Source organism: Eretmochelys imbricata, chromosome 1, assembly GCF_965152235.1.
Source record: "Eretmochelys imbricata isolate rEreImb1 chromosome 1, rEreImb1.hap1, whole genome shotgun sequence".
NCBI lineage: Eukaryota > Metazoa > Chordata > Testudines > Cheloniidae > Eretmochelys > Eretmochelys imbricata.
Genome location: NC_135572.1, coordinates 291,363,868 through 291,435,956, shown reverse-complemented (window position 1 = coordinate 291,435,956; position 72,089 = coordinate 291,363,868).

Here is a 72,089-nt window from a genome sequence, read left to right as displayed (position 1 = left end):
AGGCCAATTTAAGCGCTAATCCACTTGTCAGGGGTGGAGTAAGGAAATCAATTTTAAGAGCCCTTTAAGTCGAAATAAAGGGCTTCATCGTGTGGACGGGTACAGGTTTACATCGATATAACACTGTTAAATTCGACCTAAAGTCCTAGTGTAGACCAGGGCTTAGGAGGATATGCTAGATGTATATAAAATAATGAAACATGTTGAGGAAGTGAATAAGGAAGTGTCATTTACCCCTTCACATAACACAAGAACCAGAGGTCACCCAATGAAATTAATAGGCAACAGGTTTAAAATAAACAGAAGAAAGTATGTCTTCACACACTGCACAGTCAACCTCTGGAACTCATTGCCAGGGCATGTTGTGCAGGCCAAAAGTATAACTGAGTTAAAAAATTAGATAAATTCATGGAAGACAGTTCCATCAATGGTTATTAGCCAACATGGCCAGGGAAGCAACCCATGCTCTAGATGTTCCCAGCCTCTGACTGCCAGAAGCTGGGAGTGGACAGAAGGGGGATGGATCACTTGATGATTGCCCCTTTCTGTTCATTCCCTCTGAAGCATCTGCCATTGGTCACTATTAGAAGACAGGGTATTAGGTTAGGTCAGTGGTTCCCAAACTTGTTCTGCCGCTTGTGCAGAGAAAGCCCCTGGTGGGCCGGGCAGGTTTTTTTACCTGTCGCGTCTGCAGGTTTGGCCGATCGCGGCTCCCAGTGGCCACGGTTCGCTGCTCCAGGCCAATGGGAGCTGCTGGAAGTTGCGGCCAGTACGCCCCTCGGCCCGCGCCTCTTCCAGCAGCTCCATTTGGCCTGGAGCAGCGAACCGCTGCCACTGGGAGCCGCAAGCGACTGAACCTGTGGACGCGGCAGGTAAACAAACCGGCCCGGCCCTCCAGGGGCTTTCCCTGCACAACCAGCGGAACAAGTTTGGGAACCACTGGGCTAGGTGGACCATTGGTCTGACCCAGTATGGCCCATTCTTATGTTCTTATGTTCATAACAGCAATTGGTGACTATGAACTTGTACAATGGCTACCACAATGTAAATGTTCTGTACTTACTTTGATGCAAAAGTTAATCACCAAAGGCAGGCAGTAGTTTCATTATGTATTTAACAATTCTAAGATTCTTAGCCCTGGTTTCAAATGCAAAGATGTGGTACCTGTGAAATCCAGATTAAGTTAAAGATAGTGTACTGGAAGTACAAGAGAGGATTTGATCCACAGGTGCAAGATTATGAAGAACATAAAAAATAAGTTCTTCCTTGCTGTTCTGGTTCCTAATACCCCAGGAAGTGGGATTTAGGGATAAGCAATTTTATTGGGGTTTCTCCAGCTAATGGCTACCCCAAGCAAAGAGGCACAGAAAGGTAATACACTCTGTTGCTGTATTAGTTTTCCATAGGTAATTCATTGGTGCTGCTTGGCATAGGGATGAGGGGTGCAATCTACAAAGGGACTTGAATCTTGCAATGTTGAAAGTCATGGTGCCTAACTTTTAGGCACATTAGAAAATCACAGGAACACTGAGATCCACAATGTCTGAGTTTGTCAGTTAGAGTTCCTATATAATGAATCGGGAGAGATAGATTCCAAGGCCAGAAGGGACCATTCTGATCATGTAATCTAACCTTCTGTATAACACAGGCCATAGACTTCCCCAAAATAGCTCCTAGAGCCGATCTTTTAGAAAAATTTCCAGTCTTGATTTACAAATTGTCAGTGATGGAGAATGCACCATGACTCTTGGTAATTTGTTCCAATTTTTTTGTTTCTATCAAACAGACCATGCTATGATACCTTGACCCTCAAAAGTGCCTTAGAATGTGATCCACAAAAGCCAGCATTGCTAGGCAACTCCCTGCCTATGGAGATGCTGATATGCTAAACCCACCCCTTTCTCAGAGATAGGAACCTAAATCCAAACTGCAGAAAGGAGCTTAGCTCTGCTAGTGAGCCGCTAACAGGAACCCATCTCCTGGATTAGGCACCTGTGTAGTTTTTGCAGGAATGAGTTAGGTACCTGCATCCCTCTACACAAAAGAGCCAGAGGAAGAGGTTGGAGCACTCACCTGGGATGTGGGAAACCCAGGTTCAATTTGTCCTGCCAGCACAGGGGGGAAAGGAGTGGAACTGGGGGTCTCCCACATCTCAGGACAGTACTGTAACCACTCAGCTATGGGATATTCTGATGTAAAGGTTCCTTCACTCTTTTCTGTTGAAGCTGTTCCACTGTGGCTAAATAACAAAAGTGACTGGAGCAGGGTACATGACCCAGGGCCCCCCATATGGGTGCCCTAACCACAGGATAAGAGAGTCATTCCTGCTTTCTCTCTTGCCCATCAAATCTTTAAGGTGAATTCTCTAAACACTAAGCTAAAAGTTAGCAGATGAGCACCACCACAGGGCACAACCCAGCAGGTGTGCTCATAGGTCCCTACAGGATTGTGCCTGTTAGCAGCAAAACACCTGTCTTCCCCTGGTTTGTGAACCATTCTGGGCATAGCTACCTCAATGCCTAGAGTGAGGGAGTCATGTACAGGCCCAGCTTAGGTGCCTAGGACATTTTTACTTTGCAAAACTAGGTTGGGAATATTTTCATGAGAGTAGTTGAATTTCCACTTGCAGATCTGAAGGGTACTACCTAGCCCTCTGTTCTTGCCAGGCAGTGGAGTTGCCTGAGTAGGAACAGAATATAGTCAATTTGTGAAATTCACTGTTGCAGGATGCCAGAATCAAATTCTCTAGCTATAGTTTTAAAAAGCATTAAATAATTTTCAGGTTAAGTATAAGAATAATCAATCCTTCTGCTTCAAGTCAGAAACTGATTATTGTAGGGATTGAGAAAGAATGTTCTCTACCCCAAGCACCCTGTACAGCATCACAGTGTTGGCTAAGAGTAATTAGCAATGGGGCTTTTGTAAATGGCTTCAGCAGGATAAGGCCCTTAGCTGGAAACATGCTATCAGTGGTAAGAAAACTTTTATTTTAACAGGCAATTTGCTGAAAATGTTCCTAGGTTTTAGAAATAATCTGATCAAGCTTTAGATGGGAAGAAAGTATCAAAAATCAAAATGTCTATATAACAAGTTCCTTCTGCTTCAATTGTTTCTTGAAGAATTAATACAAGGCAAAAGTATTATTCAGCATAAGTGAGTACAAGGATTTGTTTTAATCCGATCATTAAAAAAAACCCAGTCAGACATAGTTAATTTTCCCTGTCTAAGGTTGATGTAAATGTTGAGTCTATCCATAGCATGCATGAAATTTGCCTGGTTAATGTACTGTTTTTTTCCTAATGTTTTTGTAACCTGCATGAAAAAAGCATGAGCAAAGTAGAATGGATAAAGGGATTGTAATGATCATCACAAGCCTTCAGCACCAGGGGAGATGAAAATCAAATACACCAAATCAATTGGTAACCAAAGTGCTTTTTTTGTTGGGAAGATTCACTGAAGTGTTAGAGTTTCCAGACCTTTACATCTTAGCTGCCAGGATTACTCTTCCTATGGTTTCAGAGTAGCAGCCATGTTAGTGTTTCACCTCTGGAAGACAAAGTTAAGTTACACTGTTGAAAATGATAATGGATTTGTTTGGCCAGTGTTTTGTACACACTGCATGTTTTGCAATGACCTTTATGAACCTCCTTTCCCCCCTGCTGAAGGTAGCAATGGCAGAAGGATTTAGAATAGAATATAATAGGGTGGCTTGCCCTATAAGGCTCACTTGAGAGGAATCAGGTGATTCCCTGAAAAGAACAGCTGGAAGGTGCACTGAGAGAAAGGAAGGAATGTACATAACTCACTGTAAGCAGGTTTCAGAGTAACAGCCGTGTTAGTCTGTATTCACAAAAAGAAAAGGAGTACTTGTGGCTCCTTAGAGACTAACCAATTTATTTGAGCATAAGCTTTCGTGAGCTACAGCTCACTTCATCGGATACATACTGTGGAAAGTGTAGAAGATCTTTTATACACACAAAGCATGAAAAAATACCTCCCCCCACCCCACTCTCCTGCTGGCAATAGCTTATCTAAAGTGATCACTCTCCTTACAATGTGTGTGATAATCAAGTTGGGCCATTTCCAGCACAAATCCAGGTTTTCTCACCCCCCACCCCCCCACACACAAACCCACTCTCCTGCTGGTAGTAGCTTATCTAAAGTGACCACTCTCCTTACAATGTGTATGATAATCAAGGTGGGCCATTTCCAGCACAAATCCAGGGTTTAACAAGAACGTCTGAGGAGGACTGTAAGCAGAAACTGTTAGGAGTAAGCAGACGCCAACAGAGTCCTGGGATCTGTGATGAAGACTTCAGCTAGGAAGGGCTGCAAGTAGCCTCCTAAGGCTGGTGCTACCCTGAACAAGCAGGGGAAAGAGTGCAAATGCTCTCCAGGCAGGGAGGCTTGGGAGAGACCCTGAGTAGCCAAGGGGGTAAACAGAAGGGACTGCAAAGCTCTTCAGACAGAATAGCCTGGGGGTAGGAAGAGGAAATCTTTGGTGTTGTATCTCAGGTTGGGACTCTGAGTTTTATTCTGAGTTTATTTTCTGTGAAGAAACCCAGATCCCAAGGAGAGGGGTATCTTGACCACATAAAATTGTGGAGAGTCTGCATAAGGGGTCCTGAAGAGTAGTAAACAGAGACGGGTGCTACAGAGTGACATCTGTCTATGGGGGCGGGGAGGTGCTCAGCGCCTATTACAAAGAGGCAGATATATGAGCTCAACATTAATTTTGAGGCACTTTCAGGATTAGTTTTTTCAGCAATAACCTAGTTTCAGCATGAACACATGTAAATTAAAAATCCATTATAGTGATTATTTACCATCTTAAACACACTTGAATGTGTTTTAACAATATTCACAGATGATGACTTAAATATCAGTAGTATAAAAAGCATGCTCATTGCTGCTAAATCTAATCCCGTCAAGCTTATCGCCAACCCCCAGTCTAGCAGCAGTGTTTGAAAACATTCCAGTGCTGATCTCTCAGGGTCTAATTAGCGTACATGAAGCCCTTGAGGTCCAGATGTGCAGGTAATGAAAGACATTTTAGCAGCTAGTAGGTAAACTGGTATGTGTACGTGATTCTATGATCATTCACAAATGACCTGTGGTCTTCTCTTCGTTCAGTGTTGCTCCATAGTAACGCCCATGGGCAACACTGACCTTCTGATGTTAGCAGCATAGATCAGTTCCCCTGATAGTGAGTTCACTCAAAATAATCTTTGCCACTACAGAACTCCTTGTGGTCAATGTGGGCAACCAAGACCACTTAGAGCAACCTCTCCTTTTGGCTGAGTTCTTGGAAGCCTCACTACCATCTGGGCTGAGTCCTTGGGAAATGGGATGCTCCCCTTGTCATGCAGTGGGGCCATGCTCACTTTGCTGCCTAAGAAGAGGGACTTTCATGGCCTAAGTTTCACTGCTCAGCATGGACTGCATGGTTATAGCAAAAGCCATCTCACTGCACCTGGGGATTCATATGGACAGTTGTTACCTACCCTGACCAGACCTACATGGTCCTGAGCTGGACCATCTTTGGTGATTTCTATCTGTTCCCAGACCTACTCCATCTCATGAGTATCATAGAATCACAGAAGATTAGGGTTGGAAGAGACCTCAGGAGGTCATCTAGTCCAACCCCTGCTCAAAGCAGAACCAACACCAACTAAATCATCCCAGCCAAGACTTTGTCAAGCTGGGCCTTAAAAACTTCCAATGATGGAGATTCTACCACCTCCTTAGGTAACCCATTCTAGTGCTTCACCACCCTCCTAATGAAATAGTTTTTCCTAATATCTAACATAGACCTCCCCCACTGCAACTTGACACCATTACTCCTTGTTCTGTCATCTGCTACCACTCAGAACAACCTCTTTGGAACCCCCCCTTCAGGTAGTTGAAGGCTGCTATCAAATCCCCCCTCACTCTTCTCTTCTGCAGACTAAATAAGCCCAGTTCCCTCAGCATTTCCTCATAAGTCACGTGTCCCAGCCCCCTAATCATTTGCCTTGCCCGCCACTGACTCTCTCCAATTTGTCCACATCTCTTTCATAATGGGGGGCCCAAAACTGGATGTAGTACTCCAGATGTGGCCTCACCAGTGCCAAATAGAGGGGAATAATCACTTCCCTCAATCTGCTGGCAACACGCCTCCTAATGCAGCCCAATATGTCATTAGTCTTCTTGGCAACAAGGGAACATTCATATCCAGCTTCTTGTCCACTGCAATCGCCAGGTTCTTTTCTGAAACACTACCACTTAGTCAGTCAGTCCCTAGCCTGTAGCAGTGCCTGGGATTCTTCTGTCCTAAGTCCAGAACTCTGCACTTGTCCTTGTTGAACCTCATCAGATTTCTTTTGGTGCAATCCTCCAATTTGTCTAGGGCACTCTACCCTACCCTCCAGCATATCTACCTCTCCCCCCAGTGTAGTGTCATCTGCAAACTTGCTGAGGGTACAATCCATCCCATTATCCAGATCATTAATGAAGATATGATTCTATGATTCTATGTTGAACAAAGCCAGCTCCAGGACCAATCCCCAGGGCACTCCACTTGATACTGGCTGCCAACTAGCCATTGAGCCATTGATCACTACCCATTGGGCCCGACAAACTAGCCAGCTTTCTATCCACCTTATAGACCCTTCATCCAATCCAGACTTCTTTAACTTGCTGTCAAGAATACCATGGGACACCATATCAAAAGCTTTGCTAAAGTAAAGATATATTACATCCACCACTTTCCCCATATCCACAGAGATGGTTATCTCATCATAGAAGGCAATCAGGTTGGTCAGGCATGACTTGGCCTTTGTGAATCCATTTTGACTGTTGCTCATCACCTTCCTCTCTTCCAAGTGCTTCAAAATGGATTCCATGAGGACGTGCTTAATGATTTTCCAGGGACTGAGGTAAAGCTGACCAATCTGTAGTTCCCCAGAGTCTCCTTCTTTCCTTTTTTAAAGTTATATTTGCCTTTTTCCAATCATCCAGGACCTCTTCTGATCACCACGAGTTTTCAAAGATAATGGCCAATGGCTCTGCAATCACATCAGCCAACTCCCTCAGCACTCAATAGGGGTGGTTTGTCACCCCCACTCCTGGACCTGGACCATGAGAAGGCATTTGACAGGGTGGATAATAGGTATCTCATGGGCAATCTTCTGGCATTTGGTTTTGGGCCTCACTTTGTGGGGTTTCTCCATGTGTGTATGTCTCAGTGGACTATGTGGTCAAGCTCAACCAGGGCTTAAATGAACCTGTCATCTTTGGTTAAGGGGTATATGAGGACTGCCTTGTCTCCAGCCAGCTCTATGCCATCTCTACTGAGCCCTTCCTCCATCTTCTTTGCAGGAAGATGATGGGATTGGTGCTGTGAGAGCCAGACTTGTGGGTGGTCCTGTCAGAGTATACTGACGGGATGCTTCTCATGACCCAGGACCTGGGAGACCTGGCATGGGTGGAGGCTTGCCAAGCCATCTATGTGGCAGCTCCTTCACCTGTGTCAGCTGGGTGAAGAGCTCAAGTCTGACAGTTGGGGATGGGTGGCAGACAGTGTTCCTCCCACCCGTACTTTGTGACATCCTCTGGGTCATGGCACCATTGCACATGTACTTTTATGCCATGGTTCCCTCCTCATAGGAGAATTGTAGTGATCTAGAGGCCATGGTGTCCAATATAAGACTGGAAGAACTGTGTTACACCAATGGTCCATCTAGCCCAGTACCCTGTCTTCCAACAGTGGCCGGAGCCAGATGCTTCAAAGAGAACGAAGAGAACAGGGAAATTATCAAGTGATCTATTCCCTGTCATTCAGTTCTGCATCTGGAAGTCAGAGGTTTAGGGACACCTGAAGTATGGGGTTGCAACCCTGACCATCTTGGCTAATAGCCACTGATGGACCTATCCTTCATGAACTTATATAATTCTTTTTTGAGCCCAGTTATATTTTTGGCCTTCAAAACATCTCCTGGAAATGAGTTCCATAGGTTGACTATGCACTGTGTGAAGAAATACTTCCTTTTGTTTATATTAAACCTGATGCCTATTAATTTCATTGGGTGACCCCTTGTTTCTTGTGTTATGTGAAGGTGAAAATAACACTTCCTTATTCACTTTCTTGACACCATTCATGATTTTATAGACATGTAGCATATCCCCCCTTATTTATTTCTTTTCCAAGCTGAACAGTTCTAATCTTTAAAATTCTCCTTATATGGAAGCTCTTCCATACCTTTAACAATTTTTGTTGCCCATCTCTGCATCTTTTCCATTTCTAATGTATATTTCTGAGATATGGTGACCAGAACTGCACAAAGTATTCAAGGTATGGGTGTAAAATGGATTTATATAGAGGAGTTATGATATTTACTGTCTAATTATCAATCCCTTTCCTAATGGTTCCTAACCTGACCAGTTGTGAAGGCGGAAAGGGCTGCTTCAGTGCCTTCCCTTTGGAAACCAGCTGGTTCTGGTCTTGTTATGGCACAGGTTCAACACCTTGAGTTCACCCCTGGGACTGCTAGCCAGCCTCCAGAAGAATATCCTGGATTTTTTTCTGGCTGGGGCTGCACTGGGTCTCTGCAGGAGTCCTGACCTCTGACTGGAGGAGGGCAGACATGGCCTGGTCTGCATCTGCAGACGGGTATACCCTTCCACCTTCAGGAACTGCAAACACTCCTTTCAAACACTCCTGGCAAACATGTCCCTCCATCACCTCTTAGGATTCCAGTATGACTGGCAGCTCTTTCACCTCCACCTGATCGGTTTTCCCCAAGATATCTCTGAGCTGCTGTCTTTTACCAGGGCCTGGAAGCCAGTCTCAATGACCAGGTCCATAGTAGTCACCAAGGACTATCAGAACCCCAGTTACACAATCCATTCCAGAGGTTGGTCCTGTCTAGTATGAGCAGACTTGACCTCCTGAACAGTGATCAAAGGAACTGGGTGGCCCTTGTGATGCTTGGCCAGTGCATATGGCTGTCCATCTGGCACTTCCCTTGTTGTTTACTCCAAGAGGTGAGGGCTGCCTTGTCTCCTGTTTCTCTCACTTTCCTCAAACTGATCCTGTGGGAGGGTGCTCCCTGCCCATCCCTCACCTCTGGCCCTCCAGAATTCACCATCAGGCCCCTGCCCCATCCACTTCCCGACAGCAAGTGGCAGGACCTGTTGCCACCTGAGGAGGGGTAGGAACCCCAGTGGGCCAGCCTGTACTCCACTCTGGTTCCACGGCCCGCTGGGGATATTAGTTGGTGGCTCCTCCACAGAGTGTACCATGTACCTGGCATGGTTCACAAACTCCATTGATACCTGTCCCTTTTGGGTGAGAGGGAGACCCTGGGGAACATCTATGTAGGATGCATCAGGATGCAACCCCTCTTCCAGCCCCTCCAAAACCTCTTACCAAGGTTCAGGTTGCACTTTTCCCTGTGCCTCCTGATCTATGCACACCCCCCTGGCCCCACAAAGTCTCAGGACCTCCTCATCAACCTCCTCATGGCAGTGGATGAGATGGTCATCCGTAACATAAGGAGGAGAAAGCTGGATGGGGGTGGGCAGTATTCTGGAACTATGGGGCCTATTTATGGACCTTTGTCCAGTCAACTCTCTGGGCAAAGTTCCTCTGGGCAGTATCCACTGATTCCTTGGATGTCTTTGAGGAGCAGTTGGCACTGTCCGGGGTTCTCTGCTTGGTGTCCCCCTCTGGATCCCTAATTCTTTTATATTTTTATATAAAATATAATATATAAATTCTTATAATTAATTTTATAAGATATAATTAATTGTTATAATTTATATATATATATATATATATATATATATAATACCTAGAGAAAAAGAATAACCTTGAATTAAACTAAAAAAAATGTTGCTGAATGTAGATGATCTGTAGCACATTGCTTAAAGAGTACCCAAATCAAGAGACCTGTCAGTTTTGGAATGTCAAATGTCAGGTTATTTGGAGGGAGGGGAATTCTACTTGCTGCAGAAAACCCAGGTAAAATATATCACTTTTTCTATATCATCTGAGCTGCTGAGCCCACCTAGTGGTAGTGATAACATTTTGAGGGTCTTCCTGTGTTTCGTCTGGGCAAAAGAGAGACCTGAAATCAGTGCATGATGTGATAAACCTGAAATACTGCAATGCTTGGGCACAAGAGGGCAACCAGAAGTGGATTAAGCCTCAGTGTTTCCAGATCTAGTCCAATCATCAACCCTCCTCTATTCCCCTGCCCACTTCCCCATCCATTCCCATGTACACCAACAAATCAAGTTGCTCATGATACTCCTGGCTCCCTGCCAATACCATCTGCATCCCACTCTTCATGGAGGACTCCAAGATTCTTTGATTGTGCCTGTCCATAATTTTTCCAAACTTTGTGGGCCATGGGTCCCTCTCAGCTCAAGGTCTGGATCTACAAATGCGTGTATCCTTCCTTAGTCCTCCTGTGAGGACAAACAAAGGACAGAAGTTGTCTGTGATCCATCACAAGGTTTGAGTCACAGTCTTAATGCTATTTACAATAAGGAAGTGATTATTCAGTTTTTTCTTGATACTTTGGATACAAAATATTGGTATAAATTTAATCCGATATGAAGTACCAATCTGGCCAAAAAGACCTTAACTGAAAGTTTTAAAATATCTTTTTTTCTCCAAGAGTGCTTTAAAATCAATACACTAAACCAGACAGAATATCTGTTTCATAATTAACAATGTAAAAACATTTCTTAGCAACAGGATATATTTCAGTTATCTGCGTAACATCCTCTCTTCAAACATTAGGGGAAATTCATCCAAGCATCAAAGGCCGGTGCATTTATTATTCAAAATTAGTTATGGACTGAATACTTTTTAAAAACATTGTCCTTTCTGCATTGTCTATGAGCACTCTGCAGTTGTGAGCAGAGTAGATCTCAACACTGCTTGATGAGTCTCAAAAAAATTAAAAAATGTGACACTGCAATGGTAAAATACAGCATTAGAGGCAGATTTTCCATTCTGATGGCATTCTTCTTCCACCAGCCCATTTGTATGGGTCACAGAGATCTCAGACAGATATAAGGTTATTACCCTCTCCCAAGTGTTTTCATGAAAAGAGATAGTCAGTTTGTATTTTCCCTTACCAGCTCTACACACTTCCACTAACCAGATGGGGCTTTCCCTGTCATGGGTTAGATAACAATTTCTTCAGGTGTTCTGCTGCTTCTATAATTTTGGAAATTTTGACTTTCCTCTGAATATTTTCTTCAGGCAGTTTCTTCAAAAGTCTTTGCTTCCCCCTAGATTGCATCAGAAATGAATTGATAAATGTGAGAAAACTGATTATATCTCTTGTGCTGTAATGCTAACAGCTCCCCATGCTGCTAGCACAGTGCAACCAGGATAGTAGTACCTCAGCTACTATCTATCTAGCTTCCACCTGGGGATTGCTGGAGGCAAAGATTGCTTGAAAGCCCTTTGGTGCAAGAGATGACAGTGCGCTGGAGGCTACTGGACAAGAAACACTGGGATCTAGATCCTATTCCCACTTAAATCCTATAAACATACATTTAATTACCCTTACATTATTGTTTATTACTCAGAGGATGGGCTTAAGAGGACAGTTGGGAGGCCAACTGGCAGGAGCTCTGAGTGATGAGAAGCAAGTCAGTGTGGGGGCACCAGAGCTCCTATTTTCAATGAAAATGAACATGAGCTGCGGAAGCTGTGAAGGAGAAGGTGGAGGTTTCCCTCCATAAACAGAGTCCGTGTGGATGGGGTGGGAACTATGAACAGGAGCTGGGAGCTTGGGCACGCGGGGGGGGAGCTTTAGGTGCTCTCGAACAGCCAGGCCTAATTCCCTTTTTCCTGCCTTGCTGCTTAGGGACAGTGGAAGAAGAAGGTTTGAAAGAATTGATCAGCTTCCAGCAGACTTGACAAGCATGCTGCAGCTGGCCTCTTGAATGGGACTAACTTATTAGACCACATCACTCCCCACACTCTGCACTGGTTTCCCATCCATTCCTGGCCCTCTTAAATTTCTTGCCCTTAAGGTCTTCATTAGGCTGTGCTCTAGCCACATCAGAAACAGACTCTCTCTCAAAAAATCTCTGAGAATAATATAGTCAGGGGAGATGCTCCAGCTAAGGGAATGCCATGGGGGAAATATTTGGGTGCTGAGGATAGGCCACTTTCCGGCAAAGTACCAGCAGGAGATGAACATATATTGGCTACATGATTCCCTATGCAGCAGCAGTTACCTCTGAAAGAGAATGGAAACTCAGAGCTTCTTCTTGTGGAGTTTACTAGTCATTGTTACCTTGCAGAGGTGAGGTTTGGCCTTTATGGAAGGAGAAGGGCATGCAGCTTCAAATACTTGCAGATGCCCTGACATCCAATGTTCAATGCCGTCTGCATATAGGAACTATGTCTCTGGACTTTATCTCCACTAACTATCTTCTAGGTCTCTAGAGGTTCCACAGCTCAGAAGTGGGAGGGATTTAAATTTATGCTATTCTCCTCTCAGCCATTGTTTGCCCTCCACTCCCAGTACAGAAGGGTGGAACTCACCCCTTCACTCCTTTCTCCTCTCCACTGCTACCATCCTACCACTATCCCAACCCCCACCCCCCACCCCCCGGCTTGTATCCACAAGTTTTTCATCTCCTCCAGTTATGCAGGCAACAGAAGGGACATTTTAGTCCTGTCTCCTGCACAATGCTTGAGTAAATATTCTCTGTAAAGACTTCACTGACTAAGTCGAGGAGCACAAAATCATCTTCCCCAAGCCAAAGGGCCCTGCAGAAACCATTCCATGGCAGCTACTGCACCCCCAAGAATGCAGTCGCAAATGTGGCAGCTGTCCAATGCATAAGAGAGGATGTTTGGCCTGTGGATATGCACAGGTGCATTGGTCATGTCTTCAGATTTGTCCCCCCATGAGCTTATGCCAGAGGCTATGAAAGAGCTTAGCTGTGAGGCTGTCTGGCCTCTCTACACCCTGTGCACATTGATTCCTCTATGATCCAATCCTTCTGTAGTTTTTTGACCTCAATATGCCAAGTTTAGAGAAACATCAGATAAGAAGAGGAGAAAATGGTAAACTCTGGAAGAATAAAGAAGGATGCATGAGAAAGGGGAGGGAAAGAGTGGAAAGAAGATGACATTATCTCACACTTCCCTCTCATGTTTAATTTTCTTAAGCTTCCTTTTTCCCCCCTGCAGATCAACAGTAACCCATAGCTATTATTAGTTTGTATCGCACTACTACCTTGATGGCCCACCTTGATTATCATGCACATTGTAGGGAGAGTGGTCGCTTTGGATGAGCCATTACCAGCAGGAGAGTGAGTTTGTGTGTGTGGTTTTTGGAGGGGGTTGGGGGGTGAGAAAACCTGGATTTGTGCTGGAAATGGCCCGCCTTGATTATCATACACATTTTAAAGAGAGTGGTGGTCACTTTGGATGGGCTATTACCAGCAGGAGAGTGAGTTTGGGGGCGGGGGGGGGGTCGCGGAGGGTGAGAAAACCTGGATTTGTGCTGGAAATGGCCCAACTTGATGATCACTTTAGATAAGCTATTACCAGCAGGAGAGTGGGGTGGGAGGAGGTATTGTTTCAAGGTCTCTGTGTATATATAATGTCTTCTGCAGTTTCCACAGTATGCATCCGATGAAGTGAGCTGTAGCTCACGAAAGCTCATGCTCAAATAAATTGGTTAGTCTCTAAGGTGCCACAAGTACTCCTTTTCTTTTTGTGAATACAGATTAACACGGCTGTTACTCTGAAACTACTACATCTATGTTCCTACAGAACTTTTTGAAGCCTAGTATGGAAAAGGAGAGACCATTCTAAAAAACAAATCGGTTGGGTCACATTCTGATGGTTCAACCTCATTGAAGTTTGTCCCAGCAATGTCACCCAAAATAGCAGTATCAGTAGCAGAGTCTATAGCCTACTGTCTATATGTCTCTTCATTGTTACCTGTTTATAATGCTTAACTGACTGGGAGGGTATTGTCTCTCTTTTTCCATCTCTACTGTTATGAGTAGTTTGAACATTTATACCTAATTATTATGTGTGTTGGGCATTTTATTTTATTTCTTTGAAGGAGCAAGAGGAAACTTTCAAGTGTAATAAGTACTTCTTGTTTTACCCACTCAGCTCGCCTTCTGTTTTCATAACTGTAGAGGAATGGCTTTCTAAAAAACAAAGAGAAAGACAAAGGGCCAAGGGAAAAGATATAAATTCTCTCTTAAAAAAAAAAGTAGAATAGTATTGTTGCTTGTTTTAACAAAACTGCCTGTAAAAAGTATCTGTGGGTAATAGATTAATAATACAGTGATACACATAAAGGCAGTAATTTCTTCGAAGGCATTACATGAAATACATATTTTAGAATTATAATTGTGACAAGTTGAACTGATGAAATGCTGGCATAATTCAACCCTAACCAACAGCTAGTGAAGAACAGCGAGATACAGAAGAAAAACATAATGTCCTTCTTATTCTATGGGCTAAATCCCAACTTGGTATATACATTCAGAATTGGATTCCCTGGAATCTCTCACACTGTGTATCACTGCAGAAATATCACAACAAAACAATCTCAGGTGATAAACAATGGGCACAATCCTACAGACCTTAATGAAGTTGGTAACCTTTACAGTCCCATGTCCAGAGCGAGCATTAGTTCTAGGGTCTTGATGTTTGGTGAGGCCTCAGTTCCGGTTCCACTCATGCATAAACAACACGCACTGAAACAAGTGGACTTTAGAGTGTGAAAATTAGGCCTTGGATGTCATTTCATTGGAGGATTTTTAACTGCATTGAAAGGAGCTCAATATCATGTGTATATATAAATATAGCTTCTCTAACAGTGCATTAGTGCTTGTGCACAGATCGCCTATTTTTATTAGTTATTTATAATTCATGCAATATACATAATCGTATACACCACATATACACATAGAAACCATTAGTTCCCAGATCTTTACATATATTGTCTCATTTAATATAATTTATTGACCATGAATAATTGTTTATTTAGTTGTAAACTTGAATTTTTAGAGGTGAAGAAGACACACAAGTTCCAAATGTAACTTTTATAACTTTTAAATTCAGTCTTAAATATTCCAAAATATCACAGTACCTACATCAAAAACTACTTTGTCCAATAACTGCAGACTGTCCTAGTATACAGGTCACAGCATGATGTATGCCAGTTGATCAGATCAAAATATATTGCACTGTATATAACATTTCACATAATATACATGATACATTTTTTCAAATAATTGTTGTTAAGAATACACTGAACTGAAAAGCGTACACATACACATGTTAGCAGAATTAATCATAGATAAACCCAATTAAAATAAATGATAGCACCTCATGACTTCACTCTGGGAAAATCCTGACAAGCAAACTGAATGTAAGTGTAAACAAGAATATATGTACTTTGTGTTCATGGACCAAGGAGGAATGTTTAATGGAGTATAAGGTCAAGACTCTGGGAAAGAATACAGAAGTAAGTGGCTATCAGTAAGAAAGGGCACAAAGATTCATGTAGGGCAGCACCCAGTAATGTTGACAAATCAGAAGAAATTTAGTCCAATGTAGAAACTGGGAACAGGCGATAAGGGATAGATCACTTGGTGATTACCTGTTCTGTTCATTCCCTCTGGGGCACTTGGCATTGGCCACTGACAGAAGACAGGATACTGGGCTCGATGGACCTTTGGTCTGACTCAGTATGGCCGTTCTTATGTTCTTATGTATACAGATTGTACAGAATCTTATTGTGCCATTAAGGCACTGGCCTTTGTCAGAGTTGGTGCAGTGCTGGAGTGGGGTCAACATAATAAATCTGAATTTTCTTTAGGGAAGGTAAAAGTCCCTTGTTTTGTATGTCAGAGTCCTCCAATTCAATTCCTTACACATTTCCTTTTCCAGAAATGCTTTGAGATATGTATGAAACACATAAACCTGCTGCCTTCACAGAAGACCTCCAGATTGCCAGCACAAAGCAATATCCTTTCTAGGGTCACATATTTTTCATTCTTGTTTAAATGCTTTCATACATTTTTGACATTGAAAGAGAACAGAACTGTAATCTCAATAAAAGTATTGAACCCTGAAAATTAGACTCTGATTTATGGGCTAATTTAAAAACATTATTCCTCATTCCAAGACAAGCACATTCTGTAAGCCCTAAGTAGGCATTACCTGATTAGCCTTCTCATGGAGATGACACACTGCCACATATTGTTGAAGGAGTTCAAAATTATTCAATCCCCACATTTTTATAATGTGTCACAAAATATTGTCTCTTTTGTTGCTGTGTCTTCTGGATCCATGCAACCTGACATATCTTATTTTGAACATATTTTCCAGGTTATCAATTCAATTATCCAGTGCTGTAGTCCTTAAGATTTACAGCCAGACCAATGTTTTTTTTTTTCCAGTGCAACTTATCTCCATGTTTTCAGTTTTCTATCTACCTTCTGCAATATGATACAAATGTTTTTGAACTTCTTATGCCTATTAACTATTGTAATTTACATTGCATCCCACATTTTAATATTTCATACTGAGCAAGTCCAGTTTTATTTGCTTAATCAAATGAATCCCTCTAGATGCTAGATACCACAGTGAAGGGTGTAGTACAAGAACTAGAATAGAATAGCAACCAGGCCTATCTTTCTTTGTAGTGGAAGCTGAATTCTGGTGTACCTCTTTCCAGCTACTAACCATGACATCATTCCTTTTTACCAGCCCTTAAGAAAAGGGGTTTAGTAGTTAGAACAAGGAAGAGAGAATGTCCCAGTTTTGTTCCCAGCTCCAGTACTATCACATTGTGTCAGTTTGGGCAGAGGGGAACATTTTCTAAAGCTTGAACAGCTGCAAATACCCACTGGACATCCACCTAGGAACTCAAGTGGGATTTGCATACCCAGCGGATTTGCAGACCCACTGTTTGGCAACATCCACATTTTTTGATAACTCAATGGCTTGAGCACTCCAGAGTCTGAGTCAGGGGTATGATCCCTGGAATGGGCACCCAAGCAGCATTTTCAGATGTGCCCAAGGCTGTTCAAGGGCTGTTCCAGCTATTCCGAAACTAACTGTAAGAGCCAGGAGTAAGCAAGTTAAGGTGCTCCTGAAGCAACCCTTCTTTGGTTGGTCTGCAAAATGTGCACCCTTTAAAACAGCAACATGCAGGGTAAGGACTGATATGCATATCTGAGAGACACAGAAAGAGATTCAAACAGATGGAATGCAAAAGCAAGAGACAGAGAACAAGAAATAGACGTTACACTTTATATAATTAGTTTTTGTCAAGGAGGAGAAGAATCAGGAATATTGTAGGGGGAAGGAAATGGGGTTGCAGGGCAGAAGGGCAATTAGGGGGTTACTAATGAGAACAAGACTGCACCTTGATGGCTCATAGACAAGACGACCTTCAGGTCATCGTTGATAGATTCTCTGAAGCATCCCAGCTCTTTGGCCTCACTATCAGTCTCAGGAAGACAAGGTTTAGTTCCAACCAGCACCTCATTCCAGTGCCCCAGTGCCAGCCATCTTCATCCAAGGCACACAGTTGAAAAATGTGGATCAGTTCAAGTATCTGGTCAGTACCATTTCAAGTGATGTTTCCCTTGACAAGGAAATTTCCTCCAGAATTAGTAACACCAGTCAAGCCCTTGGCCAACCTTAGAGCAAAAGTTCTTAACCAACACAACATCTGTCTCTCCATCAAACTGAAGATCTATAGGGCAGTAGTTCTAACAGCTCTCCTGTATGGATCTGAGATGTGGACTCTTTATAGACATCACTTTAAACAGCCTGAGCAATTTCACATGCGCTCCCTTTGTTCAATAATGAGCATTCGCTGGCAGGTCCCAGTGACCAAAATTAAGGTCCTTGAGAGAGCAAACACAACCAGCATTGAGGAAATGTTATTGAGAGCACAACTTAGATGGACCAGGCATGTCTCCCAAAACAGATCTTGTATGGGAAGCTGAGTCAGGGCAAAAGAAAGAAGGGTCGTTCGTATAAGCGCTTCAAAAATAAACTGAAGAACAATCTCCAGTGGGCTGGCATCAATCCTAAAGAACTTGAGCAAATGGCTCAGAACAAGACTCACTTGCTATCTCTGACAAGATCAGCATGTGACAAAATTGAGCAGGATGGACGAAATTATCTCCAGGGTGCATGTGAACAGCACCACAGAGCTGCATCATCAAACATCATAGATACAGACTTCCCATGACCTCAGTGCGGCCAATTCTGTGCATCAGGATTCGGACTGCGGAGTCATATGCATAGCTGTATATGAGAATTGTGACAATATCGCCATCAACGTCAGCTATGGACTACCAACACAATGAGAACAGTACCAGGGAGCTGGTCTAGTATAATACCCTAACCATGGTGGGGCTGGTATGTTATGAGGTAACTCAGAGAAAAGAGACATCAGGCAAGGGATAAGCATGAAGTAAGAGGTGTCCAACAGGGTCTGAGAACCTGAAAGACCCTACTTGACTTCACTAAGATCATAGGGAGGTATACATTCACCCCTAAAGCCATACAGAATCTTTCTGATGTGCTGAAGTGTGGGCTATAGACAATGATAAAGAGGAGCTATTCCAAGTCTGTACCAGTTGAGTTTATCCATTCCACTTGACATTTTTCCTATCATTGGAAACTCCACGGACATCAGCTAGCCAACTGCCTTTGAGGAATTGCTAAATGCTATGACCCACAGGCTATGCTCCATATTAGTTCCCTGTAGATGGGCAGACAACACCAAACTGAACATGAATTATGTTTCCCATCTGTCCTGGGCATTTTAGAGAAGACATGTATACCTATGGTGGGATCAGTGGTAGATAATGCAGCTTATAGAAATAGAAAACATATCCAATCCATGAATATAATGGGTGCATACACAAAGATGGTGTTCGTGGCTGTGTTGTAACAAGGATCATGACACTCCCATAGTCACACCCAGAATCATGTCATAACTCCTATATACTGCCACTACCTACCCCAGTTTTGCCCCACCCACTATTCTTCCCCTCCAACACTCACACATAGAGCATTCATACAGTATACAATCTGAGCCCATAGCCTCCTCCTAAAATGGCAGAGTTCTGAACAATTTACCCCACAGTTTATCTTCAAGGATGAGAGAGGATAGTCATTTCTGTAATAACAGTATCAATTTCTGGGATTGTGTAGTAAAGCTTCAACTTGTAACTTCCACTTGTTCCTCTCATGCTCTTCGCCACCTCCCTCATCATATACACCTACCCCAAAGCCTGTCGTATGGCCAATGCTCACTGCTAAGCATTTGGAACTCATTCGCATATGCTCAGGAGCCTGAAGAAAATCTCCATTGCCTCCGTCTCTCTTTTGACTCAGATCTCACACTCACTCTGCTACCAGAAGCCCAAGTGTTCGGTTAAACTCATGCTCAAAGCATTATCTCTGACACCCTCTTGTCCACTCCTAATTTTGTATTGAATCTTAGAATGAACAGCAAACCAATAAAGTTTCAAAGGATAGGTTTTCCTTTCTGGGTAAGAGTGAGGTAATGAGATACCATGCTTTGAAGAGTTGAGATTCTGACAGATCATTGTTGGATCATATTAAAGAAGTTCTGTATTAAAATCACAAATGAGTTTGATTCCCCAGAGTTTAAATTCCAGGGTATTACTAATTAAGAGGTCTCTTGGTTTTCGGTACTGTTTCTCTCCCTCTATGTGTGAAACTTGCAAGCTGCTAACTGTGTTAGTACATTCTAAGACAGAGTCTGTTCTCAAAGCAATTCACAGAGAGAGAGACTCAAAACAATACTCTAACAACAGAAACAGCACCCAGAGACTCCCCACCCTTTTGTTGTATTAACAATTGTGATTAAAATAGAGATAGAGGATGTATGTGGATGGATGCTTGGTGTGGATAATAACTGAATGATCAGGGAGGTGCCAGCCTAAGAATCCAGTGTCCATCGGCTGAAGAAGGCGTCAAGTGGAAATAACCAGAGGACCCCCCCGGAGGGCAGACTGGAATCCACCCAACAGCCTCAAGAATGGGAGAACCAAAGAACAAGATAACATCTTGGAGCCGTCAGGAATGTGCTATCTGCTGATTGATTCAGCAACAGCATGATGAAGCAATTCCCATAGACTGGCATAGGAAGAAATTCCTATAAAAATAGACTCTAAAAAGTGAGAACTTTGGGGTCTGATTCTGCAAACCAACTTCCAGGAGCATCAGATGAGCATCTGACAAGGCCCTGCTCCCTCCTCATGTCCAGGCCACCTTGCCAGTGGCTTGGCATGAGCAACTCTAAGGCTGGTAACTATGATAACAACCTTGCAGAACCTGTGTGTGTGTGTGTGTGTGTGTGTGTATGAATGAATGTGTGAATAAATATGAGATTGAATGGAATGTTATAACTATAACTAACTGCTTACTAGGATTCTTTCTGTATTCACAATAAATGTGGTATTTTGCCTTTTTCCCTTTAATAAGATCCTGCTGGTTTTTATTTTATTGGTACAACATCATAAAGGTGAGAACTACAGGAGTGAAGATTAAATAGAGATGAAGACATGAATAAGAGCTTTGGTAGAAGAGTGACTGAGAGAAAGTCTGCTAATGTTTTGGACATGAATGTAGTAAAATTTACAGATATGAGAGGTGTGAAGATAAACTAAATTCAAGGGTGAGTCAGATACCTAGCTATAGTAGGGATGAACGTGAGATTTGTATTGAGGATCAGGGATCTGAGCTGGGATTACAATCGGTGGAGATCCTCTTATCGAAAACAACATTACACAAAAATAAGTTATTTTTGCAACTGAAGTGCTTTGACTTTCTCAATGAACCTTTCTCATCTATTGTAGTCTCATTTCCAACAAGTACCAATTTTATTTTCTATAGTCTTTCTAATTAGTTGCAAAGTACTGCACTACAAATTGTATAGGCTCACTTGATCTAGATTTCTTCGTCATATATATTCCTTCAGAGTATGTCTGAGTGCCTTCATTAATCATTTTGCCCTAGTTTGCATTTAAATGTAAGTTATATTAGGATTTGTATATTCTATTGGATATACTAATCTGTTTTGCAGCTTATGTCAGTTTGGGGTCTTGCTACATCCCTGAATATCCTATGCTAAAATTAAAGCTGTTTAAATCTGACAATATTTTACAACATGTTTAACAAATTAATTGCCAAAGGTTAAAGATTTCATTTGAACTGTTGGATATGTAGTTAGCATTGTAATTTTTATGGGACAGTATTTATAGCTTAAAGCTGTTATATTTATACAGAAAAGACAGTGAGAAATGGAAATCAAAGGTCCTGATTCTAGTGTCACTTACAATGGTTCATGAAGGGCCAAAATCCATGTGCTATGTATGTAAAATCATGACACAGGCTGTGTCAGCAACTTTTCACAGGCCTAAAGCCCAGAGCTTGACCAGTGGCCTAAGGCCTAGCAAATAGTGAACAATATTACCTAAGAGAAGCAGAACAAACAAGAGAAAACCTTGTTTTTTACTAAGATAAGCGTGGTCAGCAAAACGGCAGGTGGGGAGCAGTTATTGGCACTATTATCTGAAGCTGCAAACAGACAAAAGTATTGAAAGGGGCCCTGTGTCTGTGTCTATGTCTATGTCTACTCCTTTTTCAGGAAAAGATAGTCATGCCCTCTCCACATACCAACCTTGGGTTCATGGAAAGGTCCAGGCATGTCCGTATGAGATATGACATCCTCCCTCTCACAGATGCACACCCCTCCTCCCTCCCAGATACCAGTGTCTGCCTTTAGAAGCACACTGAGCAACCTAAAAGACAATTTCTATTGCCATTGTACTTTTCAATGTCTTTTTGCTTTAACCCCCAGAAATGTACCTGTTGGACAATAAGAGGACCTACCTCATTCCTATGGACCCAAAATCAGAATTCAACATATATATTTTATACTTAGTACACAGGTGTTTTCCTTTAAACAATGTATAAAGTGTGTAACAACATGTTGCATGTTAACCTGAACCGATGGGCGGAGACATTATGTAATTTTTAGACTATTGGCTTACTGTGCTCATCTTGTCTTGCTGCTAGAACTATCCAGAGGCTTTGGACCTCCTACCCCATCACTTCCCTCTGCTCATGGAAATTCCACATAATCCATTGTAATCAATTGTTTGGCAGTGTCTCTGAGCCTAATAAGCAAAGTGACACTCCGCCGTGTTAGGATATAGATATTCAGGTCTGTCTGTAAAGGCCTATACTCTAAGAATATAGGTGTATGTTTATCATTTAGCTAGTAATAGAGGTATACAAGAAAGAATCTGTGTAAGGGTCTTTGTGTGACAGTCTGAGGCCCTGTTCTTAGGCCAATGCCTTTGGCTAAGCAGCAGAGGCAGCCATAAGCTGGGAAGCAAATGGTCACATCCTCACATTCCAAACTAGTCAATATGGGGCTGTTAGGAAGGTGATCCGATCTATTACCTCCAGAGAAAGGGAAGAGCCTAGAAGATGTAAAAGGAAATTTAGGTTGATCGTTTTCTGTCTGGTAAGAACTCACTTATCAATAAACACAACTGGGAAACCCTTATGTCTTTATAGATGTAGTTGTGAAATCCTCACTTCTGTATTGTTTTGTCATTATAGTTCCCACTTTGCTATTGTTTATTGGCATGGTCTCTGTCTGGTTCTGTAATTGTTTCTGTCTGCTGTAGAACTAATTTTGCTGGGTGTAAACTAATTAAGGTGGTGGGATATAATTGGTTAGCTAATCATGTTACAATATGTTAGGAATGGTTAGTTAAATTTCAGTAGAATGATTGGTTAAGGTATAGCTGAGAATATTACTATATAAATTAGGGGCAAACAGGAAGTAAGTTGGGATTCGAAAATCAGGAAAAAGGAACTTGGATTTAAGCTTGCTGAAAGTTCACCCCAATAAACATCGAATTGTTTGCACCTTTGGACTTCGGCTATTGTTGCTCTCTGTTCATGTGAGAAGGACCAGGGAAGTGGGAGAGTGAAGGAATAAGCTCTCTAACACGTCAGCGCTGTGCGTATTAAACCCACTTGGCTGATTCTACACAGTGTCCATTCTGTTCCTTCAGTACAAATCAAAACACCTATGTTGTAGCTGTGTAAAAACTGGTGCAAGATCACAATGAAGTCTAGAATCCTAGAATCCACTTGAAATAAAAAATCACAGCCTGCCGCTGTTCCCCTCATTGAACAGGCACCAGTCTGTTGTGAGTAGATCCAATGGCAGTACCCCTCATACTTCTATGCCCCTTACTCTATGAAATGACTGGTCACTGTTCCTAGCTCTTGGTCTCTAAGGCATACTCCCAGGTGCAGATCTTGTGTCTAAACTCCTTTGTGTGGATGGGAGGTCTGCAGTCCAACTGCCTTATATACCAGAACTTGTACCTCATTCCTCATATATATAAGGTGAATCCACCATGCAGAAAATGGAAGATCGAGAATTTATTTTTAACATAGCTACATAGGAATTAGCATACCAGATCAGCCTAGTGGTCCATCTAGTCTAATATCATGTCTCATAAAGTGACCAATGTCAGATGTTTCAGAAGAATGTGCAAGTGACTCTGCAGTAGGCTGTTATGAATATAACAGTATGTTATGAATATAACAGGTGCAAGTGACTCTGCAGTAGGCTGTTATCTGCAAAAGATAAAATTTCATTCTAACCCTGGGATCAATTATGTCTTGAAACATTAAGATTTTTGGAGGTTTGGTTTTGGTTCTTTTATCCTTATATTCTACTAGAACTTAATGGAACCTGTTCATCTGCTCATAGATCTATGAGTCCTGTTCAACAACATTGATTAGATAGTATAAAATAGCAGATTTCTTCAAGGAGATGTCTACTTCCTATTATCTATTCCTCCAGGATGACTTGTCAGTGTCTTTACTGATACAGTGCACCTGGAGGGAAATCATTCCTCTATTCCGTTTTGCTTTAAAGCCTGATGCTTTAAGTAATATTAGACAGGAATGACTCAGTGTATCCACTATATTACTTTCACTTTTATTTTAAAATTTCATCAAATTAAACAACAGGAGAGGATTGGAATAGGAAATATGCTGGCTGAAAATCTTAGATATTGAAATAGGGTTTCAGTAAAACCTGAAAAACAAATGCTGCACTGAAATGCCTATATACAAGTTGCAGAATCTCTATTAACCTCTACAAGAAAAGAACCACATAAAGATGTCATAGATAAAAAGTATTCACTCCTAAGCTAAAATTTATTGGGTGAATTCTTGGCTCCACTGAAACTCATAGCAAACTCCCATTGACATCAATGGGGCCATGAATCAGCCCCTGATGTTCAACCTACTCACATAGGCCAATGCATTGGTGGAATAGAGAATGTGACAGAGGAATTAAACAGTCACACTTCATATTAATAGTACATGTATAAATAGTTTATAAAGGGTTAATAAATAATTAATGGATACCATAAGCATGTTACAGAGCTGAGTAGTGTTATGAAGGGTTATGAGCACGTCAGGTGAAAGTGTGCTAGGTAGTTATAAACCAGAGGTATAACCAACCTAAACACGAGTTGAGCTCTCCAACAATGGATTAAACATTTATTAGAACATTTGTTAATCATTTATAGCCTCTTAGAAACTATTTACAGATGTACCCTTAATGTAAAGTGTGACAAAATAAACTAATGATGCGGGGGGGGGGGGTACATTTTAAAACATCCTACTGAAAGACTACAATTAAATGGTACCAGAAAAAATAATATATTTTTTTATTAAAAAAACCTCTCCAACAGATAACAAATTTTTGAAAGCAATGCATTTTGCATACAAGGATTTTTTAAACATTCCTATTTGTGGGTGTCATTCTAATTATTTAGTTGTGATAAACTGCAGCCTACTTTTCAAGTGTGTGTCATTTTCCACCCTACTGGGTAATCTGCATCACTGGACAACAGCCTGCTGTCAAAGCTGGCTAATGGAGTTGCTGGGCTGTGGTGCTGAAGGTCTTGTGTTCAAATACTGTTGAAATGTATGTAAGGGGTTGAACCAAGAAAAAATTTGGTTGGAAGAATTTTTGATCCTCATGGGTGGGAGGGAGATGTGAACAAATTCCCAGTTAGCTCCTGGAAACTCTGGCTGGTAGGCCCTATTTGTGAATTAAGCAGTTCACCAGGGTGTCTTTATTATTGTTTATACTCCAGGTGCATCGCAAGTAAGAGCAGTTATGTGGAAGCCTCTTCCTACTCTCTGGCTCTGCCTTTTATATTGCTTGCTTTCTTCCCAGAGCTATCCAGTTGCTGAGCTAATCACCTCATTAGCCATCAGGTTCCCTACAGGTGCAAGTAATTGTTAGGATATAGATATTCAGGCCTGTCTGTAAAGGCCTATACTCTAAGAATTTAGGTGTATTCTTATCACTTGGCTATTTATAGAAGTATAAAAGAAAGAATCAAAATCACTGTCGCTGATTGTAAGAGCCTTCTCTTACTGTGACAGTCTGAGGCCCTGTTCTTAGGCTAAGGCCTTTGGCTAAGCAGCAGAGGCAGCCATAAGCTGGGAAGCAAATGATCACATCCTCACATTCCAAACTAGTCACATTGAAAGAAGGTGCTATTGGGCTGTTAGGAATACAATCCTGTCCTGATAGTGCCTATCACCTCCAGAGAAAGGGAAGTGCCTAGAAGATGTAAAAGGAAACTTAGTTTGATAGCATCTTGTCTGGCAAGAACTCACTTATCAATAGCTAGGATGTGAAATCCTCATTTCTTTCAGAGTAACAGCCATGTTACTCTGTATTTGCAAAAAGAAAAGGAGTACTTGTGGCACCTTAGAGACTAACCAATTTATTTGAGCATAAGCTTTCATGAGCTACAGCTCACTTCATCGGATGAAGTGAGCTGTAGCTCACGAAAGCTGAAGTGAGCTGTAGCTCACGAAAGCTTATGCTCAAATAAATTGGTTAGTCTCTAAGGTGCCACAAGTACTTCCTTTTCTTTTTTCCTCATTTCTTTGTTCTTCTACCACTGTAGTCCCCATTTTGCTATTGTTTGTCTGTATAATCTCTGTCTGGTTCTGTGATTGTTTCTGTCTGCTGTATAATTAATTTTGCTGGGTGTAAACTAATTAAGGTGGTGGGATATAATTGGTTAAATAATCATGTTACAATATGTTAGGATTGGTTAGTTAAATTTCAGGAAAATGATTGGTTAAGGTGTAGCTAAGGCGAACTCAAGTTTCACTATATAGTCTGCAGTCAATCAGGAAGTGGGGGTGGGTATGTGTGGGAAATTGGAATCATGTTTGGCTAAGGGCAGGAATGGGAACAGGGACACAGGTGTAAGGCTTTGTGGTGTCAGAGCTGGGAAGGGGACACTAAGGAAGGAAACTGGAATCATGCTTGCTGGAAGTTCACCCCAATAAACATTGAATTGTTTGCACCTTTGGACTTCGGGTATTGTTGCTCTCTGTTCATGCGAGAAGGACCAGGGAAGTAAGTGGGTGAAGGGATAAGCCCCCTAACAGTAATCCCTTCTAGTCTTCCAAACCCAAACTACATAAATCCTGGCTACTCTAACTATACCCAGTACCTTGGGTATTCTAAGTGACTCTGGTGCTGGCTTGCAAAGGGCTATAGCTCCTAATGGCACCCTGTCACAGCGTGTTATAGAGGATTAGATACACATGGGAGCCAAGAACTCCTGAGTTCAAAAGAAATTAGGAATTGGCACTGACATGTATGACCTTACTTGTAAGATGGAGACAATACTGCTTAACTTCTTCCTTGCAGGTAAACATTCATAAGTGAATGTTTGTAAATCATGCTGAAGAATAGTTATATAAGCACAAGTATTCTCATCCATGCTGTTTCACACAAAAACATAGACAAGTGTCTGGATGTAAAATCCATTTTATATGTGTTTGTACGTTAACCAGTTGTAGTGTACGGTAAGGAATTCAGAGATAGACAGTCAGTGGATAATTTTGAAAATCCCACTCTCAGGAATATCTTTGCTCCCTTAAATGTTTAGGGATGGTTTCTCTGGTCTGCCAAGTTCATTTTGTACTGTTTACCTGGTGGACAGCAAATCTAAACAAGCCAGATTCCCACTGGAAAATTCCCGCATGATAGGAAGAGAGAGAGAGGGCATGGTATAGTGAAGCAATGCAACACCCAATTCTCCACTAGATTAAGGTCTATGCAGAGCCTTACAGCAATGGCATTTCCTGATAGCCCCACCCCTTACTGGACCTAGACTCTGCTCAAGAACATCAGAGAAGCAAACCAATACAATCAAATAGTTTATTTAAATCTTTAGTGAGAAACACTAAACTGTGAGTTATGTGGATGAGAGTGACACCAAGCTTTGGTCAAGAGGTTCCCTGGTATTTGACTAATTTACGATTCATTTATACAGGATGGAGTTATTGCAATAGGGAAAGTTCTATCATTTTAAGTTGTGTTTGATACTTAATGCTATAGGGCATCATATGGCCTACATTAGTCTTTTTTTGGGGGGGAGAGAGAAGAGAAAAAACTTGGCCCCACTAAAGTCAATTGTGCTAAAATTTCATCCTTATTCTTTTACTTACATGAAAGCTGTGGAAGAAAGGATTTTTTGTAGATGCAAATGAAGAAAAATATAGAGGAAATTTAAAAAAAAACACCCAAAGCATAGGGACAATATAAGGTCAAATGAATATTATCCACCATGTGACTGAAGCCCAACAGATGGAGAGAAACAGCTGAAGAGAAGAGAGAGGTGGGTGGTTGTGTCAGAAGCATGAAACTGAAAACAGATCCATGAATGTACTAAATATAAGTGAAAGGGAAAACTGAAGACTAAGTTTATTATCTATTCAAATCCTAAAACAGTTGTGACATTGACAGCATTATTATATGAAACCAATATGGTCTTCTTTTGAATGTTATTTTTAAAATATTTTCCAAATGATTTAGAAACATCTTCTGCAATAAATGCAGATTTTGTAAATACTGCACTTTTTCAAAAGCATTAGACCATTTTCTGTGTTTCCAATTCATTGAAAACTGTAAAAAGTTGAATGACACAACATTAGTTGCACAATGAACATGTTTAAATTTACTTGAACACTATGGTAGTACAAAAATATCTGTCTTTTCGACTGTATTCATAAACTTCTTTTTCCCCATACCATCTTATGGACATAAAGCAATTATGTTCAATGTCATTTCTGATCTGCTAAAGAAATAGAGGTGGCCTTTATTTCCAAAATGCAGGTACCTCTTCCTTCACATTAATAACCACAATTTTTCTTCTGCTTCCCCCTAATTTTACAGGCACAATCAATGCTTCTGTTTTCATTTTTTGAGGTTATTATTTCACACTGTTGTGATTTATAATGGCTTGTTTGGCTTCAGTTAAGTACGTGGTGTTATCAGTGGGTATTGGTTCATCTTTCAGATAGTAAAACAGAAGAGCATTAATAATAAGGAACAGAAGGGAAGTGTAACTGTGGTATTTTAAAACCATAAGGGGCTTGATCCTGTACCAGTGAAGCCAATAGGAATATTGTGATTGAATTTGATGGGGATGTGGTGGAGCGAGGCATTAGAATAAGGTTAATTGAACACAAGATAAACTACTGAACCACAATAAAAAGGAAGGTAACTAAGGGAGAAAATCGAGAAACTCAGACTGCAAGTAATGGCTCAGACAGGTAAAAGAAGAGGGATATTGTCTTTTAAAAATGTATATATATTAGGGCTGTCAAGCGATTAAAAAATTGATCGTGATTAATCACGCTGTTAACAATAATAGAATACCATTTATTTAAATATTTTTGGATGTTTTCTACATTTTCAAATATATTAATTTCAATTACAACACAGAATACACTCTAGAGTGCTCACTTTATATTAATTTTTATTACAAATATTTCAACTGTAAAAACCAAAAGAAATAGTATATTTCAATTCACCTAATACAAGTACCATAGTGCAATCTCTTTAAAATGAAATTTTAACTTACAAATGTAGAATTATGTGCAAAAAATAACTGCATTCAAAAATAAAACAATGTAAAACTTTCAAACCTACAAGTCCACACAGTCCTACTTCAGCCAATTGCTCAGACAAACAAGGTTGGTTACAATTTGCAGGAGATAATGCTGCCCACGTCTTGTTTACAGTGTCACCTGAAAGTGAGAACAGGAGTTTGCATGGCACTGTTGTAGCTGGCATCACAAGATATTTATATGCCAGATGTGCTAAGGATTCATATGTCCCTTCATGCTTCAACCACCATTCCAGAAGACGTGCATCCATGCTGATGACGGGTTCTGCTCGATAACAATCCAAAGCAGAGCAGACCGATGCGTGCCTATTTTCATCATCTGAGTCAGATGCCATCAGCAGAAGATTGATTTTCTTTTTTGGTGGTTTGGGTTCTGAAGTTTCTGCACTGGAGTGTTGCTCTTTTAAGACATCTGAAAGCATTTCCCACACCTCGTACCTCTCAGATTTTAGAAGGCACTTCAGATTCTTAAACCTTGGGTAGAGTGCTGTATCTATCCTTAGAAATCTCACATTGGTACCTTCTTTACATTTTGTCAAATCTGCTGTGAAAGTGTTCTTAAAATTAACATGTGCTGGGTCATCATCCAAGACTGCTATAACATGAAATATATGGCAGAATGTTGGTAAAACAGAACAGGAGACATACAATTCTCCCCCAAGGAGTTCAGTCACAAATGTAATTTGCGCTTTATTTTTTTAAAGAACATCATCAGCATGGAACGATGTCCTCAGGAATGGTTGCAAAAGCATGACAGGACATATGAATGTTTAGCATATCTGGCACATAAATATCTTGCAACGCTGGCTACAAAAGTGCCATGCAAATGCCTGTTCTCCTTTCAGGTGACATTGTAAATAAGAAGCAGTCAGCAGTATTTCCCATCAATGTAAACAAATGTGTTTGTCTTAGCAATTGGCTGAACAAGAAGTAGGACTGAGTGGACTTGTAGGCTCTAAAGTTTTACATTGTTTTGTTTTTGAGTGCAGTTATGTAACAAAAAAAAAATCTACATTTGTAAGTTACACTTTCACTATAAAGAGACCGCACTACAGTGGTTGTATGAGGTGGATTGAAAATAATATTTCTTTTATCATTTTTACAATGCAAATATTTGTAATCAAAAATAATAATATTATATAGTGAGCTCTGTACACTTCGTATTCTGTGTTGTGATCACCTGGATCGATCGGTCTTCAGCTGTCGTTAAGACTGCGCTGATCACAGAACGTCTGCCATTCTTCTTGCACTCTTGCCTTTCTTCTCCACTTTCATCTGAAAGGTTTAACAACGTCATCTTCCCATCTTCTTGGAGGCCAACAGGTGGTCTTTTCTGTTCTCACGGGTACCACTCAGCAATGATTGTGGTCTACCTATTGTCCGTGAGCCAAGCTGTGTGGCCCGCCCATCGCATCTTGTTATGTCTGTTTTCCACAACAATATCTTTCACACTGCTGCGGTCTCTGATCATGCCATTTGGGATGCGATCCAGAAGGGAAATTCCCAACATACCTCGTTCCATTGCCCTTTCAGCTACCTACAGGCGCTGTTCTTCTCTCTTCATCAGTGCCCACATTTCACTGCCATACAGCATGGCTGGCAACACTGTTGAATTGAAGATATTTGTATGTGTAGCCTTGTCGATTTTTCCTTTGAGGACATCCTTGATGGAATTAAATGCATACCATCCTGCCCGAATCCTTCACGAGAGTTTTCCGTTCAGGTCTTGGCGCATATTAACTTCTTGACCCAAATATATGTACTGTTCCACTTCTTCTATTTCTTCTCCTGTTACCATTATTCGGGCTTTTCGTAAGACATCTGATCACATGTATTTCGTTTTGCAGTGGTTCATTTTCAGGCAGACCTGACTGCTTTTCTTGTCAAGTCTTTGTAGTCTGCTCTGCAGTTGGTTGGTACTTTCAGCAATTAGTATGATGTCGTCTGAGAATCTGAGATGGGATAGGTTTCAGAGTAACAGCCGTGTTAGTCTGTATTCGCAAAAAGAAAAGGAGTACTTGTGGCACCTTAGAGACTAACCAATTTATTTGAGCATAAGCTTTCGAGCTGCTCAAATAAATTGGTTAGTCTCTAAGGTGCCACAAGTACTCCTTTTCTTTTTGAGATGGGATAATCATTCTCCTTTTATGTTGACACCACTCCTCCAATTGATCTTGTTCATAACCATTTTGAGGCAATATAAATCAATATATTTGAAAATGTAGAAAATCATTCAAAAATATTTAAAAATTTCAATTGGCATTCTATTGTTTAACAGTGTGATTAATCACAATTAATTTTTTTAATCACTGTTAATTGTTTTAGTTAATCACATGAGTTAACTGCGAGTAATCTACAGTCCTAATATATATAATGTTTTAATTCAAAGAACCTTGGAGAGATGACTGAATGGAGCAGCAAAGATCTCAGAAAATATCAGGCTTTTCCACTTTCCAGAGTAGGGGGGGATGAGTGTGGGGCCTTCAAGACAGAAGCTCCCTTCACTGCAGATTGGGATTGGAGAAGGGGACTGAGAAATCTTCTGAGAAGACAAAAGAGAGGTTCTTCTTTACTCGGCTTTAGTGCAAATCTCTGTTCTTTTATATTAGTACCCTTAGGCAGCACCAGGACTTTCCGCTGCAGAAAAAACAGAAGCAAAGTGAGGTGATGGTTAAGGTTGCCAATTTTAGTTGGACATATTCCTGTAGGTTTCATCACATGACATAATCTTTAATTAAAGATTAATCCTTGAGACTCCATGACAATCCTAGAGGGTTGGCAACCCGAGCTGGTGGATAATAGCCTGTTTTTTGGACCCAGAGCCGAACAGGCATATCTTTTTCCCAGCTTCATGGGCTGAGGAAACCAACAGCTGTATCTCCCAAATGTTGGGCCAGAACCACCAGGATTCCATGCATAGGGGTAGCGTATCCATCACCATGGCATAGATTCTTCTGCTTTCACTGTACATTGGTCTACTCTTTGCTGATTGCACTTCCTCTGATCCTTCTATCTACCACAGTGGCATTCTTGCTTTACTCTTCTTCTCCCTCTGGAGCACCTGCTTGCTACAGCCTGTGAAATAACCTGGACTCTATTACTGAGCTATGCACTGAAAACAGGGGTGCAGGCTGGGTGACTAGACTCACTGTGTTGAGAGATGATAGGTGGAAAGAAAATCATGAGTAAGAGGTTAATTTAGCTGGGATATTTTTACAATTTGAAAAAAAAAAAAGCTTGAACCTTACATTTTAAACAATATTAGAGTAATATTGGGTTTGTATATGAACATTGGGTCAGGAATTAACAAGTAACAGGTAGAGAGACACCTGACAGTAGTTTGTTTATTTAAAGCATACAAGAAAAAAAAACAGCTGACAATAACCTTCCAACTTTCACCCCGAACATTTTTCTTATATATTGCATTCCTTTTCCCTATCCTTTATCTGTCACTCTTCATGGCAAGGCATGTATGTCCCTCTGTGCTTTGAAAGTGTCTGTCACACAATGAGAGCTAGCGTACTATAATCATTGATAATAATACAAAAGTAGGATTATAAAGTGGCTTCATTAATTTCTTTCTGCATGATAGTCCAAATAGATTTGAATATGCAGTAAATACAGTCACTCAAATTCTTCATTTAGACAGTATCTTGTCTTCATACATTGGAATTCACAGCATGATATTTATGCATAGAAAGAAAGACTGGGAGATCTGTCATCCAAGAACCTAAAAAAATTGAAGATAGCTGACTATGGTACTGAATTTGCTGGGCTGTCTTGTTTATGATCAATTGTGTCATGAACATGTCAGATGAAAATGACAGACTATTTCAATTCTTTGTCAAGAGTCATTCTTTTAAAGTATTTTTGTTTTGTGTTTCTTTCATTCCACATACATATTTCATATAAAATATGAACAACCTTCACATAAAACCACTGTATGTACAAAAGGAGAAATCAAAATGAAACAGATGGTGTTATCAGGCATGAGGCTGTGATCATTATCTTGTTCTTACTGTAGAATTCCTAGAGAAAATCAATCCTCGCTAATAATGGGTAGTAGAGGGCCACCGGAGATGGTTGACATGCATTTATATATTAAATACACATTTAAATTATTCAGAAGCATCAGGTAGTATAGATTGCTTTTATCTGTTACACTCGTATATCGTCCTGAACTGAATTGGACACTTCCCTGCAAAGAACACTATGTGGTTTGTTCACCATCTAAGACAACGAAGTCCAGATCCAAAATGGGGCCTTTGGACATTACTGAGATACAGATAATAAACAGTAGAAGTAACAATATTTTGAAATGCTGTTATAATTTGGATATGCAAGGTTTGAAGCAGTTCTTTGCCTCTGAAGGCTGTACCTAAAGTATAGTCCAAATTCAAAGAAGAGTCCAAGGGGTGGACTACATTAGAAAATAAGAGTGACCCGCTTACCTCACTTTGGTGTGAAAAATCCACACCCCTGAGAGATGTAGTTCAGCAGTCCCAAGTCTCCATGCAGACAGTGCTAGGTCGACAGAATAATTCTTCCATCAACCTAACTACGGCCTCTCAGGGAGGTGGGTTTATTATAGTGAGGGGCTGTGACACTGCAGCGTTTTAAGTGTAAATGTAGCCAAAGTGTGTTGAAGGGAGTCTGGAAAGGGAAGGTTGGTGTAACTTGCAGGCTTTGGGGTTGGAAGGTAGTTTAAGTTACACCATCTTAGATGTACTTCTTAATTTGGATCCCTATATCTTTGCTGTGCAATGATAGCACTGAGCACTAATTTCTGCTCTTCATGCAGTGACTGTTATGCTTTGAAAAAGTCCCCTGAAGGCAGGTTGTCAATATTCTTTTCTTCCTTGTTATACCTGTATCTCATTAAGCTCCCTATTGATTTGTACCTAGATAATACAAAGATAATCTTATTAGAAATGCTAGATGGCTAGACAGATGTAAAGTATATTGACCTCTGCAATGTCTCTTCTTTCCAGGGCCATATCCAAAGACCACTGGAGCCGATTGACAGACTCCCTGTGACTCTATTGCTTTTTAGATCAGGCCACTAGTGGATATCTTTGCTGCTAACAACATAATGAATTCCTGGTTTTGCATGGTAGCAACCAGTACAGTCTTCACAGGTTTCCTTATCATAGCAATATTAGGGACAATTTCTGCTCTTTTCAAGAACTTTTCACATCCAAACAGCCAGTGGCTCTATGCATATGACTAAAGTAGCAAAACTTAAACCAAATTATGCTGTTTTGATTGTCATGGCTATATGTTAGTACATTCTTCAAATCCTCATCTCTGCTAGGCGTGAGTATTGTTTAAGCCCCTAAACAGAGTAAGCCTCTATGTAAGCATTTTTGTTCATGTGCTTCGTTAATGGCTTTCCATTTCAGGAACTGGCTTTCGAGTCATTAGAGGGCATCACATGACAAAGATTACCATAGTAACTCTGATTACCATTTCAAGAATCTCTGTCTAGGTGCTTATATATCTGCCACTAAAAGAGGAGAGTCCAAACAGCATATGTAACATCTATTGCTTTTCAACAAGAAATATAATTTTTCATACATTTACCCTATTCTTATGTAACTACTATAGTCAACAAATACATAAGTCATCCAGTAGCACAATATAAGAGACTATCATATACTGCAACATTTTGCAGAAGAGGTTGTAACTTTTTGTGGAAACTCAATGAAGTGATAGGCATGTCATGTGATGCCTCTTTGTTTGTAGTATGCCACCTAGACGATGAAAGACTGCATCCAAGAGTCATTGTGTGACCTTCCTTTCAATTCACTTAGAGGTCTGCCACATGCCAGGAACTGCCACAACCCTCTCTTACACTTTGTAGAAGCAATTTTCATACTGTTATGTGCCTTTCTACATGGTGTTCAGAAACAGTAAAAAGAAAACTATACCTATCTGCTCATCCCAGCAACTTAAAATTTCAAAAGACATGAAATGCTTTTTCAGGGTGAGCATTCATTCTCCCACCTTTTTTCTTTGCAAAAGTGAAAATAAATGTCCAAAAACAAAAAAACATTTCTGAGAAGTGCTAGTTATTTGTCCATGTTTCAGAATCTTTGACTGAGTAGGGTGGGCATCATTTTCCTTTCAAGAACATGAAAAATATTATAGGCACAAGATTAAATCTGTCACTGATGAAAATACTATATTTATGATGCATTATAATCCAGTTTCAGGACCCCCAGTTTCCTGGGAATGTCAAAACTCCACATGATGTCCCTGAGTCCTGGATTTTGCATTTGAATGTCTGAGTTAGCTGAAAATGTATAAAACCACAGGTACTGGAGCAAGAGAACTCCCTGTTGGCTACACATCTGCAGGGGCTGGCACAAAAGCATACGTTTCCCCCAAATGTATGGCATAAATTTGTCTCAATAATTTATTTGTAGGTCTACTTTTTTTTCAGAGAGCAGAATTCAAATCTATTCATTTGTCTAAAATACCCAGGGCTGGCCCAATCACAAACCCTGTGGGAGATGATGAGCTATCACGAATGCACAGGTCATGAAAACCTCAGGGTCTGTGCTTTGTGCAGGAGAGCGGATTAACAGCAATTCAAATGTGTAGATTGGCAGGCTGGCGTCGGCACCTCAACTGCAATACAAAATGCATTTAATGTTTTGGAGAACCTTAGTGCACATTCAAAAGAGAACTTGTCCCTTAGAATTTGGAATTAATTCTACTCTTCAAATACAAGCTCTTTTTGAGATGCCAATTAGTTTATCTTGTACTGATTTTGGATAATACCAAATACATTACAAATAAGTGCCCCTGCCATTACTCATGGAGTATATGTCAGTCCCAGCACACCTCTTCTTTCTTATATATGATCAGTTTGGACACTGACCCCATTAATGTCCGTAGCACAACTCCCATTGACTTAAATGGGACCAGATTTTCAACACCTGTATCTATATATTGTTGAAAGGCTGAGTAAATGCAGAATAAATACAAAGTAGGTAACTCAGGTTTTTGCCCATCTCTAAGAGCTTTTTCTATACTTACGGCTAAATCAGCACTGCTGCAATCGATGCAGCGGTGTTGATTTAGCGGGTGTAGTGAAGACAAGCTAAGTCAGTGGCAGATAGCTCTCCCATCGACTTCTGTACTCCACCTTACAAAGAAGTGTAAGGTAAGTCAGCAGGAGAACATCTGGTGTCAACACAGCATGGTGTAGACACCTCTGTAAGTCGACCTACGTTACATTGAATTCAGTTATGTTACTTACTGAAGTACCGTAACTTAGGTCAATTTACAGCTTTATGTAGACCAGCCCTAAAATGGCCAGTGCTATGACTACCAAAGAAATTAGAAGGAAGCCCACTCTGTACTTGATAGCAAAGAGGAGCCATGTTGTAGGAACACAATTAAGAAAACAGATATAAGGCACATATTTTACACAGTAAGGGTGATTAACTGTTGGACTAAACTACCACAGAAAGTGATGGGTTCTCCATCTCCTGAAGTCTGCAAATAATACTGGATGCTTTTCTGGGATCAGTACAAGAGTCACTGGATGCAATTCTATGTCTGGTGTTATACAGGAAGTCAGATTTAGTGATCTATTGGTCCCTTTTTCCCTTAAAAATCTATTAATCTATTAATGAAGGTCCAAAGTACATGCACTCACAAGAAATAAAACACAACCCTTTGTCCATCCTACAACCTGTATCCTTAACAGTATTAAGATCACATAAATAAGGGCTGCAGGGTTAGATTTCAGTTTGTCAGTAGCCAAATACATTGAGTAAAAAACCCCATGCCTCTATCCATCATCAAGGATTTTCAGAAAAGACAGAATTACATACCCAAGTAGGTTGTGCTATCTTTCTGCCAGCTGCACATTTGTAAGTGTATGAAGACACTCTAAAGGACAAAACGTAACCCATAATTTGTCCTATTGAAGTTAAAGGGAAGTGGCATCAGATTATCCATTGCCACTTGTCAGCACTAAAGGCTATCACAAGAGTAGTTCTTCATTTGAAGAGAAAAAATGCTTTTAGTTTTATGTGTTTTACACAGCTTAGGCCGTAGCCCAGTACTGTGTAAATGTAACCATGCAAGATAATATAATATGAAACTGTAGAAAGCAGAATACATTAATTTATTACACACCATATGGTTATAGCCCCAACAGGCATGGCTTTCTGTTAAAAGCATTGAAGCAAAGGAAAAAACCTCATGAGGTGATATTTCAGTTAGTATTCCATATTCTTCAGATCTTTAGTACGCACATGCATGACAATGGGTTATATAGTGACTCTGTTATCTTCACCTCAAAACTTAAAACACAGTCTGCTCTGCTCAGACCACTATGCACCTACAGACTGTAAGATGCATTTTTATAAAGAACGTGAAATATGAAAACCTCTCAATTTTTATTTTAGAAAACTGTTTCTCCAGACTGAAAGATTAGTCCCAAATGGCAGGAAAAAATCTCTAATTCCTCTCACAGAGTGTACTTCAGATCACTCACTCATACATGTTTCCGAAGAGAGTCTTTGTAACAGACTCTTACCCATTGAGACTGCCATTTCTAATCCATCACCAGAAATGAAGATATATATAGATATATATAATGACAAAGTTCCTACTCTACCTTGGTGGGTCTTGCGCTTATTGGCGGATTTGCTCGCCTTGGAGCTTCACGGCAGCCCTCAGCTTGGCTGTCTTTCTGAATTCACAGTCCAGGTCCACTCCTCCTGTGTCTGACCAGGAGTTGGGAGGATTTGGCGGGAACCCGGGCCCACCCTCTACTCCGGGTTCCAGCCCAGGGCCCTGTGGAATGCAGCTATCTAGAGTGCCCCCTGGAATAGCTATGTGACAGCTACAACTCCCTGGGTTACTTCCCCATGGCCTCCTCCCAACACCTTCTTTATCCTCACCATAGGACCTTCCTCCTGGGGTCTGATAATGCTTGTACACCTCAGTCCTCCAACAATCCGCATTTTCACTCTCAAATCCTAGTGCCTCTTGCTCCCAGCTCCTCACACACACACCACAAACTGAAGTGAACTCCTTTTTAAAACCCAAGTGCCCTGATTAGCCTGCCTTAATTGATTCTAGCAGCTTCTTGATTGGCTGCAGGTGTTCTAATCAGCCTGTCTTAATTGTCTCCAGAAGGTTCCTGATTGTTCTGGAACCTTCCCTGTTACCTTACCCAGGGAAAGGGACCTACTTAGCCTGGGGCTAATATATCTGCCTTCTATTACTCTCCTATAGCCATCTGGCCCAACCGTGTCACTATATATATCATTTTAATACCCTTTTATTAAAGCCCTAAAGTTACATGGGAGTTTGTTGAAACTAGAGCGACTAGGTTCTTTCTATGTGAATCTGTTTCTCTGTGCAGCTGATGCCGGGATCAATCTCAAGGAAATAGAATTTCTCTCCCAATTGTTTTATTAACCCAAAGTATTTTACAAAAACATGGAATGACAATTGCAATATTCATTGAATATTTTACAGCAAGCATTTATTACATGTGACGCTTCAATACATCAAAATCATAAAAACAGGGGGAGTTATATCTCGTGGGTAAAATCCTGGCATGGTTGAAATCAATTGGAAAGTTCCAGTTGACTTCAGAGGGACCAGGATTTCACCTCAAGGGTCATTGGTACAATATGTGAATTGATAATTCAGAAAGGATGACATTCAATCCTTTACAGTTGGCCAGGTTCAAGTTTATGCCCCAGTGAAATCACACTGAACACTTAAAGCTGCGTCTGACATCAATGGGTGTTGTGCTTTGAACATATCAAGTGTTATATAGTGCTAAGTACTCTGAAGAAAGGTTCTACTTGTCTCAAATTGAGCACCCAAATTAATGAAAACTTCTGACCTTAATCTCTCTGTTCCTCAGTTCTCTATCTGTAAAATGAGGATAGTAACCACTCCCTCTCCTCACAGGTGTATTTTGAAGATAAATTAATATTTGTGGAGCTCTCAGATACCATAGTAATGAGTTCCATAGAAAATGCACATGAAAAAAGTATTAATTCTGTCTTCAGAGCAGGGTTTGAATAGTGCACAGTGAATAAGGCACAGGGTCACACATTGAACAATGAGGATAAAACAAAATATTGAATAGATGCTGATTAGGTGAGCACTATCCCTCCTGTGCACTTAATGAGTCAGGGCCCCCCTGGAAAAAAATACTATGTGGTCATGTAACTAAATATTGTATTATAATCCATACACACAAGTCAACTGTAATTCTGGCATTTTCTAATTTTTGAGTGCTTAACTTTACAACCTGAATAATTTTCTTTTGGCAGAGTTTTTTGTGTGTTATAGTATTTTACAATAATGAAACACAGGATATCATGAAGAAAAACATTTTTAATTAATACATGTTCATAAGAGCTGTCAAAAATTAGGTAATGCATTAGAGGGTAGATGAGCTTTTAAAACTGTGTTTGTTTCAGTGTTACAAAGTGTTATAAAAGATGGGTGGGTCTTGAAAATCATTCACAAATGTGTTCCATAATTTATGGACAGCCCCAGTCTAAGTATTTTTTGTTCATTCTCTGTCTTTTTCAGTGTTCCATATTCTGATTAATTTCCTGAAAGAATTGACACTTATACCCAGTAGAGTGGTATTTATTATGGAGAGAGATTTTGTTTGCATAGTCCCTTTTGTAGAGCATTCTCAATAGATGACTTAAACTGATACAATAAAGTTAGTTTAACCAATTGCCTAGGCATTCTCTCACCATAAGGGGAATTCTCAGATGGTGTAGAACTGTCATGGTGTCTCCATTTTGACCCCTTCTAGCCCCCAGATTAAGGGGCCATTACAGGGGAAGAAAAATGGTCAGAGTACCACTGCTATCTCAGCTACTCTTTGGGCCATGGGCATGGAGGTGAGACTTAGAGCAGCCCTGAAGCTGCTCTAAATTATGCCGGGGACTGATCGCTGGATAAGGGAGCTATAAAGATGGACTAACAGCCATTTTGCCCTGTCCTCCAATCCTGTACTGGGTCAAACCAAAGGATTGTCTCTCAGACTCTAAAAGCTGGTTTACTTTATTCCAAATAGAGAGGCAGTTCAAAGAAGCAGAATTTGATCAATCATTTACATGCAAATATAAAAACTACATCAATATTTAACCAAAACTTTTTCATGTTTTGTATGTTTTATTATCTTTACTAAAACAAGAATGGTTTGCCTGTTGTTCTGTGGTTTACTTATTCAACACATTAGTATGGGGGAAAGCATAAATTTTACTTATTTCCCACAGCCTCACATTTTCTGCTCTGCATCTTTCCCTATTTTCCTTATCATGCTGATCCCCATGGTAAAACTGCATTTAGGGAAAGCACTGAACTTAGTGCTACAAGTATCATCGTTTCCTGCAAAATGTTGTTCTCATTTTTGTCTGTTTCCTATATCATTTTAAAAGCACATGTATATGTAAAAGTTCATCTCAGGCTTGTATGCAGAGATTAGATTGAATCCAATTTGTTTCTCTAGCATTCTGTAGGCAGTATTTGAATATCAAGGATTTACTTGAACGTTAACTGCTTAGACATAGTTGCTATCTATGCAGCATTTCAGACTATTCGTAATAAACCTAAGAGCACATTTAAGTCTTCTAATGAATTATCATTTTCTTTAGCTTTTGATGGTCAGAAATGAAGTAATTAAATCTTCATGAGAAAGCTGTCTGTTTGATAAGAGAACAAATATGCAAAGGGTACTATAACAATGAAGAATAGAAATACTGTATGTTTTTCACAAATGCCTTTTAACACTTACTGGTCAGTAACAACAGTAGGTTTGTCAAGAAGTTATCACCATGACATTCTGAAGACCTGGGAAAAAGAATTACCTAGGAGGTTTTTTTTAGCTATTATGTGGAACAAGTAAATTATCTTCCATATTTCTTCCTTTATTTTTTTTTAATATTTGAACAATATGCTCATTTGCAGGAACAGCCCATTAACATGTCACTGACAAACAAAGGTGTCAACTTGCTGCTTGTCAAACCAACTTGTCAAACCCACATATGATTATTTAATTGTGTGTATGTATTTATTTATTTTGCATCTAGTTAAGGTTTTGTGAAATCAACAGTTTTCTTAACTGGGGGAAGGTAGTCAAGTGTTGCAAAAAAGAAGAAGAAGAAGAAGAAGAAGAAGAAGAAGAAAGTGAAATGGAAGGGTGCAGAATCAACATTGCTGCTGCTTGAAAATTGTGGAAGGCTGAGATATTTAGTGCTTATAAATGAATCAGTTAGTAGAGCCCAAAGATCAATATTTCAAAACTTCCATGCATACTCAAACACAATGATTTTATGTCACATTAGTCAGCATTGTTGCAAGCATTATAAAATATATTGGGTTATAAAGAATGTCAAATGAGATTCAAGAGTGAAGCTTACTGTACTGAACATGCTTAAAAGCATGCTCACGTACATGTACGGTCCTAGGTTTTTGTTCATATTGTGACAGAGTCAGGGCAGATGGCTACAGGAGAGTGATAGAAGGCAGATATATTAGCCCCAGGTTAAGTAGGTCCCTTTTCCCTGGGTAAGATAACAGGGAAGGTTCCAGAACAATCAGGAACTTTCTGGAAACAATTAAGGCAGACAGGCTGATTAGAACACCTGCAGCCAATCAAGAAGCTGCCAGAATCAATTAAGACAGGCAGTCTAATCAGGGCACCTGGGTTTAAAAAGGAGCTCACTTCAATTTGTGGTGCACATGGGAGGAGCTGGGAGCAAGAGGCGCAAGAAGCTGAGAGCGAGAAGGCGTACTACTGGAAGACTGAGAAGTACAAGCATTATCAGACATCAGGAGGAAGGTCCTGTGGTGAGAATAAAGAAGGTATCGGGAGGAGGCCATGGGGAAGTAGCCAAGGGAGTTGTAGCTGTCACACAGCAGTTACAAGAGCCACTGTAGACAGCTGCAATCTACAGGGCCCTGGGCTGGAACCTGGAGTAGAGGATGGGCCTGGGTTCCCCCCATCCCTCCATCCCCCCAACTCCCTAGTTGATACCGGAGGCGTTGACCTGAACTGTGGGTTCCACCAGAGAGGAAGGTCTCTGGCCTGTTCCCCGATCCACTAGGTGGATCAGCAGAGATTGCGGGGATTGTTCTTCTTCCTTTTCCCCATGCTGGCCAGTGATGAGGCTAACTGAGTGAATGGCAGATATGAGCCACGAAAGTGGCCAAACTGGGGGGTCCCGTGAACCTCTGAGGCAAGCAAACCTGCCAATGAGCGCAGGACCCACCAAGGCAGAGGAGGAACTTTGTCACAATATTTATACATTAACATTACTGTATTTTGTACTTTTACTGATATTTATCTGAAAGGTGAGCACCTCCAAATATAGACCAGTGGTTTTCAAACTTTTTTCATTTTTGGTGCCCTAAAAATTTGGAATGGAAGTGCAGACTCCTTTGGAAATCTTAGACATACATTGCGGATCCCAGCACAGGTTCAAAACCACTGATATAGACCACTACCAAGTAACAGGAAAGGAAGCCTGGATCCTATTCTTGGCTTTTTCCCTTGATGCATCTTTTTCCTACTCTGTAATATTGAGAAATTAATACTAACCTACCTCACAGGGGTGTTGCAACGCTAAATTTATTAATATGTTACCACTGCCTGCAATTTGATGGAAACTAACTCAATAAAATTGCACAGAGATTCTGTTACACACCTGCAGGGCTGTTGTCCATTGAATTACCGCCACATAAGCAGTGCTGAAGGGATTGCAATAGGGGAAGAAATATACAATGTATAATTTTGCATTGCCCTCAAATGCAAAGTTACTCGCAGAAAATTAAAAACGGTAGCAAAACTACCTTTGGAATGAAAAAAATAAACATCCCTTCATAAATGGTCATGTTAGAAATGGTCAAAACTGCAATGGCGAATGCAAATACAAAAAAAAAAGATTTAAAATATCATTTTTAGCAAGCAAAATCACTGATAATTTTGGAAAAACTTACTGTTTAGTTCCATCTAAAACACATTGCAATAATATAACTGGCCTCTGAAAGAAAAGGATGATAAAACTTGCCAAGTGCAGGTAATAAAAAAACATTCTTAGTGACCACTGTTGCCTCGTTATTTAAAAGCTGCTGCCCTGTCACTTGTGGGATGCCAATAAAATTTCCACCATTTTTCTGTAGGAAGTATGTATGGACTCATTTCTGTGGAATTCTCTCCCTGGGTATGTCTGCCAGAAACCTTCTGTGATTGTCTGTCGTTAAATCTCAGCACAAAGATTTCTATTTGAGGTCAGTCCATCCGTGAATGTTTTGGCCTTTCCTACTCACTTGCTCTTCTTCCCTTTTGGATAATTTTATTTTAACCATTTTGTTTACTATTTTGATTTGTTTCTGGGTCCCTTGTCTTCATAGCTGGGAGCAGGCGGCAGCCACCCAGGTTTCTCAGCTCCCTGAGCAGGGAGTGGAGAACCTCCAGACAGAAGCCCAGCTGGGAGCAGGGAGCCACGGGCAACTGGGCTCTAGCTGCCTGGCTTTCTTGTCAATTTGACTCCATCATGGAGCCGTGAAATTGACAAGAGAGCCAAAAGCAGATGTAAGTAACGCAGTGTCAACCTGTGGAACTCCTTGCCAGAGGATGTTATGAAGAACAAGACTATAACAGGATTCAAAAAAGAACTAGATAAATTCATGGAGGATAGGTCCATCAATGGCTATTAGCCAGGATGGAGTTGCTACCCTCTGTTTCCCAGAAGCTGGGAATGGGTGATAGGGAATGGTCATTTGATGATTACCTGTTCTGTTCATTCCCTCTGGGGCACCTGGCCTTGGCCACTATCAGAAGACAGGATACTGGGCTAGATGGACATTTGCTCTGGCCCAGTATGGTAGTTCTTATGAAGTGTCTACACAGACACTATGTCGTCTAACTACACCGACATAAGGCCAATATCTCTCAAGGAGATAGAGTTATTATGTCAGTGTAGTAGGGCACTTACATCGGCAAGACAAGGCTGTAGTATGTACACTGACATAATTAGGTCGACATAAGCTGCTTTTTGTCAACCTAACTGTGTAGTGGAGACTGGGCCTAAGAAATTAACTAGGTCACATTAGAAATGTAAAGGAAATTCTTACATTTCAAGGGACAGGTGGTAACACTAGCTGGCAGGAATGCCACTGGTTATTGTGATGGTAAATACAATTAAAACAGAAAGAAATTATCCGTATGTTGCATTGCAGAATTTAACAAGAATGTTGCATCCAAAATGGTAATTGACAATGAGTGAACTGCTAAAAAAGTGATGTATATTATCCCTTTTAAGGTGTATTTTTTTAGTACTATGAGCAACTTATCTGTCATGTAAACAACACAGATATAAAAAAAATGACCAAAGAGTAACAAGCAATGAGAAATGTGGTAATTATTATAATTTAAACATCTAAAGAAGACATCACATCTCTGAAATATCCCACAGTTATTTTCAAACTAGTGAAAGCTAACGAGGAAATAAATATGCACTGTGTGAAATATAGTACAGATCATTCTGAAAAGGAGAAAAGACAGACATAAAGATACATCTGAGCTATTACTTTAGAAAGGTTTTAAAAAGCACTGCTCTAGAGTAGTTTAATATTCTTACTTCTTAATAATACTTGTGGACACCTGTTCTTAAAAAGACAACTGCAATCTATAGGCCTGATTGTCCTCTCATACCCCACTTATCTGAGCTTCTGCTGCAGCTTGAAGGAGAGAAAGAGTGTGAGAGAGATGTTTGCCTTATTTGGATTGGGAAAATTCAGTATCTTATCATCTGAAAGAGTTTCCTCTGGTTCAGAGTCATAACATAACAAGAGGAGACACATAGCTACCTAAGGAGAAGCAGAATCAGGGAATACATAAAAACAGTCATGTCATTGTCTCAAAAAGGCAACTTGTACACATAAGGCCAAACCTCCAGCTGAAGTAAATCACTGTAGCGTCATTGAAATAAGTACCCCTTTCCAAAAGAAAAGGTCCTCTGGTAGGCCCTGACACATGCTGGCCAGCACCAGAAATTAGATATGGATATGACTACAATTGAGGTAGAAGAAAAACGTAGAGAGTTTAATGCACACAAATCCAGGAGACCAGATAATTTTCATCCCAGAATACTGAAAGAAGTGGTACATGAGACTGCAAGTCCAGTAGCAGGGATTTTTAATAAATCTGCCAATTTCAGGGGTAGCACTTTATGACTAGAGAATAGCTAACATTGTACCTATTTTTTAAAAAAGGAAAGCAAGTGATGCAGGTAACTACAAACTTGTTAGAATATGTCTACACTGCAATAAAAGACTCACAGCAGTGAGTCTTAGAGCCCGGGTCAACTGACTTGGGCTCATGGGGCTTGGACTGCATAGCTAAAACCAGTAGTTTAGACATTCCTGCTCAGGCTGGAGCCCAGGCTCTGAAACTGGGTGATGGGGGAGGGTTTCTGAACCCAAGGTCCAGCCCAAGGAGAAATATCTACAAAGCTGTTAGAGCCCCAGAGCCCAAGCCCTGCAAGCCCAAGTCAATTGACCAGGGCTCTGAGACACAGTGCTGCAGCTTTTTTTTGCAATGTAGCCGTACCCTGAGTTTGAATGCAAGAATGCAGAATGCAAGGTTTTAGAATAAATTGTGAAGGAAATTGATAGAGGTAAAGGGGAGGTAGTGCAATATGGGCTTATCAAAGGTAGGTCATGCCAGACTAATCTAATTTCCTTCTTTAAGAAAATAACTGATTTTTAGGTAAGGGAAGTGCAGTAGATCTCATCTACTTGGTCTTCAGTAAAGTATATGACATGGTGCCACATGGGAAATTGTTGAAGATGGGGATCAGTACAAGCATTTTAAGATGGATAAGGAATTGGCTAAAGGGGAGAAGGCAATGGGTTGTGCTGAAAGCTGAATTATCAGCCTGAAAGGAGGTGCTAGTGGAGTTTCTCAAGGATTGGTTTTGGGCCAGTATTTTTATGAAGACCTTGGCACAAAAAGTCAGAGCATGCTAATAAAATCTGTTGATATGAAGTTGGAAGGTGTGGTCAGTACAGAGTAGGACAGAACATTATATAGAAAAATCTGAATGAGCTTGAAGACTGGAGTGGCAGAAATGGGATGAAATTCAATTGTACAAATTGCACAGTCATACACTTAGGATCTAATAAAAAGAATTTATGCTACAAGCTGGGGACTCATTAGTTCAAAGCAACAGAGGAGGAGAGAGACCTGGATGTGTGGGCCAATCACAGGATGGTTATGAGTCACCAGTGTGATGTGGCTATGAAAATGGTAAATGTGATCCTAAGATGTATTAGTCAAGGCATTTCCAGTTATGAGAGAGCAGTATTAATGTCATTATACCAAGCACTAGTAAGACCTCATCAGGAACACTGTGTACATTTCTGGTCACCGATGTTCAAGAAAGATTAATTTAAACTGGAACAGGTGCAGAGAAGAGGAAGATCACTAGGATGATCTGGGAAAGGACTGTCTTATGAGAGGAGACTGGAAGTGCTTGGCTTGTTTAATCTAGCAAAAAGAAAACTGAGATGGGATATGATTGCTCTTTATACATACATTAGGGGAGTACATATCTAGGAGGGTGAAGAGCTATTTAAGTTAAAGGACAATGTTGGCAAAAGAACAAATGGGTATAAAGTGGCCAAATTCAGGCTGGAAATTAGAAGTTTTCTAACCATCAGAGAGGTGAGGTTCTGGAGGCAAACAACTTAATTGGTTTTAAGAGCAAGCTGGTCAAATTTATGAGTACAGTTGTATGATGGGGTTGCTTGTGATGGTGGGGAACAGGGCTAAACAACCCAGTTTATGTCTTATGTTCCTAAAGCTCATGACTCAGGGTTTCTACCAGCCACCAGAAGGGGTTTGAAAAGTGTTTTTTTCCCACATTGTATTCTTGGAGGGTTTTTTTTTTTTAATCTCCTTTCTCTGAAGTATCAGGAATGGCGATGACTGGAGATGGAACACTGGGTGGGGTGGGCGATGGCTCTGAGCTGGCACTGAGCATTCTCTGTCTCTCAGGTGTTTGGCTGGCTGGCTCTTGCTTACATGCTCAGGGTCTAGCTAATCACCATATGTGGGGTCAGGGTGAAATTTTCCTCCTGGTCAGGTTGGCCAGAAAGTTGGGTTTTGGGGTTGTGTTTTTTTTTTTTATTTTGCCTTTCTCTGCAACATCTGGGTTTTTCTCATGTAATCGTTTTACTGCCATTGTAGGAGCCTTGGGTATTGGTGCACCTCTGTCCCTCCCATTTTCTGCTTCTGGCACATAATAGTCTAGTGTCCTGTGAGCTGTAGTACTTTGGTCTTATTTTGGTTGCTGAATTTAGCATGCAGGTGCTGGGTGGTGTTGGTGGCCTGTGATATCCAGTGGTCCCTTCTGGCCTTAAATGCTACAAAACTTGATCAGCACCACTCTACTTCCTGGGCTGCACAGCTCCAACCATTGTTTCTTTCCATATAAATGTTTCCCTCCTTCCTCACCCCCACAAAAAAAAAAAAAAAAAAAACCCAACCAGCTCCTTCCTCTTTGTTTTGAATAACAAGCATCCGTTATTTAAATAATAGTTACTGAAGGGGTCCCAGAGGCCAGACCAGATTATATTGATAGTAGACAATGTCATCTCCTGTTGACCCCAAAACAAGCTCTAATAAAGGCCTGTTTGTGGTTTTACATTTTATAGAGGAGAAAATGTAAAAGATATTCCACTGCTTCCAGATTGTTCCATATTTTTTTAGCTATGGAGCTCAAGTTTAATCACTATACTGTTTCAAGGGCAGGCACAGTAAGTGTCTTCACTTCCTACATAAAATACTTTTTCTCGGCATTGCAAACAGTACATACAAACTGAGGGAAACTGAGGGAAACAGATTTAGTATTAAGTTGACCACAACTATGGACTCAATATGTACAGTTCAAAAACATAGAACTGGAGTGGACTGTGTACATAAAATAAACATGTTAAACCACTTTGTGTATATATATACACAATATATATGAAAGCACATCAAACAGCTTTTGTAAACCTCTCCACATTTGCTTCTCTAACTTTTCAGAAGCTTTACTGAACAAATCTCCCCTTGTCTTGTTTCACCCATGAGAGAGAATTTATTTATAATGCCCATGAAAGAAAAGGATCATATATAAAGCTCGAGTAAGGTGTGGGTTATTTAAGATTTTCTTCCTTCATTCCTTTACCATCCTGTGTTGCTGAGGAGACATGCTGCAATGTTCTGTAGTTAAAGTTTCCTAAGTGTTGAAGGCTTCATGCCCAGACATATTGCATTACTGTATTCCACCTGAGAGGTGATGAATAACTGACACCAGGTCATCATCATCCTCCAGGATCGGACAGACTATCTTAGCCAGTAAAAGATGATGATAGAAGACATTGCTGCTATGTGAGAACTGAGAATCAGCTAGGAATCCAAGAATACTCCTGGAATATGGACCAAACTGACCAACTATGGGACAAAGGAGATTGCCCCATGGATGCAAACTCTTCAAAGAACTTTCATCTGCCCACTAGGATCACCAGTGTCTTGTTTGGGTTCAGCTTGAGCCAGCTGTTCTTCATTCATGAACTGAGATCATCCACGCACTTCGCCATGCAATTTTGTATATTATTATATATCAAATGGTTGGCTATGACTCAAGTCAGGAAGTGATTAAATGATACATAGTATATATGTTATTTAGGTAGATAAACACTGTATCATAACATATATGTACAAAGGGCAGAGTTAAGGTTATATCTGCAACAATAACTTGACATTTCCTTAATGTCAGTAACGTAACTATTTATACTTAATATTATTTTTAAATGTTTTTGTGTGGAATAATCTAGTAACCTGTATTAATTTAATGACTTAATTCATTCACTTATGCCTTTAACTCTATCAGTAATGTGGTTTTGAATATGTACTATGTTGTTTGAGTCATTTCTTCCCACAGATTACAAAAAGTTCTCTTCAAGCTTTAATGAAAATCTTCCATGTAAGTGAACGGCCATCAGTGGTTTGGAACCAGTCTGTACTGTGAGATTTTGTCCTTTAATTTTGGATAAAGTTGTGTATGGATGAATAACAGAACAAGGACACTGTTAGATTTATAAAGTAGTAATGTCAAAATGGTTAATGGAATTCACCAGTTCAATAAACTGGATTACACTTTAGTAGGACAAAAGATCAACGGAAACCTATTTATATTCATTGAATGAAGGCTGTAACAGCAACCACATAGTGTTTCCCCTCATCTTTAGGCTCATTAGCTATGGGTATTAGATTTGTTAGGTACCATAACATCCAGATGTTTTTGGATAACTCAGCTGACATTTTATCCATGTGTACACTAAGTATTAATGGATTGCAGGTGCAGAAATGCAATCACCACTCTGGGTTTTGGAGAGTTTTCAACACAGCCAGTACCTTCTGCACCCTCCACCCCACAAGGTTTTTCAGAATTTTGATGCATGAACAGACAGAACAAAACTCTTGCAAAATGATCCAAATTCAGCTAAATATTGCTATTCACTTCTACTGGCACAATATCTTCATGTCTTAAAACAGAATTCAGCCTCAGGTGACCAACTGATCCACCACAGAAGTTATGAGTTCTTAACTAGAAATTTCAGGAATCTCAATGGAAGCTGAAACCCCTCCTGACCCATTTAACTTCTAATGGCCTGGCCTGTGTTTCATTGCTAGGACAGTTCTGGGAAGGCTGTTCTTTTGCAGTCAGTTGATTTTGAATTACAACATATCCTGGACCGTTTTGAGTGGGAGGTAGAAGTGAAGAGTTTGGGAATTTTTGCACCATTTCTGCTCTCCTCAGTACAAAATATTGAAGAAGTGCATTGGTTGAAATTATTATGGCTGTGTAGGGGAGAACATTCTGGTTTATTACAAAATACCTAAAAGTATTTTTTTGTTATTTAAAAGATGAAGCAAGGCAAAGGGAAACTTTAATGATTTACCTGTACTTTGTTTGTAACCTGGTTAACCTGTATATCTGTTAGCACAGGATAAATGTTACCCATACATTTTATATATAAACCTTGATAATTTTCCTACCCATTTTGTTAAAATTTCTCCATAAGAAAAGAAAATCCTGATCAGACTTCACTAATTTAGGAACAGATTTTGCCAACTCTACTTATCTGAGTATTATGTTACTCCATATGTAGTCCCTTTGGGCCAGATCACTTCATTGAAATCAATAGAGGCCCATTTATACCCTTTGAAGATCTGCTCATGATTTTAATGGCTCTGTGCAAAGTAAAATACTGCTCAAGCTTAGTAATGGTGATAGAATCAGGCCCTTCCTAGTTTGTGGTTACCAACTTGGGGGCCAGATCCTGCCACCCTTACTCATGGGAAGCAGTACCCTGCTTTTTCCATAGCCACAATGAAAATGTGATCTTGGGTGGTTATTTCAGAGCTCTCCAAGCAAAAAAATGAGGCCATCTGTTCTTTAATAGAAGACATTTTGCTGTCAGACATGCCCCTGGACTTAAAAAAACAACAACAACAACAAAAAACCCCAAACAAGAATTACATTTCCTTCAGCCAAAAAAAAAAAAAGTTAATGAGATATATATGAGATAAAGTTAATGAGTTATAAGAGAGTTCAAGCAAAAGTCTTTGAATTCACAGGCCTTAATTAGTTCATTTGAATAAGTTTGCTGTCTTGATTTGTTTTTCAGCTGTGGGACTAAGTGGAGGAGTCAGTTTTACTGTACTCAGGAATGCTTCCTCTCTCTGCCACTTGAGATTTATGAGAAAGAAAAGAGATTTGGTACTCCACATCAACTTGAGATTTTATTGGATGTTCATGGTCAGTGGTCGCAGTTAATGTCACTCAGCTGTCTGTTTTAAATGACAGCTTAAATCCACAGTTGGTCCAAAAATAACTGTTCAGAAACTAGTCTCCAGTTGTATGTCCAAGACCGAAAGAATGTGAAACAACTCAATTTCCCGAAAACTGTCTGCCTAAGAACTTTAGAAAGAGGAATGTGCATTGCCAGTGATCCATCTCACAGAAGTCCAGTAAATGAATTTTGAACTCAGCAGTCAATCAGCTCTAAAATATAAGTATGGTCAAACTCACTTTTACCTAATTTTGAAACCTACTCAAACATCCTGGGCCTGACATTTCATCTTGAAAACTAACATTTTGAGGGTTGCATTCTGATGAGGAGTGATTTGATGTTTTAATAGCCAAAAGGGGGGGAATAAAGACATGAAATCCTGAGGATGAAAAATAGAACAGCATGAAAAACAGATTTAGGGTATGTCTACACTATGAAATTAGGTCAATTTTATAGAAGTCGATTTTTAGAAATCGATTTTATACAGTCGATTGTGTATGTCCCCACTAAGCGCATTAGGCCAGCAGAGTGCGTCCTCACTAGTGTGGCCTTGCCAACCAGTATGTAAACCGCAAGGGGTACTTCTCAATGGTGCTGCAAGCACTGGTGGATCACAAGGGACATTTCACCGACATCAATGTGGGATGGCCGGGAAAGGTGCATGACACTCGCATATTTAGGAACTCCGGGGTGTTTGAGCAGCTGCAAGAAGGGACTTACGTCCCAGAACAGAAAATTATCCTTGGGGATGTTGAAATGCCAATAGTTATCCTTGGGGACCCAGCCTACCCCTTCCTCCCATGGCTCATGAAGCCTTACACAGGCAGCCTGGACAGTAGTCAGGAGCAGTTCAACTATAGGCTGAGCAAGTGCAGAGTGGTGGTAGAATGTGCCTTTGGATGTTTAAAAGCTCGCTGGCATTGTTCGCTGACTAGGTCAGATCTCAGAGCAACCAACATTCCCATTGTTATTGCTGCTTGCCGTGTGCTCCATAATATCTGTGAAAATAACGGGGAGATGTTTTATGGCGGGGTGGGAAGTTGAGGCAAATAGCCTGGCATCCGATTTTGAGCAGCCAGACACCAGGGTGATTAGAAGAGCACAGCTAGGCATGCTGCACATCAGAGAGACTTTGAAAACCAGTTTAATGACTGGCCAGGCTACGGTGTGACAGTTGTGTGTGTTTCTCCTTGATGCAAACCCACCCCTTTGTTGATTTTAATTCCCTGTAAGCCAACCACCCTCCCCACTTCGAAATAAAGTAACTATTGTTTTGAAACCATGCATTCTTTCTTTATTAATTAAAAAAAAAGAGATAACGGTCAAGGTAGCCCGGGTGGGATGGGGGAGGAGGGAAAGACAAGGCCACATTGTTTATTGTAGTCACACTAACAATCAAGCTGTTTGAATGACAGTCTTCTGTTGCTTGGGCCATCCTCTGGAGTGGAGTGGCTGCATGCCTGGAGCCTTCCCTCCCCTCCCCCATTCTGGGCATCTCGGTGAGGCAGATATGGAACTTGGAGAGGAGGGCAGACAATTATACAATGGATGCAGCAGGGGTCTGTGCTCTTGTTGGCTTTCCTGCAACTCCAACAGACGCTTCATCATGTCTGTTTGCTCCCCCACTAGCCTCAGAATTGCATCCTGCCTCTGCTCTTCACGCTCACTTAATTGTTTCCTGGCCTCTGCCACTGAATGCCTCCATGCATTAAGTTTTGCCCTATCAGTGCAGGAGGACTGCATGAGCTTGGCAAACATGTCATCGCTAGTGCGTTTTTTTCACCTTCTAATCTGTGATAACCTCAGGGATGGAGATGATAGGGGGAGCATAGAAACATTTTCACCTGGGGGGGAGATAAAAAGGGAGAGTAAAATTTGAGATGATACATTTCTGAGAACAAAAGGGAGACTCTTTCACAGTGAATCAAGCAATTTACAGCAGACAGCACATGTGCTTTAGGTACAAGGTCACATTTTGCCTTTTATATTGAGCACCTGGTGGTATGGTGACACATCACACACACATGGCTGGGCAACAGAATTCGGTTTCCAGGCAGCCTTTTGGTATGCGCAGTTGGCTTCTTATGCCTTCATAACACCTGAGAATGTTTTCAAACTGCAACGCCCTCCTTTCCCAGAGCAAGCAATGCCAGCTGGGTTTCACATTTAAAAGGAGGGGCTGTGGGTTTTGGGTGGATGTGCAGCACACCCCTCCTCCCACCCCTCCACATGGCTATTCTCTGGGATGATCTCTTTTAGCCAGTGCAAACAACCCAGCATGAATGGGGTCCTTTTACTGTTCCCTTACAAAAATTCCCCTATTTCAACCAGGTGACGATGAATGATATCACTCTACTAAGGCCAACACAGAAAGATATATATCAAATGGTGCTTGAATGCGACCAAAACCCAGGACCATTAGCTGCCATGCTTTGTGCTGCAATGATTCCAGACGACTTGCTACTGGCTTGGCATGGTAAAGTGTCCTACCGTGGAGGACGAAATAAGGCAGCCCTTCCCAGAAACCCTCTGCAAAGGCTTTCAGAGTTCCTCCAGGAGAGCTTCATGGAGATGTCCCTGGAGGATTTCCGCTCCATCCCCAGACATGTGAACAGACTTTTCCAGTAGCTGTACTGGCCGCGAATGCATCCCAATTCTTCAGGGCAAATCAAACATTAAAACTATTGCTTTTAAACCCTGTACTGTAGTTACAAATATGCACTCACCAGAGGTGCCTTCTCCGGCTTCAGGGTCGGGGATCCTGCCTTAGGAAGGTACTGGCTCCAGGGTGATGAAAATGTCCTGGCTGCCAGCGAGAACGGGTTCACCGTTTGCCTGCTGTACATTCTTCTCCTCCTCCTCCTCCTCTTCCTCTCCCTCATCCACAAAATCCTCCTCGCTGTTGCATGAGACTCCTGCCTTGCAGGTGTCTACAGATACTGGTGGAATAGTGGTAGGGTCCCCCCCTAGAATGCCATGCAGCTGATCATAGAAGTGGCATGTATGGGTCTCTGACCCGGAGCGACCATTTGCCTTCTTTGTCTTTTGGTAAGCTTGCCTGAGCTCCTTAACTTTCACGCAGCACTGCTGTGTGTCCCTGTTGTTGCCTCTCTCCAACATGCCCTGTGAGATTTTGGCAAATATATTTGCATTTCTTCTTTTTGATCGGAGTTCAGCCTGTACAGATGCTTCTCCCCAGACATCAATCAGATCCAGTGTCTCCCTTTCAGTCCATGCTGGAGCTCGTTTGTGATTCTGCGGGGACTGCATGGTCACCTGTGCTGCTGAGTTCACCATGCTGACCAAACAGGAAATAAAATTCAAAAGTTCCCGGGGCTTTTCCTGTGTACCTGGCTAGTGCATCGGAGTTCAAAGTGCTGTCCAGAGCGGTCACAAGGGAGCGCTCCTGGAGGCCAATACCATCGATTTGCATCCAGACTACCCCAAATTCGACCCAGAAATGTCGATTTTAGCACTACTCCCCTCGTTGGGAAGGAGTACAGAAGTCAATTTTAAGAGCCCTTTAGGTCGACGGAACAGGGTTGGTTGTGTGGACACAGTGATTTTTAAATCAACCTAACTTGGCTAAATTCGACCTAACCCCATAGTGCAGACCAGGGCTTAAAGAGCCTGTGGAAAACTGTATCAGAAATGGGAGGACAATTCTAATTCAAAAATTTTAATATAGAAAGAGACATGGTATATGTCATTCTTTAAAGTAAGACTGGATATATTTCTAAAATATATGCTATTACTCAAATAGAAGTTATGGGTTTGATGCAGAAATTACCAGGTGATGTTCTATGGGCTATGCTATTCTGGAGGTGAGACCAAGTGACGATAATGATACCTTCTGACCTAAAAAAACCCCTATAATCTGTGAAAACCATATGTAAACCACTCTCTTGTGCCAGGCTAGCTGTTTAGAGGTTCTTCTGTCCCTAATATATAGCACAAGGTTCCCTTTACCTGTGTAAACATGTTTTAAACTGAATCACCACAAGAAATAAAAAGAGATTTCAAAAATAAGTAAAAATGGATTTTTGAACTTGAATGACTTTTTCACACCCCAAACAATATTTAGAGTTGCAAAGCCTCATGTTCCATAAGGTTTATCAACAAAGCACTGTGCTCCTTCTAACCCAGTGGTTCTCAAACTTCTGGACTGGTGACCCCTTTCACATAGCAAGCCTCTGAGTGCCACCCCCCTTATAAATTAAAAACACTTTTTTTATATATTTAACACCATTATAAATGCTGGAGGCGAAGCAGGGTTTGAGGTGGAGGCTGGCAGCTCGCAACCCCCCATGTAATAACCTCACAACCTCTTGAGGGTTCCTGACCCCCAGTTTGAGAACTTCTGCTCTAACTCAAAGCACTAAAAAGGCTGAGGATACAGCTTCCCTCCAAAATGGTAACCTGTCTATAGCGATTATTATGCCAAAAGCAATGGAATTGTATCTTGGCTTTGTCTGATTTAAAGTTTCCAACGCAATTCCTTTTTCAACAGAAATTCTTACAAACTAAGGACGTTCCCTTTTAGAGTGTAAATTTAGAAAAGAATTGAAGCAAAGCATTGATAATAATAACTTATCTATTTTCAAATGGGTGTTCTACCTCAAAGGCAGCTTCACTTTGGCCTAGATCTTATGCTAACACTATTGCATGTTGCTGACTATAGGCTTTATTTTTAGCTACTCTCTTCTGACCCCATTTAGGTTAAGTCTGTTGTTTGCTGTTTTAAAATCTGATGTTCTGATGGTTTCAGACATATCTTAAATCTTTGAAAAAATTGATAAAAGCTGACAAAATTAAACCGTATTAATCATGTAAAATGTTTAATTAGTCACATTGTTCCTGATTAGATGCAAAATCTTCAGCAACAAGATAAGTGATAAAAATTGCAGTGGAAAGTGACTTTTAAGACCAGCAGACAAGTCCAGCTGCAGTGTTTCTTTCTTCTTTTACAGTCTTCAGCTGTTTCCATAAATGCTACCTCTCGGTAACCATAGGAACAGTGTCCATTGTGATTTCTTAAAGTGGAAGCACAAGACAGTGCCTACAGTAATTTCTTCTAAAGGAAAATATATGAACATAATCACTTCTTAATTATTATATACAATATCTCACATAGCATATTACATGTTCATGTTCTCTGTGCCTGGATGAAGAATTAGATTTGTAACCTTTTCTCCACTGGTGATTGTGATATATTTTAGATTGGGGAAAAAAGAATGTCTGGAACCCACTTGCAAACAGATACTAATGTTGGCAATAAAGACTTTTTTGATTTTTTATTCATGTTGGAGTTCGTGAACTTCAGCTCCTCCTCCAATCCTGAAATGCTATTGTTCTATACATCCCTTTATCCCTACCCTGAAGCCACTTGTGATTGTCTTTCAGAAAGGGAAGCAGCTTGGACCAGCAAATAGGGTGATGAAAAGGGAATCAGGAGACATTGGATGTATTCCAGAATGTCCTACCAACATTCTGTGTGACCTAAGGAAAATCACTTTAGCTCTCCACTAGAGCTGGTTGGGAATTCTTCAGCAAAATGTTTTTCATCAAAAAATGCAATTTGTCAAAATCAAAGTTTGATGAAACTTTAATCAGGAAGGTTCCTCAAGTCCAGGATTTAACTTGTGGTGAGACAGACAGACTTTATAGTCCAGGGGTTAGGACACTCACCAAATTACGCAGGTGCTCAAACCTAGGTTTCCCAAATCCCATTCGAGTGCACTAGCCATGGGGCAGGCTATTGGGCCTGGGGAGTCTCTCTTGTTTGTTTGTTTTTTTCATAAAAAGTTCCAAAAGGGCCCCCTTTTATTTGGTTGTGTCAATGCAGAGCGAAAACAAATTGCCATAACCTTGAATTTTTTTAAGAAATGGAATTCTTGTTTTCCAGGAAGCCCTACTCTCTACACCCCATTTTCACAGCTGTAACACAGGTTTAATGACTCCCTCTTTTGTGAAGGACTTTGAGATCTATAGATGAAGTGAGCGATAGAACATCTGAACACGGTGCTTCAAACTTTATAAAGACAATTAAAAAACAAGCAGTGTGCAAATGGAATGTCACAAAATCTCTGCCTAGAGATTTGCTTAAATAGCCTCCCAAACAAAGCTTACATAGCCTGCATTCCATTTCTGAATAATAGGTGAGATGGGGAAGAGAACTGTGTCCCTCCTGGACTCCTGAGGTTCATCCCATTCCCTGTCCCCCACCAGATTTAAGCCCTCACCTATTCCCCAATGCCTTAGAACGTACACTCCATCATTCCTACCAAAGCAAATGTAATGGGAATTGATTTACAACCTGCCAATGCAACTCTTTAAGTAGCCAAGGGTTGAGCAAACTCATTGTCTTGAACAGGATGTTAGTAGAAAAATCCTACCCATACTAAACCACAGTAATAATATAATACATCTAATTTCTCTTCCGGAATTTAGTGCAGGTACATCAAGTTTTTTTCATTAAAATCAATTAAAACTTTTAAAGAACTTTTGTAACTATCAGCTATTAGTCTGTGGCATCACTTTGGAGAAAGGCTGAAGCTCTGTCCCAATGAGTTGACAGTTTCCTTCTCCATGCTTCCCATCTACAAGGTCAGAGTTCAGGTTTCTTTCTCTGCCTCTAACAACTCTCCTAGATAAATCAGATGCCCCGCTCAGTTTGGTATGAACCAAAAGAAATTAACAATTTTACAGCAATAAAGAGTTTTTTAATGTACACCTACTTGAATACTACAGAAAGTGTAGCTAGACTGTTTCCAATCTTAAAGACACCAAATATTAAAAAGATACTTGGATTTATAGCATGGTAGAAACATATCTATTCTCCCTTGAACCCCATTCAGAAGACAAAAAAAGTAATGAAATAAAAATATTGAAAATATAAAAATTGCCCAACCAATCTGTAAAAGCAGAATAGAAGCAATTGCCTCTGAATTGCTGTAATACTTAGAAGGCAGAAAAGAGAAGCAAATGAAACTCAGCCAAAGTTTTAAAGTAGAGCTGGTCGGAAAATGGGCTTTTCAGTGAAAATCTGGAAACTAAAATATTTTGACTTGAAATGATGCTGTGGTGCCTCATGGATGTTGTAGTTTGGGTGTTTCATGCTCCCATTCTCTTTTTTAGGCCAGGCTCCCAGGTCTCCTTTGATGTACCACCTCTCATGGTGAGGAAAGACAGTTACATCATGGGAGTCCCTATGTATGGGGAGACTTTGGCAAATCAGTAAAGTGCCTGAAACCACTATGGCTTATTGCTAAAAGCAGCCAAGTCAGCAGGCTGCAAATTGGCCATTCAGCACTCTCAGTTTGACCAAGGCAGGAGGGGAGGGAGTGCCACAGAAAGGGCAGCTTGACCCCATGTCCTTCCTGATAAGAATTGTGTTGAAGTGGCTGACACATGCATTTTAGAAGAGCAGGATGTGCCCCAGGAATGTCTACTGGGGACTCAAGGCTGCAAACTCTGGAAAAATCCACACCTGGTTAATCGATAATCAGAAGGAACCTCTTGCTTGACCATTGAAACTGCTTACTTAATAAGGTTTCTTTAAGGGATATGTCATTCTATTACTAATGTATAAATAAGGGGAAAAAGTCTGAGGTAACTGGACTCTTTTTGGACTCTCCCTCTGGATACATCTTGCAGTCCCCACAGGCAGACAGAAGATTTGGCCACCGGAAGCCTGCCACTGTGTCACTCGAGAGCCACACTCAGCTTTGGTAATTATCAAGGGTTGGGGGTGTTTTACTAACCTGCTGCAGAAGTGTGTAAGTGCTTGAGACTAAGTAAAGTTTAGCTTTAAGTGAAAGCACTCTTGTGTTGTCCTGTTTGTGCCGGCCATCTATCGATTGGACGGCCGTGTCTCCCCTGATTTATTTCTGACACCACCTCGCACAGAGTAAAAATTACCAAGAGCTTTGGGTTGAAAGAAGCCCAGGTAACTCTGAGTCATGGTACCTTATGGGAGATGATGTCCAGTTGGGCAGCATGGTCCATAGAGAAGGAAGGGATAACCATGAGAAAACCAAACTTCAACTCCTCTGAGTTGGGATATCCAAATCAAAATATTTTGGGGTTTGGGGGCTTTTTTTTTTTTTGACAAAAATGTCCATGGAAGTTAGACACTTTTCATGACAAATGTTTATTCCAAGCCCCAATTTTCCATCAAAATTGTTTTTTCAATATTTTTTTTTCAACAAACTCCCATGGAAAGGTTTGATTTAAACTCATTTATAAAATAATTGCTCCTATATCTGTTACCTTGTCACCCAGAGCTCTCTACTGATCCATGGAATTCTTTTTTCGGTAGGCCACATCATCTCCTCAGCATGTGCTTCTTTTTTCGATCTTGTTTTATTAGATTTCAATTTAGAAAGCCCAAGGAGAAGGAGAAGGCCCAACTGGTACTTATTAGTGACATTCTTAATAATTATGGTAGTTCAATACCTGACCTTCTACTTCACACTATGCTCCATCTGCCAGTCTTGCTCCTTTGTCCCCCTCACAGCTTCTCCTCCACCCAATATATTAAGAGCTATTGAAATAATCTAAGGAGATATTTTATTTGCAGTTATGGTATTGTGGGGGGCATGCCTCAGAAATGACGTATCTAAGGCAGACACATACCTTACAGCACTAGCTTCTGTGTGAGTCACTTAGAGAGCACACGTGACACTTGAACCCCTTGCTGTTTGCATGTGGGAGTTTTCATGGCTAGAGCCACCTGCCTTTTACAGCCACGCATGTGCTATACACTGTGCATGGGCAAAACAGTTCTGTTGTACTTCCTATGTCTGCATGGTGTTCTCATTCTTTGTGTTTTTGTGTTGAGATGTCGCCTCACCACCATGCAAACAATTATTCTATTATGATAGACTATTATAAATAATAATTATTCTGTTCTTATAGAATAATAGTGAGGCACCATTTACTCCTTTAATCACCTTTTCCCCACTGTTGGTTGTACTATTGACTCCTTGATTTTTGTAATTACAGTGAAGTAGAATCCAGCCAAGCAAATCTGTAGAGAGTAGAAGATTGCAGGAGTTAAGAAGAAAATAAAAGTGTAACTCTCCAAATCCCTAGCTCCCTCTCACACAAATTACAAAAACAAAAAAATGCAACATAGGAATTTATCCAACCACCAGCAATTAGGTACCTCTGTTCCACATTTATTTGGAGGAATGATGAATGTTTTGTATACTCTTTCCTTCCCATCGCTTGTATTTTTCCATCCTCTTCTTTTTCGTCATGTTGAATGCAATATCCTGATTCATCAGTTACATTGTTCTTTAGCCTGTACAATCAAATTGGATTTAACTTGGAGCTAAATATTTTTGTAAAACAATTTAAAAAATTAATCATGATTAATTACACGATTTAAAAATTACTTGTGATTAATTGTGCAATTAATAGCACTGTTAAACAATAATAGAATACCATTTATTTAAATATTTTTGGATTTTTTTCTACATTTTCAAATATATTGATTTCAATTACAACACAGAATACAAAGTGTTTATATTTATACTTTATATTTATTTTTGATTACATATATTTGCACTGTAAAAGAAAAAGAAAATATTTTCAATTCACCTAATACAAGTACTTTAGTGCAACACAGAATACAAAGTGTACAGTATATACACTTTATATTTATTTTTGATTACATATATTTGCACCGTAAAAGAAAAAGAAAGTATTTTCAATTCACCTAATACAAGTACTTTAGTGCAATCTCTTTTCATGAAAGTTCAACTTACAAATATAGAATTATGTACAAAACGTAACTGCATTCAAAAATAAAACAATGTAAACTTTAGAGCCTACAAGTCCACTCAGTCCTATTTCTTGTTCAGCCAATTGCTCAGACAAACAAGTTTATTTACATTTGCAGGAGCAAATGCTGTCCACTTCTTGTTTACAATGTCACCTGAAAGTGAGAACAGGCATTCTCATCGCAAGGTATTTACGTGCCAGATATGCGAAACATTCGTATGTACCTCATGCTTCAACAACCGTCCAGAGGACATGCATGTATTCTGATGACGGGTTCTGCTCGATAACAATCCAAAGCAGTGTGGACGGATACATGCTCATTTTCATCATGAGAGTCAGATGCCACCAGCAGAAGGTTGATTTTCTTTTTTGGTGGTTCCGGGTTCTGCAGTTTCTGCATCAGGTCTTTTAGGACTTCGAAAGCATGCTCCACACCTTGTCCCTCCCAGATTTTGGAAGGCACTTCAGATTCTTAAACCTTCGGTCGAGTGCTGTAGCTATCTTTAGAAATCTCACATTGGTATCTTCCTTGCGTTCTATCAAATCTGCAGTGAAAGTGTTCTTAAAATGAACATGCTCTGGGTCATGATCAAAGAATGCTATAACATGAAATATATGGCAGAATGCAGGTAAAACAGAGCAGGAGACAGACAATTCTCCACCAAAGGAGTACAAGTCAATTTTAATTAGCACATTTTTTAACACACATCATCAGCATGGAAGCACGTCCTCTGGAATGGTGGCCAAAGCATGAAGGGGCATATGAATGTATAGCATATCTGGCATGTAAATACTTTGCAATGCCAGTTACAAAAGTTCCATGCAAACACCTGTTCTCACTTTCAGTGACATTGTAAATAATAAGCAGGTAGCATTGTCTCCTGCAAATGTAAACAAACTTGTTTATCTGAGCAATTGGCTGAACAAGAGGTAAGACTGAGTGGACTTGTAGACTCTAAAGTTTTACATTGTTTTATTTTTGAATGCAGTTATGTTACAAAAATAAATCTACATTTGTAAGTTCAACTTTCACAATAAAGAGATTGCACTATGGTACTTGTATCAGGTAAATTGAAAAATTACAAACAAAAGAAATTGTATTTTTAGAGTGCAAATATTTATAATAAAAATAATATAAAGTGAGTACTGTACACTTTGTATTCTGTGTTATAATTGAAATCAATATATTTGAAAATGTAGAAAAACATCCAAAAATATTTAATTAACTTCAATTGGTATTCTATTGTTTAACAGTGTGATTAAAACCACAATTAATTGTGATTCATTTTTTTAATCGCGACTCATTTTTTTGAGTTAAGCACATGAGTTAACTGCGATTAATCAACAGCCCTAATTTTCTCAGATACAAAAAATTAGTTTCTTTGGCTCTAATTTTTCCACTGGTACATTCAAGATTTAACCCCCCTTTAACTATCCAGGCTAGACATTGCTGTATAAATGATATGGAGCAACTATCCTTTATGCTAATTTTCTTCTTCTTAGATGCTACTTGCTTTTGCCTCCTTTCATACATTCGTAGTGTATGAGGTCTTATTAGATTGCATTCTGTTGGTGCAGTGGGTAGAAGACCAAGCCAAGAGACCCAGATTCTATTCCTGTCTCTCTCTGTGACACCCTGGGTGACTTTGGACAAGTCACTTCAGTGCTCTGTGCCTCAGTTTCCCCTTTAGTAAGACAGGTTGAATGATAATTAACTTCCTTTGTAAAAAGTTCTGACAGCTTTGGATTGACATATATGTGCTGAGTATTATTTTTTGTTCTAGGGATATGAAGGATTCAGTCCTGCAAGGTGGTGAGAACTTTTCAGCGGTGCTGAGTGTCCATAACTCTCATTAAAAGAGTGGACATTGAGCGCATTCGGCACATTGAAGGACTAACCCCTGTGTATGTTTTATTTCCACTATTAAAAAGGTTTCCTTCTGTATTTTTGTGTGTATATAATTCTTTAATGATGTTCTTCTGCTATATCATTGCCTATGAATACAATCTTTTCAGGGTTTCTCATCCGTATGCCTTTTCACTGCATCCTAGCTTTAACTACCCAACCCAATGCTTTTCTAATGTGCAGTACTTGCATAAAGGATATAGCTGACTTCAGAATCAGGAAAGGTCTAACAAAAGGGGTGGTTCACAGGTTCTGCAGTGTGGTCTTGACATTTACAGTTATGGCTTGAATTATAGAGTGGGCAGAAACCTCTGGGTTTCATGCTGGGAAAAAATTATGGCAAATTAAAACTTTTGGAAATATAATTTTCATTTCAGGAAGTTTCACATATTTGTTGTTTTTCATGTACGTCAGCCATTACTTATTACATAGAAGCACCTTAAAGGTTTTATGATGTTTTGTTTAAATGATAATCTAAAGAGCTTAATGTTGAGTGTGGACAGGCAAGAAGCATAATTTTTCCTTCTTAATACAAGGGGAAGAACTATTACAACCAGATCCTAATTCTGTTGACCTTATTATTAGCTTTTCTATAAAAAGGGTAGAGACAGGGGCGGGGTCACAGGGCTGTCAGACTAACTATTGGTAGAAAAACAAAGACATTTTGTTTCTGTGGAGGCAGGAGTAAATGTTTGAATCCTCTGTGATTACATTTATAGATTCTTACAATTTAGGGGCCACAAAGGACCCTTAGATCCTCTAGGCAGACTTCCTTTAGATTACAGAAAATCTAATTTCTCCCAGTTACTCCTGGATTAAGCACAATACATTTTGGTTGGCTAAAGTGTATCTTCCGGAAAGACAGAGTCTTGATCACATCAAGAGATAGAAAAGATACTTAAAAGAGATACTTCCCTTGGTAGTTTGTTCCTGTAGTTATTACCACCACTGCTCAAAATGTGTGTGTAGCAGGGTTGCACTCACCTCTTGCGAGCAGCCGATGGCCATGAGTGTGTGCCTGCTCTCTCTCTTCACCTGTGTGTGGTGGGTCTTCACTGACTCAGCCCTCTGGCCAACTCATACATAGTCTGTCTGTGAGATAAAAGCAATGCAAACCCCTTTTGGGTACAAGTCCAACAAAGGCCTCTCTCCGTGCCCTCTGTGATGTTGCTCACAGTTTGTCCCTGCTCCAGAATAGAACAGGGCCTTATTTCCAATTTGAATTTTAACTTCCAGTCATTAGAGCTTGTTATGCCTTTCTCCGCTGGATTACAGAGCCCTTTAGTACCCAGGATTTTCTCCCTGTGAAGGTCACTTCACAATTTTCTTTTTTATAAACTAAACAGATTGAGCTCTTTAAGTCTTTAAGTCTCTAACTGAAAGGCATTTCTCCAGCCCTCAAGTAATTTCTCTGTCGCTTTTCTGCACTGTCTCCAATTTCTCAACATCCTTTTAAAAACATAAATACTGTAACTGGATGCAAAATTCCAGTGCCATACACAAAAGTAAAATCTCTCTCTGTTCCTAATCACTAACTCCCTGTTTATACAGGCAAGCATCACATTAACCCTATTTTCTACAGCAGTGCAACAAATTGTGTTGCTTGGCCACTATGACCTCTAAATCCTTGTCAGAGTCACTGCTTTCCAGTATACAATCCCCCATTCTGTAGGTATAGCCAGTGTTCCTCGTTCCCAGATATCTAACTTTGCCTTTGGCTGTATTAAAACAGAATTTGTCTGAGAGGGCCTATCCTCCCAAGCAATCCAGCTCCCCCTGTATGATTGCCCTCCTTTGGGGTAGTGGCGGCAGGGCTCTGGCGGCGCTTTAAAGGGCCCCGGGGCTCTGGCCGCTGTGGGGAGCTCCGGGCCCTTTAAAGCACCAGCCTGGGGAAGCTGGTCTAGTCCAGCACGGCATACTGGCAAGACCGGACCGGCTTATTTTCATCTGTGGCCCTGCCACATCATTGCCAATCTTTGTGTCATCCACAAATTGTATTAGCTGTGATTTTATATTTATTTCCAAATAATTGAAGTTGGATGTTGAATAGCGTCTGAAATGATTCCAGCTTCACATTAGATGATGTTAGACTCATTCTTAGCAAAGTTTCGTGAGGCTTTTTCACAGATCATCTCTTGAGAAATTTGAGCTTCTACTTTCTCTAAGCTCCATTTTTTTTCAGGTCAGAGCACAAAAGCAGCTGACCATGACGGTGAGATTCAGCTGATGAAAATATGTAGCAGCAAGCATTATGGAGCCTTTAACCTTCAGCTGTCTGAATAACTTTGAATGGTTTCAGCTGGTAAATTTTGCTCTCGGTACAAATGGGAGATATATTTCTATGGAGCACATTATGTGGCTCTGGAGATAAGCTTTAGAGGTGGAGCTGTAAGAAACCATTCAAGTTCTGCTCTAAACAGTGCAAAGGTTTTTTTGTCAGGACTGATTCATGTAGGTTTATAGATGATGAAATTGAAATGAATCAGAAATTAACCTTGCAGTCTCACTGCAAATCTGTAGGGAAAACTCCGGTTTGCAGAGATTCACTTGGCATTTACTGGCTCACTGCAAATCTGTTTATTTCAGGCTAGGTCACGGCTCACAGTATTCACCCAGGGTCATAATGGGAGTCAAACCCCATCCTCTACACCTTCCCTGGACCTTGGATCCAGGCACTTAGGGAAAACAGGTGATATGTGCCCACTGTTTTCCTCCCTGAGCTGGTAGATGGGGCATGGATGGAACCTTGGGTCTGCCCCAACTCTTCATGGCAATGACCTGGCAAATGCTATTGTTATGTATGAGGCTATACAAATGGCCATTCCAAAAAGTGAATGGCAGTTCTAATGTTATCAAAGGCAAAGAAACATTTGTTCCATTGGAGGCAGGAAGGAAACATTTTGTTCTGTTTTTGATGCTCAGATGCTGAGGACCTCATGAGTTCACATTTGTCACTTCCTAGATGAATGCTACAATACACAAATACTTAACTGCAAACCAAGAGGAGAGTGCAGAGCTGGGATGGAGAGATGTGGGCTAATCTATGTGTTTACTTTGGAGTTTAAATGTCAGCTGTAAATTTGTACTTTTATTCATGTTTTTAGTAGAAAAGTTTGTATACATTAATTAAATTTTATAGAGGTTAAAATATACAGAGAGACAGGTTTCCTCCCTTGCTGCTGAAGTTAAACACAGGCTTAAATGCTTTGCTACCTCAGACCCATCTTTGAAAGTGTTTCTCTGCTTTTCTGTAACAAATAGATTCTTTCAAAATCAGTCTGCAAGAGGGTAAAAGTGCCTTGTGTATGTAATTTTATAAAAAAATGGGAACTAGACAGACTATACAAATGACTGTGACCTTGCATAATGTACAGCATAAATATATTCATATAGTCAAACAGCCCAGGCTTTGTCAAAAACACAGCCACAACAGAATAATAAAATAAAACATCAATATTTTATTAACAGCTCAAGTTGATATAATCTTAAAATGTCTTTTCTCACAGGTACTGAATAATCATGCTGTCCTCTTTTCTTTTCCTGAGCTTAATGGAGCAGGAGTCCCTGGTGAATTCTTCTGATCATTCCACAGGCAGTCCTTAAGAAGAGCAAAATCCTGATGCTGCTTGCCAGCAGCTGTCTCACATCCTCATCCCATGAGCCACCAGTTCCTCTGCCTGGTACTGCCTGGCAGGAAGACAGAACTCCAGGAGAATATTTCTTTAAACTCAGGAACACAAGACACCAGAATCCTTGCAGTACTGAACAAAGCTATATGCATTCTCCTGTCTACTTTGCTTATCAGGCTCGGTATTTATATGGCCTCCATCATTACAGTACTTGAGTGCCTCTCTAGTATTTGAATAACTGTTAAAACAAGGAGAAATTGACTAAAGCTGCAAAGGCCACATTTAGTTAGATGTAAGGAAATGCCTTTGATATTAAGGTTCGTCAAAAAGGAGAACAATTTGCCTAGTCAGGTAATTAGGGTAAAATCACTAGACATGTTTAAGGAAAGGTTTATTAAATGACTAATATCCCCTAGGTCCCTTCCTATTTGAGGCAATAGGCTGAACATAATGATCCAGTGAGTCCTTTCTAGATCTTTTGTACAGTTGGCCAAAAAGATATTTGATGGAACAGTTTTCCACTGGAAAATTCAACTTAGTCAAAATTGAAAGGTTACACAAGCATGGGCACACCCAGATATTTTTCACATGGTACATGTTCCCTCCCCCTAGTCCCCTTCCTTCCCCTTCTTCCTCCCCGACCAGCCTGACTCTCCTCCTCCCCTCTCAGGTATTCACACCACTGCCAGCCTGACCTTACTGGCCCATGAGCACCTACACCCATCCCTTCCCAGGATCCTCCCAGGGCATTGAATTCTCTGGCTCCTACTTTCAGCCATTGATCTTGTTATGCCTTTTTCTGTTGGATTAAATAGCCCTCTAGTACCCGGAATTTTCTCCCCGTGAAGATTTGTATACACCATAATCAAGCCACTTCTCAATTTTCTTTTTCATAAGCTAAACAGATTTGTGTCTTTAAGTCTCTCACTGTAAGGCAATCCTCAGATCATTTTTATTGCTCTTTTCTGCAACTTTTCCAATTTTTCAACATCATTTTTAAAATGTGGGCATCAGAACTATACTCGTAATCTAGTATCGGTCTCACCAATGACATATACAGAGGTACAATGATCTACCTACTCTCTATGCCTCCTTTTAAAAATCCAGGCATTACATTAGCTCTTTTTTGGCACAGCATCGTACTGGGACATCATGTTGTGTTGTTTGTCCACTATGACTCCTAAATCCTTTTCAAAGTCACTGCTTTCCAGGATACAGTTCCCCATTCTCTAGGTTTGGCCTACATTCCTTGTTCCTAGATATATAGATTTTTTTTTGGTTGTATTCAAATGTATTTTGTTTGAAAGGACCCATCTTCCCAAGCAATCTAGATCACTCTGTATGACAGCCATCTCCTCCTCATTATTTTTCAGTCTGCCAAATTTTATCAGCAGTGATTTTATGTTTACTGTCATATCATTGATGAACATCTTGGATGGCATTGGGAAGTACCAGTGCCTACAGAACCCACTAGAAATACACCCATTTGATGATGATTCTGCACTGACTACTACTTTTTGAGATCTGTCAATTAGCCAGTTCTGAAACCATTTAACATACCCTTTATTGATATTGTATGGTGTTGTTTTATTAATCTGAATGTGATATGATACTAAGTCAAATGACTTACAAAAGTCTTTTAAAAATATTTATCTCTAGAGTGATGAATGGACTGGACGTACTTCATCATCCTCACGTGATACAAGAACATCATACAAAGACGGAACAGAAATAGTTACTGAACACTTCTGCCTTTTCAGCATCATTACTAACAGTTCACCATCTCCATCTAGTAATGGGCCTGTACCATTTTTAGGATTTTTTTTTGCTCCAGGTATACTTTAAAGACTGTTTCCTGTTGTCCTTAGCTATGCCAGTGAGCCATTTTTTCCCTGATGTCTTTAGAATCCCTTATCAATTTGTCCACCCTTCATAACTTGTAGCTTATATTTATTAATATCTCTTTCCTTTTTTTCTATTTGTTTTATAATATATATCTCAATTTCTGCCTTTTTTAACCAGATCTATTCTGTTGTTTGTGGGCTAGATTCTGCCACCATTTCTGAAGATGAGTAGCTAGCTCTACACCTCACCGAAATATATGGACCGCCTTGCAAAATAAGGTTCTAATCGGCACAATTATTCGATAAAGTCCTTTCACTTTCAATAACACAAATATATTTAGCTAATAATTTCATAAAGAGGTATCAGATGTAAATTAAATAGTTAGGATGACATTTAACTTTGAGATATGCGTTTAACCTTCAACAGGAATTGTGTGTGCCTAACTAAGGACAGAATTTGGCGATTAAGAATTACCATAAACAAAAATATAACAGATTGCAAATGGTTACTCATATTAATTTTGTTAATTGCTTGTAATCTTCTTAAGCATTATTTAACATGATACATTTGCAGAACGGTATGATATTTATAACCCCAGAGCATAGAATGCTGTAAGCTGATTATGTTAAAATTAGTGATGGAGAAACCTTGAAGAAGTTAGGAGGTTTCATTCAGAAGTTTTTTTCCAACTCTATCATTTTTGATCTGCAAATCTCACAAGATCAGACTTTCTTTTGAGAAATAGGGCACTTCCCTGTTTTAGGCTGGTCAGAAATATAATGAAAACTGTTTCTCTTCTAGTGTTTCATTGCTTCATCTTTGGTCCCAACTGAGCCAGAAGGCAAAAGGCTCATTGAACTTGACACAGATATGGAAGAGTTCTGATACAAAGAAAGTGGATTGATGAATAATATGGGAAAATATTACAATGCCAGTATATATAGATATAGATATAGATATAGATATATAAAATCTATCAGTATTTCACCTCAAATGGAATACTGCATGAGCTACTGGTAACCATGTCTCCAAAGAGCTATTGCAGCATTAGTGGGAGTTCAGACAAGGATTAAAAGAATGGTTAGGGGCATGGAAAAACTTTCATATGATGAGAGAATATAAAGATTTGGATTTACCTTAGGAAAGAAATATATAAAAGCGGCTCAGAATAAAAAGTACACAAGGAATGGTATATGGAAGTTAGATTCGGAGTAGAGTTGGTCAGAAGTGTTTTGCTGCAACAGTTTTCCATAAAAAAGATGCAGTTTTGTCTAAATCAAAATGTTTTGCAAGAACAGGTCAATTCTGACAAAATTTTCACTAGGAAAAAGTTGATATTCAACATTTACATTCAACTTTTACATTTAAGTTTTGTAATATTGAAACATTTTGTTTTGACAAGGTAAAACATTTTGTTTAAACTTTATTATTTTGATTCATTTTATTTGGAATTTCATATTATATTGAGTGTTAATTTTAATAAGAAATTGCATGCTTTATAATAAATATATAATAGATCATATTAATATTGTATATTAATTTGAATGTTAACATATTTTCTACATTATAGTATATTATAGTGTATGTACAATTCAATGTGTTACATATTAAATTATGATTCAACAGTATCAAAACAAAATGATTTTTATATTTCCATAGTTTCTAACGGCTTTTTTTTTAAGTTTCATTTCACTGGAAATTTTCATAAATAAAAGTGCTATGTGAGTAAGAGTTTGCTGGATTGGGGACTATCTTTCTCTATTGAGAATACAAACCCTTTTTCTTTTTTGGCAATTTTCTATTCTTTTCTTGTTCGGGGAGGGGAAGAAGTATGGAGGGATAAGAGAAAAAATCACCTGCATTGTAAACAAAAACAAAATTTCCTTTTTTTTATCTCCCCGATTATGGTTTTCCTTTTAATTTTAGGGCCTCAATAAGGTCTATTTCTAGACAGAGAACCTAGAATATGTTAAATGTCTTGAAAAATAAGGGAATAACCACCGTTTATAATACTATAGCAAACTAGCAGGCTATATTACATATGCTCCAGAGATGCTGCTTAGCAAAAGCACAACTTTACCCTTAAAAGAGATTATATTATATGAATATCAAACGGGTATCCCCTTACATGTGATATTAATTGGGATTTTGCACCACTACATGTAATGAGTCAGTTTATTTAAATTAGAATCACAGTATGCTCATGTTGGACAATGAAGAAAATATTGTAGGTGCCCTGAGACTGCTCCTCTAGTCAAAGCTGGCTAGGACTGTAGGGGGGAGGGGGAGGAGAGGAGGAGAGAAGAATGTGCAAGTCAATCGAAAGAAGAGTCTTGCCGACTTTTTGCCTCAGAGTGCTGAAGACTCACCACACGAGCTTTTGGGAAGTGTCCCTGACCTCTTCTGAGCCTACTGTCAAAATAACTGATTGGTTTTGCTATGGGCTGTCTATCACATTTAACCTAGCAGTGTGTAGTAGATTCCAAGGCAGGGAGCCAATTGGAACAAAACCACAGTACCGAAAAAGAGCATGAAATTAAGGGTTTAGGGCAGCAATCTATCACTCAGTAATTGCCAAGATCCCCTTATCTCAGCAGGCTGTGAAGAATTTAAGTTCCTGTTGGTTTCCCCCTTCCAAAGACATCTTTTTGGCAGAAAGAATTTCAAAATGAGACTGCCAAGCCTGTGTCACTGCTGGATAGGTTTTGGATATGAGCAATAAAATACAGTATACAATATGCTACAAGAAAGCAGTTCGTGACCACGCAGACTGTCTTTCACTGAAGACCCTGCTGAAACTGAAGATTTTTCTGATTTCCTATTAGATCAGTTTGGACTGACTTTGCACTCTTGTCCCAGGAGTAAATGGAACAGCAGCAGTAAGGAAGAGTTTTGCTCACTCCACTTGTCATAAACACAATTTTTGGCATATGTTCTTGCTTTGTCCTGTCTACACTTGCCAAACACAAAAGGGTTTGAAACAGTCATACTATTTATGCTGTTATGCAACTTCTGTCCATTTATTTCATTACTATGTTCAGAAAAGAGAGAGAGGAGAAGAAAAAGACTAAAGGAGAAAAAGAAGTCTGTTAGATCAATCTCTTCCCAGCCCCATGCAAAACAGATGCCACCTGATTCAATAGGTAAGTTCGAGCTGTTAACACTGTAATTCATGCAGACCATACATAGGAATCAAGAATTAACCCAGTCAAAAGAAAGCTGTTCCTTGACATGTAGAGCATTGAGTTAGAACGACATTGGCATAGAGAGGCAGCTGGAAGTGGATAATTTTGCTTTTTCTCTCAGATTGCTTTGTTATCTTGAAACAAATCATTTTTATAGTCACAACTATGTATTTTATTGTGTGTAGTATAAAAAGGTTTGAAAAATGCTATTCCTCAGAATTATTGTCACAGGGTCCCCATATTCCTCCTTCGCATGTACACATACCAATGTTCTCCTTCTATGGAAAGGCCTCATACCTTTCTGAAATGTAGGACAAATACTGGAACTCAAACAACAGCCAAATGAGACAGAAGGCGAGGCGGAGAGTCTGGAAGTGTGAAAATGGCATGCAGTCATACAGTACTACGTAATCTAAGGCCAACCTTTATGCCTAAATTGTTCAAAAAAATTCAGTAACCATAAAACACACCTCCTGATCTCAGAAAGCATACTTTCTTTCTTTCTTTCTTTCTTTCTTTCTTTCTTTCTTTCTTTCTTTCTTTCTTTCTTTCTTTTTCTGCACTACTATGGCCCATTAGTGGAAACTCCTCCATCTGAAAATTCTCCATACAAAATGAAAGGGAAAGAGAATTTGAAAAGCTCCTAACAACTCATCCAGAAACAAATCAATATGGTTAAGCCAAACAGGTTGAACATTCTGATGACAATCCTCCCTT